Source organism: Vidua macroura, chromosome 3 (genome assembly GCF_024509145.1).
Source record: "Vidua macroura isolate BioBank_ID:100142 chromosome 3, ASM2450914v1, whole genome shotgun sequence".
In the NCBI taxonomy this organism is placed as follows: domain Eukaryota; kingdom Metazoa; phylum Chordata; class Aves; order Passeriformes; family Viduidae; genus Vidua; species Vidua macroura.
The window spans coordinates 82,425,855-82,497,943 of NC_071573.1; the positions used below are offsets into that span (position 1 = coordinate 82,425,855).

The 72,089-nt window shown below is 40.7% G+C and overlaps 1 protein-coding gene across 1 annotated transcript; it reads left to right on the top strand.

The window, feature by feature from the left end:
- Nucleotides 1-8,870: 8,870 nt before the first annotated feature.
- Nucleotides 8,871-46,039, top strand: ELOVL4 (ELOVL fatty acid elongase 4). The gene is made up of 6 exons (XM_053974234.1): nucleotides 8,871-9,203; nucleotides 28,419-28,606; nucleotides 31,613-31,693; nucleotides 38,214-38,385; nucleotides 40,607-40,734; nucleotides 41,246-46,039. The coding sequence occupies exons 1-6, from the start codon at nucleotides 9,104-9,106 to the stop codon at nucleotides 41,519-41,521; spliced, it is 945 nt and encodes a 314-aa protein (XP_053830209.1). The 5' UTR covers nucleotides 8,871-9,103; the 3' UTR covers nucleotides 41,522-46,039.
- Nucleotides 46,040-72,089: the final 26,050 nt, after the last annotated feature.

Genomic DNA, 72,089 nt, shown 5'->3' on the forward strand with positions numbered 1-72,089 from the left:
ACTCCCTTACCCCTGCGTCAGCAAAATACAGGAGATAGGTTCTCTTATAGTCAGGTACTGCCCTGCACTGCATTTTTCTTTAGGTACCAATATTGTACTGGGTAAAACTTAAAAAAAATTAAAAGTATTGTTTCCCTTCTGTAGTTAAATAGCCTCTGTGGAATTTGAATACAGCCCTGGAGCTAGCCCTGTACCTACAGATACCTTTCCTAGAGCATGCTGGTCTAATGAATGCTGCTAGATATCATATATGGTGTATGGACACCAGTACTGTTGCATGGTGTTGTTCTGTCCAAGATGCAGGACTGCATTTGTTGAATTTCAGAAAAGGTTTATCAGCCCATTTCTTCAGCTTGTCAAGGTGACTCCAACAGCAGACATATCATCCAGCACGATGACTGCTCCCTACATTTGGGTATCATCTGTGAACTTGTGGCAGATACATGCTGTTCCATTGTCAAAGCCATGAATGGAGATGTTAAATAATACTGCTCCCAATATGAATGCCCAAGGAATATCACTTGTAAACAGACAGCACATCATTTTCAGCCTGTTGCTCCAGCCTATTTTTTTACTCACTTTAATTCACCCAGCTAATGAATTAAACTAATGTGTAAACCCACCTACCCTGTCTGCCTAGTTTAGCTCCAAAGATGCTGTAAGAGCAGAGACAAAAGTTTGCCAAAGTGAAGGGCATCCACTTCTCTACTCTCTATCTTCAAATCCAGTCATTACAATGAAGAATGTAATGAGGTTGGTCAAGCACAATTTGCAATTGGTAAATCCATACTTCTTTTTTCCCAATCACTTTCTTCTCTCTTATGTGCCTGTACATGGCTCACACAAGGATTTGCTCCTTAAACTCCACAAAGATGAAAGTAAAACCAGGTGGTCTCTATTTTCCAGTTCTTCCTCCTTGTCATGCTGGAAGATGACTGTGACATTTGCTTCTGCAGTCATTGAGAACTTCTGATCACTGTAACCTCTTGAAGAGGTAGGGAACAGCCTTGCAGTGATATCAGTCATGCTTCCTACTTGGCTCTGTGTTCAAGTTGCTTGAGTAATCCCTAACTCAGTCTTCCTCTAACACTGGTTATATTCCACCAAACACATGGAAAGCCTGAGAACAAATTTTGCCAGTAAAAACTGGGTTGTAAAATCCTCCACCTTTCTGTCTCCTTCATTACTAGGCTACCTGTTCACTTGGCCTTATTCTTCCTCTTGCTGCTTCCTTCATGCACTTCACCAATTTTTACTTTGGCTAGTCTTTTAGTTTTCTTAATTCAATCATTTCAGACTTAGGCATTCCTTCTGTATTCATCCTGAGCAGCCCGTGCCTTCTTCTGTGTCCCACAGGATCCCTTTTTCCTCTCTAAGCCCTGTCGGGAGTTCCCCATTCAGATAGTCTGGCTGCCTCACACCTGCATCATGTCCTGCAGACAGAAGCTGATGCTTCTCATGGTTTGAGACTCACTCTCCTGGGATCCTTTTTCTTTCAAAGGAGCAGCTCCTGGGAATTTGCACAACAATAATCTCCCTGAGGTCCTCTACTTTTAAGTTCAGAGTAGATATCACTTCTTGCCTCTTTTGCTTTCTTTCTTTAAGTCTTATGGCTTACTAGGTCTAGACCAAACAATCCTGGTTCTTTTGTTATTAGAATCAGCTAGGCAGAAATAAAAACAAATTTTAAAAGAAGAATTTTTTTTTATCTTGACATGTATCAATAAATTGATCCTCAGAATATACTACTGTAAATATTTTATTGTACTCTTATAATCCAGCATCCTTGGCCCTCCTCACATTGGCCACTTTCCCAATGAAGAGACAAGTAGCATACTTCTCTTGGTGTTTTTGCTGTAAACAATATAAAACAGGTGTCCATAAAGACTCTCCTGAATTCAGTGGAGTCCTGCTCATTTACACAAGATCTGTTTCAAGTATTGATTCATGAACTCTTGAAATAATTCAGATACAGAGCTAGCCTTTTGTGTCCATGAGCCTCTCATTACTTGTGATTTTTTTGGCAGGTATTATAGCATCTGATTGGCCTTTGTCATTTGGACATACTTTAATATTGCCTCTAACAGATACATTCTCTTCCAATGTCAGGCTTCCCAGGTTTTGGTTTTAAGCATCCTGCTCCATTACATAGATAAGGCCTAATATTTTGAGACAAGGCCTGAGGCAAAATCAAGATTTGTGGGTAGATGCAGAGTTCATAAAATGTGCACGTAGATAAAATGCGCTTATTTAGTGCATCTACTCATATGCAATAATTGTCTTCTAAAAACACGAAAGTTTAAGGTGTGAGCTTCCCCTTTGGGAGTCCATTTATCTGCCACGTAGAGCTGTGACTCTTACCTTGGGGACAGGTGACTTCATTCCCACCAGAGCTTTGTAATCCTGGTAAAATCTCCCTGAGTATTAATTGCCGCTTGCGCTAAGAATGGATGGCTCAGAGGCTAACACCAAGCCCAGTGCCACAACACCCTGCAATGGGCAGAGCAAATCCCAGCAGGAAGCACAGTCTGTCTGCAGAGCAGCCCTCCCTAGGAATTTCCCTGTCTATCCCCAGGCAGGAGAGATGGATGCATGGAAACTTGGGCTGGGTGTGAGCAGGACGTGGTAGAAGATGATTTCAAGGCCCTTTACGAGGTTATGACTGTGTTTCTGATTTCAACAACTAAATATTCATATGTTCTATTATCTTTTTTCTGCTCTTGCTTTTTCTCTTGAAACACTATTGTGTTAAACACACACACAACTTCTACTGTGAGTCCTGACAACTAAAAGATTTACAGTAGTCACTGCACAAAAACTTAGAGCAAAAGCTCTCATATATTTAGGAAGAAATTTGGAAGTTCACTACACAACCATAGGAAGTGTTATGTTTTATATGTGTCTGTCTTGCATTTGACTACCTGGTGGATCTTCAGGCTCTTTCCAAGTAGTGTCCTGAGGCTCATGCCCATGACTGCATATGGCAGTGAAAAGACCAGTTAACCGTGGATTTATACCAGGGAGTGGCCAACACATAACTAGCTTAAGGGACATGCCAAAAATTTCTTCTCTATTCCATTCCAAATGGTTGGAATTGGCATCACTTTTCTCTAGGCTTGGTTTCCCCATACATAAAATGAAAATCATAATGCCAGATTACCTCGGTAGGGCTGTATAACTAACCTATTGTTTATAAAATGTGTAAGCCTGTGGCAAATACTTCCACATGATTTTCTGAGGATAAGACAACACGCCCATAAGGAGGACTGGCACTCAGGCTTGTCCACCCAGAGCGTGCAGTTCCACAGCGTATCCCCCTGGCAAAGCGAAAGATGGGGCGTGAGCCAGGTCACACCAGTTCAGGGGCCCAGAGGCTGACACAGCCTTTATGTAACTCCTTTACCACAATTTTGTCCTCCACACACCACACAGAGAAAGGGTAAGGGCAGCACCATCATTACCACCCGTATTCACACAGCTACAGCCAGAGACAGCACAATGGCACCCAGCTTGCATAACCAACGCCCTTCCACCTGCCTGCATTGCTACAAGCAGCTTCTGCAGGGGACTGTGCCCTACATTTCAGGCCATTACTAGCGCAGAAGCAAAGGTGCAAGATCATCCCTACAAACAGCTACACGCCTTCAGGAGGCTGACACACCCAGTGAGGTGGGTGCAGTAGCAGTGACACACACCTATGGAAAAGGCTGGATTTGGGAGTTAGAGACTTGCTGCAGATCTGACTATACATGTTGCTGTCATTTCAACACAGTGCCCTCAAAACATCAGCCCATAGTTTAGCATCGTCCTTCTCCAGCATGTACACATTTGAAGCCCTCATTGCAAAAGTGTGCTTGCCACACCTCACAAATGATAGATGCTGTGACAGATATCACTGCAGATAAAAATCTTAGCTGTGTAAAAGTATGAGAAACCATGTAAGAAAAGTATCATTAAGGCAGAGCGAGGCAGTGTATATATACAGGTTTTTGTCATCCTCATGTCTGTTGAACACATTTTTAAAAAGAAGCTGAAACACAGGTAAAGCTATGAATGTATGTGCACCTGCTGGGTACACAACACATCTCATATACTGGATATACACATTAGCTTCATGGTTAGTGCCATTTCCCACACAGGAATCAATTATAAAATAATCGTTCAGAATGGTGCTGGGAAACACTGGACTAAGGGCTCCTCTTCTGAACAAGTAGCAAAGAGCAGCAGTTCAAGCTAAATGCACCCCAGCACTGCAGGCCAACACTTCCAGTCTATACCCAGACTGTAGTAAATGGGGTTGTTCTACAGTTTAGAAAAAACCACCTAAATATCATGATCCTGAGTCAAATCACAGATATATTTACTTGAGAGTAAAGCCTGATATGGCTTGGGAGAAAGCTGCTCACCACTTCCCTCATCTTCTTAGCACCAAATTTTTATGCAGAAAGATGAAGAAGAAAAGTCAATATGTACAGAGAGCCCTTTGGAAACAAAACTTGCATTTACTTCACTGGGAGTGTTCAGACTGGCCCTTGACTATTTTAACCAGGATATTAAACATACTTTAATTCTCATATTTCTGTTAGAGCCACAGTAAAAATGGCTGATGTTCAAAACATGAAGTTGATGTATATGAGAGATTCAATCCAGTGCTGGTGACAACAGCGAGGTGGAACCTTGTGGGAACTTACATCTAAGGTAAGTTTTGGCCAAAGCCTGCACCGAGCATTAGCATCTCTGGACACTTTCTGATGCATCACTCCAATATATTTGGTTTGGAAAAAATTCTTTTGATGCAGTTAAATGTATGAAAGGACAGATGGCATCTAGCAGATGGTTTAGAAAACAAAAAGCCAGATCTGTTTCAGATCCCATGAAAGACTGTGCTGTGGAATACCTGTGTGCAGAGTTACCCCACCTCAAATTATGGAATTAACAGTGTGTTGCATAATAAACAAATTAATTAGTGCTGAAAGACACATAGTTGGTTTTAATGTTATTATTTTAAAATATTATGGTTGTATGAAACCAGCTTCTTTTAAGCTTTTATAGTATAAAGCTGCCTTAAGTCAGCCTCTCTGTTGAAGCAGATAGCATTTATACTATTGCATATGAATACACTTGAGCCTGTACTTGTTGATTCAAAGATCAAATGAGCTTTTTTTGGCTCAGCTAGCAGTCTTTATAAGGCGTATCAACTTGAAAGTTTTAATGCAAGGAGCATATCAATTGGACAGGCTGTGCAAGAAAAACCCATTCACTGCAAATTAATGTGCTAATTTATTGAATCATTTTCCCTCCTAAGACATTGATGGAATCAAATGAAAAAACATGAGAATTCGATAATTCAAGTAATTAAAACACATTTCTAAAGTTAAATGTGTTTTCAACATTTAAATTTGGTCATGCTCAACACATACAATACTTTATGCACCTTCTTTACTGATAAGTGAATAGGTTGTCCCTTACCACATCATGTAACATTTAGATCTGTCAAATGTGTTGATTCAAGCAATTTTATGCTTTCCCACCAGGTAAGTTCCTGGTTTTGGTGATTCTCTTTGTAGCAAGGCAGAGTTCTTTTACTGCTGTTTTTGTCTTTTATTGAGCTGCCTGGAGGGATCACTGGTGGCAACACACAAAGCTCTGACTGTTTTCTTCCTACTACACTTCATAAATATTGCCAAATATACCTGCATTACATTTTCCCCTTACAGCAATTTCATTGCTAACCTGAAGCAAAACCTGAGTGGGAATACTTTCAACTAGTGCAGAAGCATCTGCTGATTCATCAATCATTATGATAGCATATGCTTCACTGAAATTAATGAATAAATGCATTTTTACAAGCATGAATAAAGGCACTGATCATCAGGAGCTTGTAACATTTCTATCGCTATTTGTTTTTTTCATGAAGAAGCAGAAAATGGCTTGAAACAGCTCTGAAATGAGATATCATTGAGGTTTTTTTACAAAAATATCTGGAAGAAATACAAACAGTTTGCATCTGGAATGGGAACTGGCAGGAGAGCTTCCTAGATCCACCTGTCCCACAACTTCCTCTTACCTTCTGCACCCTTCCTAAAGCACACAGTTGCCTGCTGCCAGCATAAGCACCCTGGAGCACTGGGCAAATGGCTGAAGCACAGCTGGGAATTCATGTGTGTGTTCCTATGGGATCAGCTGCCACAGATCTGCCTTTTCCTAGTCCATCTGAGATGTCCAAGTTTTAGGAACAAGTAGATTATCAAGTAGAAAATAACAACACTGGCCAACTAATGATACTGAAAAATCATCATTTTCTGACGACCATGCTGGAGATTTCCTTGGAGGATATTTTGATGCCATGCCTTTGGATGCCTTCCTCCTTCTGCTCTCTTTAAGTAGAAGACACAGTCTCAGCATTCTTGAGGTAGCATACCCTGCTGGGTGCACAAATGTAAACTAACTGGGATGTGTTTGGAAGCCTCAGACACAGACCTAATCTTAAAAGCATGTCCACATACTTGCAGGCTGAAAGTTAAACTAATGAAAATAGTTAGCTGTAAATTTCAGCATACTTTTTAAGGCAATCTCAAAGCACAGAGGAAGTTACTCTGGTTATATAGTTCATCTTCTCCCTGTTGTCCAAACTCTGCAACTCAGTTGTGGCTCCTCTCAAGCCTTAATGGTTCTGTGAAATTATCTATGTACAATCATATGGCTAATATAAAGGATTTAATTGCCATCAAGCAAAGTTACCTAATCAGAAATAGATGAAACAGTAAATTGGATGATATAAACATTTTATAAACAATAATTATTGGTGTCAGTTGTGAAAAAAAGACTTCCACAGAATAAACAGGCATTCTAATGAAGAAGTAAGTATATGTAAGCTATAATATAAATAATTATTAACTGAAATATGTATTCATATTGCTAAAATATCTTGTTCCTTTTTTGTTCTTTGGTAGACTGTGGATCTTCACTCCTTGTGTTGGTGGCACTCTCCTAAGTCCACATCTTGCCCAACAGGGCAGGGAAGTGCAAACCTTTGTCATGTTGATTCACTCAGAAGCCGTTCTGTTTCCAGCATGTGGCCAACACAAATGGCCACATACCAATTTGAGGATTATGACTCAACCTCCTGGTTTCCTTTCAATTTAAATGATAATGTTACAAAAAAGTTCTGAAGCTGTACTTTAGACAATGCTAACCACATATCAAGATACTAAATGTCCAACAATACACTCCAGTAGCTTCTCCTTTTGGAGACACAGGAAACACAGCTAACACTACACTGTCTACCTGCAACTTGAGAAGCAGGTTGGTGTTCACCTTGCCCTACCCAGTGACAGATCCATTTCAGAGCTCTCACCAGACCTTCTGCCACGATCAGCGCCATCAAAACAAGGCATAAGTCCAGTCACTGTAATTCATGAAGAATTTTGATTGACTGTTCTCATGTGAGAGAAGTAGCAGCTGTCCATACATCCACAACCTTGCTTCGCTCCAACTTTCAGCCAGCATTGGGGTCAGTTGGACTTCCCTGTCCGTCGAGGCCTCCAGGTGTTGACATAGCTCCTCTTCCTCTTCCCGGCGTAGGTGATCCCTACTGCCAGCCACCTGGTTTTGGTGCAGTGACTCTGCTTCCAGTGGGGTAACTAGTGATGGCCAGTGTGCCTCCCCTGTCCATAGGGCTGGGATCGCAGCAGCCAGAGCAGTGCAGGAGCTAAGCCAGGCCTGCCTCACCCAGGAGGAGGAGTGAGAGCTGTGCTCACCAAGACCAAGTGACAACAAGTGACAGAGGTGCTGCTGCACTGGAGGAGGGAGAGGCAGACACCATCTGATCTGCTGCCTGCTAGATGGAAAGCTTGCAACTTGGGTGGAGCAGGTCCCCTCCTGCCCCTCACTCCCGAGGGTGTCATGTAGCCATCTGCACTATGCAAGATCATGGGGCAGACAAGCTGCCAAGAAGGAGATAAGAAGCAAAGGGTGTGAGGAGCAGGTGGTGCCTTTACACCAGACAGAGGGTTTGCTGGGACTGAAACACGGGGTGCAGAATGGATGCTTCTCCTGCAGCACCCAGCAACACTCCGGGCAGCTGAATCTCTCTGCTCCATGAAACGACCATAAAGGCCTCGGTCCAGGAGATAAGGGGAGGTGTGAGAAGGGCAGCTGGGTGGCTCTCGGAGAAGGCTGGCCAGGGAAGTGCCACCAGGGGGTGGGGCAGGGAGGTAGCGAGGTCCCGTTGCGGTTGCCGGTGTTAGCCGTGCTGGGAGGAGAAGGGATCTTAGCGAGTGCTCCTGGAAGCAGCAGAAGAGCCTCGATACGCACACACGGAGGTAACGCCAACGCCGCTCACGCCGGACCCTCGGCGTGTCTGCCAAGGGGTAGCAGGAGGGGGAGAAGAAAAAAATCCAAACTTACACAAAGAGAAAAGAAAGAAAGGAAATAGGAGTTGGCTGAAATACTCATTTTCCCCCTTTCTGGTAAAATAAAAAATAAAAAAACTCCTATTTGAACATAAAAAGCCAGGCTGAGATAACAAGCGCCTCCTCGCCACCCCGCACGCCCCCCTGAGGGAGGAGGAGCGGGCCCCGCGCCGCCCGCACCTGCTCCGGCGGGGCCGCCGGGCGCCTGCGCGGCCGGGCCGCTCCGCGGGGCCGCGGGACGGCGGACACGTGACGCGCCCGCCCGCACCGCGCCGGGCGCCGCGCACCGAGCCGGGAGCACCGAGCCGGGAGCACCGCGCCGGGAGCACCGCGCCGCGGAGCACCGAGCCGGGAGCACCGAGCCGCGGAGCACCGAGCCGGGAGCACCGAGCCGGGAGCACCGCGCCGCGGAGCACCGAGCCGGGAGCACCGAGCCGGGAGCATCGCGCTGCGGAGCCGCGGCCGCCGCCGCGCCGCCCCCCGCCTCCGCGCCCTCCACCCTGCCCGCGGGGCACGGGAGCCGGTGACGGGAGCGAGGCGGAGTCTGGAGGGAAGATACGGAGAGATAGAGATTTAAATCACATCCCCGGCTGTAGAAGGGGCAGCAGCAGCAGCAGCCCCGGCGCAGAGGCACGGACGCACGCGCCGAGACAGGTCTGCCGGCTCCGCCGCTGCTGCTGCTGCTCACCATGGGTGCCGCCGCCGCCGAGCCCCCCAGCGCCATGGGCCTGGTGTCCAGCGTGGTGAACGACACCCTCGAGTTCTACCGCTGGACCTGGAGCATCCGAGGTAACGCGCCAGGGCGGCCGCGGCCCCGCCATCGCCGTGCCCGGCGCCCCCCGCCCGCTGCCGCTGATGCGCAGCGGCTCAAAATGGCTCCATCTCCCGGGAGACGCGGAGCGCGCTCCGGCTCCCCGGGATGGGGCGGCCGCGGGGGCAGACCCCCCCCCCCCCCCCCCCCCCCGGCTCCCGCCTGCCCTCCTCGCCCCTCCGGGTGCGCTCGGTGCAGTGTTTGTTTATCCGCCGTAATCCCGTGTAGCGGCCCGGGGTGCGCGGGGCATCGATCCGAGGCAAGGTGAGCGCGTCCCCCGGGCGCCCGCGGGTGGACGTAGCGAAATCCGCTTCCCAGGGCCGTGGTTCCTCCGGGTCTCTGCCGCCGCGGCGTGCCTTGGGGTTGTCACACGGGGATGTGATGTCGGAGGTAAGCGAGGCCCCCCGGCACAGCCGGTCTTTGGCTTCTGCGGCAGGTGGGAGCCCCACGTCGGCATCGCGTGGAGTTCAGCAAAAGAAATGAGGAAATGGTTGTGACCGCCAGTGCAGCAGCTTTGCATTTTACATTAAATGTGTTTGGGTCAGTCCTGCTGTTTTCCGTGCTCCGCTCCTGTATTGGCACTCCACGACTGCAATGTGGCAGATGCTGAAGGAAGAGTAAATGTCTTGGAATATGGAGAAATGTGCAAAAGCAGCTTGTAGTGCTGGGACAGCAAATGAGGCGGTACCTTGCTGCAGTGACCGGTAGCTCTGGAAGTGTTATTGGTCAGCGAGAATGGTTCTGTCTCGTGTGTCAAATGAAAGGAGTCGCTTTCACAGTTGCTATTGTGAGTAGCCACGGGCAGCTGGCAGAAGGATCATTTACTCCTCTGGATGTTTTCTTCATTTTTTCGTTGTCCACGCAACGATGAGGTTTAGCTATTTTGAAACACGCAGAGCAAAACTGGAGTGCGTGCGACTGTGGATGTATTTCGTGGCGGTGAGATAGGTGGGAATGTGGAAGCTCACTGCATCAGCAGTCTTTGCTTTTCCACCCCCCCTCCCTTCTGCCATCTGTCAGATAATAAATTAATCTTATGTTATAGATGGAAGGAGCTCACTTTTTTTGCAATTTGCCTTTCCATAACTCCCGTGTTTTGCTATATTTTTAAAATTGAGCCTGCATGCTTATTTTTCTCCTCTGTTTTTAAAAACTGCCAGAATATGAGAGCAAATAAAAATGCTTGCAGCAGCACTGCATTGTAATCTACCAGTGTTTGCTCTCTGACTCTTGCAACATACAATTGTTCATAGACTGCCAGGTAATGAATGAAAGAGATGCTATTCTAGTCAATCAATAGCATTTTCAGATGGATATAAAAATAGATGTGGGTACAAAGTTGATAACCTTGTCGATTACTTGATTTATTGGAAAAAAACTCATGTTCTGATATATTTCCTCAACTTCAAAAATGTTATTTAAGTCTGTCAATAGACCATGTCTATTGTAAGCAAAAATGACCAGAGGAGGGGAAAAAAAGAAGGAAAAGCAAGTAAATGTTAAGAATGTAATGATAAGTAAGTAACAGTGATACTACACATACAGCAAACTTTTTTCTTCTGCTTCTTTGGAGGATGTTAAGCAGTAGTAGGATCACATTGTTATTGCCCCTAAAATATGTGTAAGTCTTACTAATTTACTAATGGAAACATTGTATTTTTTGCTTTAAGTTCGGTAGCATTGCTGTTAGAGCAGGATTCCATTGTAATGAAGTCATCAGTCCTATCTTGTGGAGAGTTTCTTGTTCAGATTTTGGATTACAGCAGGTCCCTTCAAAGTTAGTTTTGAGTAGAGCCTAAGTCACATGAAAAACACATTACAGTTCTTATCTATACCCAGCAGTATGTGGAACAAGGTTCTCCTGTAGTTTTCACAGTCAGGTAGGGATGGGTGAAACATGTAATGTGTCACATTGTAGTTACAAAGTAGCTCAGGATAAGAAAGTGTTATTCATGAGGCAATGCTGTGTGGCTCTTCAGTGAAATAATTTTTAATGCCCTAAGTTGTGTAAAAATACCTGCTCAGTTTGCTGCTTTTCTGCATGTTTCCTTGTTGAGATAAAAATAATTGTCTCCATTTGCCATCTCTGAGTGAACATACAGCATATTTTCAGTACCTAAAAGGGATGTGACACAAGAGCACGAGAGGGACCTTTTACAAGGGCACGTAGTGATAGGACAAGGTAATGGCTTCAGACTGAAAGAGAGTAAGTTTAGATAGCAGGAAAAAATTCTCTCTTGCAAGGGTGATGAGGCACAGGAACAGGTTGCCCAGAGAACTTATGGATGCCCCATCCCTGGAATTGTTCAAGGCCAAGTTGGATGAGGCTCTGAAATTCTAGTGGAAGGTGTGTCTGCCCATGGAAGGGTGGTTGGAAGTAGATGATCTTCAGTCCCTTCCAACCCAAACCATTCTATGATATGTTAAAATTGTGAATTCAGCACTGTTATGAATTCATGCAATTCACCTTTGTGTTAAGAGCTATGACAGTAATGTTGCTCAACAGAAAACACCAATTATGGCATGCAAGACCATTGCCTAATGTTCAATATCATTAAATAAAAAACTATACCACGCAGCAAAGTTGCTCAACAAATGATGCTATGCAATAGCATTACACAATAAATCATACAGAAACACTACTACACAGCAAAATTACACAACAAAATGTGAAGAAATTTTATTCCCACTACTACTCCTACACTTATTCTCTCCATTTCCCACTTCCATTTTTTATTGAACACCTGTGTGTCTTTAGCCCTGTTCTCTGTATTCAGCAAGATTGGCTTGCCAGTAGGTGCTTTCTCCTGCTGCCTTGGACTCCTGTGATAACACTTGTGTAGGACTGTGCCAGAACATCCCACTGAGTCTTGTGCTGCTTTATTTTTGTACATTAAAAATTTGATCATTTTCCTCCCCTGCTTTGTGCTATTTAAAAAGCAACTGACCTTTTCTGAGACCAAAAAAAAAGACCCCAAAAGACCAAGTATATAATGAGCCTAAATGGATTTTGAGTTGATGTTACAATTTCTTTTAGCATTAAGCATGCTGTCTAAAGTTGATTTGTTTGTGGTTTTGGTTTTTGAAGTCTTGCATTTGGGAGTAGTAGCAGTGTTCTGTGACTTTTTCCCCAAGTATATTATCAAATACATTTTCAGCATTAGGTTGATGCTTTTGCTTGTTTATTTGTTGCAAGATTACTTTTTTTCTCTCCACTCCTGACTACTTTTTAGACCCCTTTCATGAAAGCCCAAAATCCATTGTAACCATATATTCACCTAGGAGGCTGAAGGACATAATTTAGGAAGCCATAATCTTCAAGAAGAAATAGAAAGGTCAAAAGCATGTTCTTAGCGGTCATCAAGAGCAAAAAAAAAAAAAAAAAGGTGGTCAGAGGAACAGTTACTATCAGGGAATATGATCTAGGAATTCCATGCCCTTATTTCTGTAAGGGCATGGGACCAGTTCCATGTAATTGTTAGGGCAGGGCTTCCTTCTTTCTCTCAGCTCGAGTGGCTGGTTGAGGTTGGATTTGCCAGGAAGGATTAAGGGTATGATTAGATGACTGAGCAAGTGACTTAAAGGGAGGTTCCAGGCTGAGTCCAGGGGAACTATTAAGATGAATAACTCAGGACACAATCCAGGAAAGAAGAGTGTGGAAATCTCAAAATGTGGGTGAAGAGACCATTGTCAGTCGGGAAGGGGGAATAGGAGACTGTGGCTTGAAAAGAAGATTCATGAAACACTGTACAAAAATATTTATTTAGAGGAACTACTTAATTTGGATGTACTGAGCTAAGGAACAGAAGGCTTTACTGACTTTGGGTGAGAATGATTGTTCTTGGAGCTCAAGAGTTTAAAGGAGGCAGGGCCATCCCAGGCCACGTGGGACTGCTTTGGAACAGCAACTATTTACAGCTGTTGCAGTTAATAAGATTACAGACTTTTTCCATCAGTAGGAAAGGAGAGATGCAAACTTTCACTTTAGTGGTAGGGTAGTGTTCTACCTAGTATCTTGTTCAGGAGCAACATCAACTGTAGGTTTTATCAGTTGGGTCAGAAGTCTAAGGCGGTGAGGATGGAGAAGATGGGGAACTTAAAACTGGTTGCCCAAAAGGAGAACCAGTGGAGCAGCTTCCATGAACACTTTTACTAGGAGATCTTGGGACTAGTTTAAAATTACCCAGGAAGTTCAGGTTCATTTTCTTTTTCAGTCCAGGGAACAGAACCAGAACAAAACACATTTCTTCTTCCCTTGTACCTTCCTCCACAGAGAACCCAAGTATGACCAAAGGATCCTGAGTGTCTATGCTTGAGAAAGGTTCACTGGGGTGCTTAGCAGAACACTCTGAGTGCAAGTAGTCCCTTGTAGCTGAGGATCTGTGCCAAAGCTGGAGGCAAGTAGAATGCCAGTGAAAGTGCTTCAGAGGATGATGATGGGGAAAGAAAGAGAACGAAGGGTGAGATTAAGGTCCATGAAGTCTGTTTCACAGAAACAAAGCAGAACATGTTCCTAAACTTTCAGAGGGCTGGCTGAGCATCAGATTTGGTGATATGGCACAATACTTGTCTTGCAGATACAATATTCTTCTCAAGGGAATAGTTTTTTTCAGTCTGTGGCCATGACTGGGTAAAACACAAGGATTAGACAGGGAGAAACATACTGGAAATGGAAAAGCTGTCTGACTGAGCTGGCTGTCTTGTGGCAGAAACACAGAAAAAACCTGTGGCAGAAAGAGCACTGGAGAAATTGATTGTGAAAGTCAAGAGTCTTAATGCCTAGATCATGAGATTGCTGTCAACTAAACTGAGCAATTGGAGCATCCCAGTTTATTTGATTCATTTGACATTTAATTGCCAGTTGGTGAAGGGAGGGGAATTTATTAGTGAAGAAAAAAATAATGCTTGGTATTGAAGGCAATTTGCTGAGTGTTTGAGGGAAATTCTACCCCCTTTTCATCATCAGAAGATTTTTATCAGATTGTAGAACTCAAAAGACATAATCAGAACTAAACAGATACCAAACATTTTTGGAAGTGGAAACATCATTCAGGAAAGTACATTAGTGAAGGGAAAATGTCTACTTCGAGATCTTGGGTCAGCAAGCTTCAAGACCTTGGTCATGAGGGAGTAGGAGAAGTAAAATGAACTCTATAGATGAGAAGCTGAGTTTTGAGTGAAGACTTCTCTTTCCTAAAATGAAGGAGCAGAAGTTGTAGGGGTGATATGCAAATCTCAGCTCCAGAAAAGAAATGAAACAGAAAAAAAACTTCAAAGAGCACCAGCAAGAATGTAATACAAACTTCTGTTTGAACACTCATCAGCATATTCCAGAAGGAAAAGGAAATGTGTAGACAAAATGACAAGAACATGACCGCATCTTTGAAAATTCATTCTAAAACTGTGTAGGTAGCATGTCTTTAAATCTTTGAAAGAAATAAGTTGTTGTGAATACTCTTAAAGGAGAATCCATGGGAAAAGATCTGGAAATGGCTGTATACAGAATTTAACCAAGCTGATTGCATGATCTTAGTGCCTGCTGCAGAAGGCCAAATGACTAGATGTTTAGAATTCAGCACATGCTAAATTGCTGTTGCAGAGTTCCAAGCAAATCACGTTTCTCAGCTGAGGCATCATGAGGTGCAAATCAATATGTGGTCCTGGAGCCCCATACTGCAACCAGAGGTGAAGAATTCTTGAGAATTTGAAATACCCTTGCTATGAAGCAGATGCATTCATCCTGGAGGCTCCACTGGTTACAGAGCTTGATCAAGGATAGTGACTGAACTCTTGTTCATAGGTAGCTGTCTCTAGTTGGAGCACCTTGACTAGGAGTGTTCGTAGTTGTCACCCTGCATTCGTGCTGTGCTCAGGGTGTGTGTGGTTATAGATATGAACAACCAGAAGAGGCTGTATTCAAGGCAGCTGTGCTGTCCTGTGCAACCTGGGAAGAGTGTCAAAGGCTGCACAAGGACAGGTAGTAGAAGAAGCTTAGGGAACATAGGATGTAGTTCCTTTTAAGGTCTTGTAGATGAGGAGTGGGTGAGGCAAGACTCCACTTTTTCCTCTGCCAGTCCAGACAGGTTTTTTGGAGTTACTTGATTGATTAGGAGAGCATTTAGATAAAAGGTGAATGAATGAAAAGACTCCAAACAGATATGGAGGGGACTTTGAGAGGAAGAACTTGCTAGGATGCAAGGCTAAGCGGGGAGAAGAGGCTGTTGTGTGTACTGAAGAGTTTTTTGAGGTAGGGCAAGTGAGGTTGAATGAATGCCTGAATGGCCTGAAAAAATGGAGATAAATGAGAGTTCATTTATCTAAAAAGAATTGACCATTAAAAGAATGACAGCTTTGGCTTTTAAAGATATGACTGGGGTGTTCCCAGAGCACAGAAGTTGTGACAGTGTGATTTTAAGGACAGATCTGATCCATAAGTTAGGACTTCTCTGACTGGTAAATAAATGACAAGGCCTTGCTTTCTCAAGCTGTATTTGGAAACCAAGTTGGAGTTACCACTGCACTTCATAAGGATCTCTTTGAGTGGGGCTGTCTGACTGACACCTCATTTAGGAGGATGTAGATGCTGAATACAGTTCCTGGATCTTGTATGGTGACAAGTGGGTACTCAGTGTTGTCAAACTTAAGTGCTTCTGAGTGTGTGAACTTCAAAGTCTTGTGGAATTTTAAGGATGCAAATGAAGGCAGCTCTGAAATTCAGGCTTGGCAAGGCTTAGGTGTTAGCCCTGTTGGGGTTTTGAGTACTGCATCCCAGCTAGTAGGCAAAGCAATAAGTAGCTGCAAGGCAAGCCTGGAGATCAATAGAGTGCAACGTGGTTTGTATTAAATCATTTTGTGTGTGCTTGGATCTCAAGATAAGCATGAGCTAAATTGCCTTTCTCTTATGGAAGGTGAGGGAGAATAAGCTACCTCAGTTTGGCCTGCATTTGATGCAAGATAGTGATGCCTGTGGGCATCCAATTGCTCTTGGTTTTGTTTTGCTTGTGTGCCTGCAGCTCAACTTCTTTCTTTAGGTACTTGAATAATTTCAGTGGTTTGATCCTTAACTCCTGTCCTGGAATGTTCACTCTCTCTGTGGCATTGTGTCTGCTTGTACCATGGGATCCTTCCCTTGTATTGTGTTTGCATGGCAAGGGTTTGCTGCTAGGGGGACTATGCTAGAAGCTTCCCCCATGTCCAACAGAGCCAATGCCAGCCCATTCCAAGATGGGCCCACTCCTGGCCAAGGCTGAGCCAATCAGTGGTGGTAATAAAATCTCTGTGACAACAATCCCACCATCAAAGGCAGCATGGCCAGCAGATTGAGGCAGGTGAGTCTGTTCCTCTACTCCACTCTTGTGAGACCTTCCACCTCTGGGGTCCCCAGCACAAAAAAGACAATTCTTCTAAGACAATGACCTAACGGAGCAAATCTAGAGCAGGGCCACCAAGTTGTTCAGAGGGATGGAGCACCCCTCCTATGAGGAAAGGCTAGGAGAATTGGAATTGTTCAGCCTGGAAAAGAGAAGGCTTTGGGGTGACCTAATTGACCTTCCAGTATCTGAAAGGAGCCTACAAGAAAAATGGAATGAAACTTTTTACAAGGGCATGTGGTGAGAGGATAAGGGGGAATGGCTTCAAACTGAAAGACTGGAGGTTTAGGTTAGAAATTTTAGGAAAAATTTCTTTATTCTGAGGATGGTGAGATGCTGGAACAGATTGTCCAGAGAAGCTGTGCATGCTCCATCCCTGGGAATGTTTAAAGCCAGGTTGGATGAGGCTCTAAACAACCCAGTCTAGTGGAAGATGTCCCTGCTCATGACAGAGTTGTTTGAAGTGGATGATCTTTAATGTCCCTTCCAAACCAGGCCATTCTATGATTTTACAGTAATGTATTTAAGAAGAGGGGGAAAAAAAGGCACAGAAGTAATTGCAGCCAGAGAAGAGTGAGAATATGTGATACAAACCACTCTGCAGACATGGAGCTCAGGGAAGGAAGGCAAGGAGGTGCTCCAGGCACTGGAGCAGAGATTCCCCTGCAGCCCATGGGAAAGACCACGGTGAGATACCTGTGCCCCTGATGCCTGTGGAGGTCCATAGGGCTGCAGAGATCAATCTGCAGCCAGTGGAGGAGCAGCATACCAGAGCAGGTGGATGCTGTAAGAAGGCTGTGACCCCATGGGAAGCCTGTGCTGGAGCAGGCTCCTGACAGGAAGGATCCCACACTGAATCACTTTGTGAAGAGCTGCAGTCTGTGGGAAGGACTCAGGCTGGAGAATTTCATGGAGGACTGTCTCCTTTGGGAGCAACCTGACACTGGAGCAGGGGCAAGACCCCTCCTCCTAAGGAAGAAGCAGCATCAGAAACAGCACATGATGAACTGACTGTAATCCTTATTCCCCATCTCCCATTGCCACTGGCAGGGAGAAGATAGAGAATCAGGGTGAAGTTAAGCCTGGGAAGGAGGGAGAGTTTGGGAGAAAGGTGCTTTTCAGGTTTGTTCTACTTCTCATACAACTCAGATTTTGATTGGTAATAAAGTAAGCAATTTCCCCAAGTCACATCTGTTTTGTCCACGACCGTAATCAGTTTGTGACCTCTCCCTGTCCTTACTACTCTCTCCAGCTCCCTGAAAGGAGGCTGCAGTCAGGTGGGGTTGGGCTCTTTCTCCAGGCAGCAACTGACAGAATGAGAGGACACAGTGCTAAGCTGCACCAAGGGAAATATAGGTTGGATATCAGGAAAAAGTTTTTTATGGAAAGAGTGATAAAGTTCTGGAATGGTCTGCCTGGGGAGGTGGTGGAGTCACCATCCCTGGCTGTGTTTAAAAAAAGACTGGATGTGGCACTCGGTGCCATGGTTTAGTTGAAGCGTTGGGGCAGGGGTTGGACTGGATGATCTTGAATGTCTCTTCCAATCTGGTGATTCTGTGAATTCTGTGATTCTGATTAACTCATGAGCCTTATCTTCTATTTTCTCTACCCTGTCCAGCTGAGAGGGGAGTGATAGAGCAGCTTTGGTGGGTACCTGGCCTTCAGAGAGCGTCAAACCACCACATCCCTGGTTTCACTTTCTGTTTCAGCATAATCATGAACTCTTGACTGTTTAGTTTGTTTCCATCATATTTTCCTATTCCTCTTATCTATTTCTGCTATATCTAAAAAGTGTCTTCTTCCAGCTCTTGCATGTGTTGTGTTTAGTTTACATGCTTGACTATAGCGTTCTTCTATTTTTTTTTTCTGCTTATAGATATTATCTCCTTGATTCTTTCTCCCAGTTAGGAGCAATAACAAAAATTGTTTTATTGCTTTCTAAATGTTCCTAGAACATTGCTGAAAGAAGTGAATTTTTAACCCATGTCTTTCACGTTTTCTGTGGAGCCAGCAAATCTTCTCTCTGATGTGATTTTATGTCCTTCTATTCTTAGAACATAATTGTAACACCTTGTTTTTAAATTGTTTGAGTTAACATAAAGAAAAAAAAGAAGAAAGTAGTTAGTAGTTAAATTGACTAGCTGGGTTGTAAATAGGAGACTTCATAATCATATTTTCTTCACAGTTTAATATTTAGTGCTTTACCAGGAACAGATGTGCCTAATAGAAATACTTACATACAGAGTACCCCAAAATGCTTTGATAATTAGGTCAGGTTTTTTCCTACTCTATCCAATCTCCATTTCAGTGAGACCTGGATTTTTTATGTTGAGAAACTTTTATTGCTGAAACCATTAGAGAAGCTTGGGGCCCATGTGTCAGCATGGAAGGTAACACAACTGTGGAAGTGGAAAGACTCAGTTGTAGCAGTCATTTGGACATGGACATTATGTAGCTTCCAAATTGATGATTTTGCTACTGTGTACTTAGTGGATGAAAAATTCAGACCCTGATCATTCTTTTCATCACTTTTGGGTTAAAAGCATTTTGTCATTCAGTTCATATTTTGAAAATCAGCATTTCAAAACTAGTCTCTTTTTTTTTTTTTTTTTTTGTGCTTGGTTCCTCACCCCCCCAGTTTGTCATTTTTGCTGATGTTAAAGGGATGTTGAGGAATTAAGTTCTAAATGTTTTAGAGTTTTGTTTTCCTCGGAGGCTTTGACTGATGTATTTGTGTTAAGCTAACAGAAGACCAAATGCATCTCACAACTGTAAATTTACTTCTGCCTCTGAACTTTGAAGAGCTAATGCATTTCAGTGACTCCTTTTGTAGTTTTTAAACAAAACAAAATTCTCATCTCATTCATCCTTCTGTAAAACCAAAGTGATGAGGAGCATCCTTGTGATAATGCAAACAGGAAAACCAGGTAGTTTATCAGAGAGCTTTCTGTGCTGCTTCTGCGAATTGTCTCCAGTAGCTTTCTGGTATTATTCTTAGGTTGATTTCACTTGCCATTGCTGGTTTTCATACATGCTCAAGCACTGCATTTAAAAGTCTCTAAATGTTCATCTACAACCCCAAATAGCTGCATTACAAGAGCATCAATGTAAGTTGTTTATGTTTTCTGTGTAGTTAAACATCACTATCCTTCTGGTGTGTAAGCACATTAGACATGTCCCATGTATGCTGAGTATGTAGCACTTATCTACAGTGGATAAGACCTTGCAGAGTTGTTATTGAACTGATAATAATAGTCTTTCACATTTTTCAATGAACTTGTGTTTAAACTGAAGGAATCCTGTTGCAATATCTGTCTTTGGAGAAGATCTTCATACCCTGTGATCATCCCCTTCAGCATTATAAAACTCTGGGTGGGCCAGTAGACTAATCTGTTATTGCAGCATTGAATGTGCATAAATCCTGTGTTTGTATTGCTGCTTACTGATACTCCTACAACTATTTTCACAGTGCCAAACCCCAGTGCTTTTGTATGCAGTAGTGACATGTCCAGTCTGAGTTCAGAGACATAGTTTTGGCAAAAAAACATACATGTTTGAGTAGAAGTTTCAGTAGAAGAAAAGCTTTCTGAAGTGTGTTTTGTGCAGTACTGCTATTGCTTTAGAAATACAGAGACATATGCTGGATCATAAAGTCTGCAACTAGTTTATAAAATTATATTGTATGGTAGGGTTGGGGGATTTGTATACTTTCGTCTGTTTACTCCATAACATATAATATTTAAGAAAAAGCATGCAGGCATCATTGCATTGGGAATGTATCTTGCATTTGTGATGTTTGGAAAAGAAGATTTGGCAACCAGAAGAATACTTCATGCCTCAAGGGCTTGTATCTTGCATATCTTGTATAAGCTTCAATGAGGATTATATTTTTATTATTACTTGAAGCAGAGCATTTGTACTGTCCCCACAAGTAATCATAATCAGTGGAGAAGATAAATATCATTTGAGCGAGGTAATCTCTTTGGACTTGAAAATCCTGAGACTTGATGGAAAATTGTCATGTGTCCTGAACTTCATAGTAATTCCATTACTATCCTTGTCTTGAAACACGTGTATAATGTAATTGCTGTATATAGGCACAAAGCCAATATATTAATGACTGATAGGAGTCCTGAGAAGGCTGGAATGCTGGTCAAAATAATGGGAAGGCTAGTTAAAATACATCTGGCCTTTTAACAGCAAATTGGGATTTGGCCTTCCTGTTACTTTAATGGGAGTTTATGAAACACATGCACATTACACAGGTCTTCATTAGCTGCAGGAGATGTTGCTCTTAGATGTGTGGCATTTTGATCTTATGGTGCTGTTTACAGTTTTAAAGAAGACTAAGCAGTCAAATACAAAGCCCTGAAATTCAAAACAAAGCCACAACTGGTTATGGGTGGTACCTGTTGGTCTTGCCTTTTAATCCTCTTGGTTTTGGGGCAGGCATCTCTCATTTCTGCCCGCAACAGGGTTTTGTACAGCAAACTTCGAATATGTGGGTTTCATTGTTTTGATTTTTGGGGTGTCCTCTCATTGTTCATTGTGCTTGAGGCTGAATACTCTTATTCTTGCACTTTAGTTTTATGGCTTGTTAAAATGACAGTGCTTTGCCATAAAGTTTTGTCCTTGACCTGAACAAATTAGTTTGTTCCTGACTAGTTAAAGCTTAAGGATAGACAAAGTACTTAACTCAGATTTTTAGATTTATTATCAAATATTAAAAAAAAACCCCAAAACTTGTTTTCTCTCTACTGAGCTACTAAGTACTGAAAAAAAAAATTACTTAAACCAGATGAGCTGTTATGCTTTTTTTCCTGGGTTTTGGGAACCTTTGTGCATATGATATCCTGTGCGTGTCATCCTTAGCTTTACCAATACCATACATGGCAAGAAATTCTTTACTGTGAGTGTGGTGAGGCACTGGAACAGGATGCCCAGAGAAGCTGTGGATGCCCCATCCCTGGAGTGTTCAAGGTCAGGTTGGATGGGGCTGTGAGCAACCTCTAGTGGGAGGTGTCCCTGCTCATGACAGGGTGATTTGAAGTGGATGTTCTGTAATGTCCCTTCCAACCTAAGCCATTCTATGATTCTCTGATACTCACATCTTTGTTTTCTTGCCAGTTATTACCACCACTGATACTGTGACATTATGATAATACAGAATTTTTTGTGAGATAAGGCAGCAGGGGCTTGACTGGTTCCTGAGAAACCAGTGCAAGGCTGATTTAAATGTTTGTAGAGTATGCAGAGATGAGCATGAAGATTATTCTATGACTGGAAAATATGCCTACAGGTGAATGAGATGAAGTGTTTCTTTAAGGAAAATTAAAAAAAAAAAAAAAAGGCAACTAGTGAGTGACCTGATAACTGTTCAAAAATACCCAAATGAGGAAAGAAAAAAATGATGGGTCTAGGAATGGAAATTATAGTGAACTAGTTTAAGTTTAATCCTAATTTCTTCAGCTGTAGAGAGCAACTTTATGCTAGTTAACGTTTTACAGCAAGCTGCTATATGTTCTACCAGGCTTACTGCCTCTGAAAACATATCCTGTACTAAAATGGGAAATTCTTCTAAGATCTCTTGGCTTATACATGTGTTAATGGAAGCTTCATGGCCTTTGCTTTGTAGATGATATTAGATTCTTTCTGAGTTAGATACAGGTATCTTTGGCCCTGACAAACTCCTTAGAAACACCCATAGTGCCAGAGGACTGCAGACATTGCCAAGTGTGATAGGTAAGAAAGAAGGGTAAACTGGCCATTCTTTTTGTCCCAGTCATTTTGCTTTCCTGCAGCAATCTGTCTGCACAATCCCTCCTAAGAAGACATGGACTATTCTTTTGCCTGAGACATGTATGAGGCTATAGGGATATAATTTCAGTTCATGCAGTAGCTTCAATCTGCTATTACAAGATTTCTCATTAAAGAAACTTTATAAACTGAGATTATTAACAACAGGACAAGAGAAATGGCCTGAAGCTGTGCAGAGGGAGGTTCAGGTTGGACATCAGGATAAATTTCTTCACTGGACAGGGTGGTTAGACTTTGGAATGGGCTGCCCCAGGAAGTGGTGGAGTCACCATCCCTGGAGGTGTTCAAGAAATAACTGGACATGGCATTTAGGTGCTATGGTTTAATTGACATGGTGGTGTTCAGTCACAGGATGGACTAGATGATCCTGAAGGTCTTTTCCGACTTTAATGATTCTGTAATTCCATTAATTGAGGAATAGAGTGCAAATTGTGCTATGAATAATCAATAGCAAAGCAGGTAAGTTAATTCAAGCAATGACAACCAAAAAGAAAAAATAATTTGGGGCCATATGAACAGCTCTATTAAAATAATAGTAAGTGAATAAAAAAATTTTAATTCTACTGATTTTCTGTCCAAAAATATATGGCCACTCAACTTTCATTCTGCAATGCTTCTTCATTATCAGTCTTCAGTCTCAAACTGTGCAGCCCATGTAGTCATGTACTGTTTTAAAGGCTAATTTTATAGCTTTAGCTGTTGTTGTTCTGAAGTGTTAGTTAGTCAGAGACTGAGCTTTTTTCTTGGAATTTCTACTAACTGCTAACAGTAAATCTACTTTTAAATTATTCTGATGTATTACTCAGTTTAGTTCAAAAGCATAGGGTCTAATCAGGTAGATGCTTATTCAAGTTTGCTTTCAACAGATCCGGTCTGCAGTGATTGTGTAGCCAGAGTGAATCTTATATTCACTTCTAAATATTTACATGACTGGACCAGTATTTCTAATAAAAATCTTGGAGAGAAGTATATTGCATATTTATCTGTAGCCAGAAAGAAAAGGGGGAGGGAGGGGGTCACTAAAGCACTAAAATCACTGAAGGGATCTAGTGTGAAAACTTTGTAAACATTTTAAGGTGTGTGAAGTTATATTTCTCACCTGTTGGTTTTTTTTTTAATATGATATGTGTTTTCATTTTGTAATTATTTCAGTTATAGTGGTAGTGGAACTAGCAAAATGTGGGAAATTCTTAGATAATTAAACCACTGTGGTTCATGGAACAGTACTCCAATTAGGTGATACTGCTTTGCCTTCCTTATACTGTGGAGTTAAAATTTTACTTGTTTAAGGAAATCTTTCTTAAACTTGAGGCTGGCTTTGAGAGTGCTTTTGTTGAAATAAAGGTGATCTCCAGAGAGCTCTCACAGAAGCACTTTTAAATGCTCGCCGTCATTTCTGCAGTGTCTTTAGAAATGTAATCGGACAGATGGATGTGCTGGATTGGCACTGTAAGTGTCTTTGCTGAGAATAGTATCAATAGCTATTAATAACTTCGAAAGTCTCTCCAGATAAATTAGTGAGTAGCGACCTTATAGCTCAGGAATACATATGTTGTTAAACTGAAGATTATCTAAGTATTTCTTTTGAACCAAACATGAGCACAGGGAATTGCAATAACCTTGTATTTTAGTGATGTAATATTTTCTCTAAAACTGATTGTAAAAGCAAAGATAACCACCATTGTACTGTTTCAGGATTTCTTGAGGTGAATGTCAAAGTGACTGTGCTATGCATTTGTTTGCTTATTTTTCAAGTTTGTACTTCTTGGGGAAAGAAAAAAATTAACCATAGGCTAAGTAAAATGCAGGAAATTGAACCATCTAAAATCTTCTCTATCAGAAAGGAAATGCTGAAACATGTTTAACAGAAATGCTTGCATATTAAAACAGTTACAGTATGTTTCTCAAAAACTTCTTGTGATTTTTAATGCTAGAACAGCATCACTGCAGCCTTACTTATTGAAATTCATCTTCACTTCCCATCCATATTTCAGTATAGGTTAATTATGTCCTCTTTGGACATTGTCAGGCAGGATAATCAGTCCTTTTCACTGGTTCTGCTCTTCTTCTTGCTTTGAATTAAGAAATCAAAGGGATTTATATATGTATTTCTTGTTAATTTCCCCACAAAAAGAATTACATGGTGCAAAGGTAGGTACCTCAGGGCAATTTCAATTATTTATATATATATAAATAATAATATATATACTTAAATATAATATATACACATATAAATATATAGATGTAAGTTCTTCTGGTTTTTGCCTTTGCAAGGTGTAACTTTAGAAAGTATATACACAAAATGTCAAGAAAGCCTTGTGTATATACATATTTCCTTACATAACAGTTATTTTTTATCAAGAGCATGTTAGTAGATGCCTTAGTCTAGGCTGGATTCATTTTTGCTATAAAGTATTTGTTCTAAAACTTTTCCCAGCTTACCAGAAGAGCACTGTGCTACAGGCTGTGCCATCACAGCAGACATTTTATTTGGGATCGAATTAGAATCTGGGTCTTGGGATTTGAAAGACAAACGCCTTAATCCCCTGAAAGATTCAGTCAATCTCTGTCAATTCTAATCAGGTAAAGGCATTGGTCTTTTTGCTTCACAGCAGTTGGAGGGATTTTTTTTTTAATTCAGGGAGCTAGCCTTTTTATTTCAAGCTTATTTCATCTTTGAGGTAAAAATGTCCCTTTTCTGTGTGAAGTACTGCAGGATTTAATGCACTCATATGTCCCCTTAAGCTATCACAATTCTCTGTAATTTGCAGGAATCTTTTGTGGTCATCAGCACCAGCTAGTAAGTAGGACACAAAATTATGCTGGTTTTGCTAAAACAGATTGGGGGCTGGGCAGAAGGAAGGTGTTGGAGTAGCTTGGAATATTTGCCACTTGAGCAGATGACTTAAGATAGTGAATTTATCTTTGAAAGAGAGCAAGGGTCTGCATTTTACTGGGTTTTCTGTGTAAAACATGAACAAGCAGGCTTGCCAGGTAAACTGAAATGAAATTGTTTTTCTATAACCTTCTGTGTGATAAGAATGGAGTTGACTTATGATGCAACAAGTTACTTTGCATTATCCAGGAAAGATCCTGTGATGAAAAAGTTCAGGGATTAACAGTATCATGTTTTCTGATGTTTTCTAGTTAAAAATAATCATATGCAGATGCAATGTTGGATACCCTGGGCAGTGTGTTACAAGATTTGTATCAGTAATACATGTTTTTCCTGTAAATACTTCAAGACATCTCTGAGATGTAGTGGCTCACTGTCCAAAAACCCTTTGGAGAGGGAAAGTCACAGGCTGAGAGCATGGTATGGAAGAGTAATGGCAGCTTCTTAGGTGCTCTTATATAGTTGTCAGACTTAATGAAATATATCTCTTGGTTTTCTCCAGTGAAGTCCTTCAATTTGTAATATTTGTGGACACAAGGTGGAAGAATTGTTTACAGTGCTGATGAGGTGTGAGGCAAAGCCTGCTTTCAGATGGGTTTTAAAATAAATTATCCCTTTGTCTTTCCTTTCACCCTCTAGTGAACCCTCATTCTTCCATCTAGAAGTCCAGAAATCCTTGTCTCCTGACACAAAAAGAAATCTGGAACAGGTCATGGTTTCCTGTTTTCAGCAGTGGGTGGTAACGTTCACCTCCTGGCTAAAATTCAAATCTTCCTCTCTCACATCTCTTTGTATTGCCACTTTAGTGTGCAAGATTATCATGAAACAATGTGTTAGAAAATAGAAGACAGGTTCTCTAATGTGTTTTTTTCTCTTTATCCTCTTTGTATTCCTTATTGCAAGAAATCTGGGAAAGCAGCTGTGTTGTTTGCCTCACCTGCTCTTAACTCTTTGTACATTACAGTGAAGAGAGATCTGCATTTGATTAAAGCATGTCACTCTTTGGCTATTCCCAGAGCTGTCTCTTAACTGACACCTTTTTTCTTGTTTCATGATGAGTTCTTGCCTATTACTTGGTGCCAGGTAGATGATGAGGTTATCTTCTTTTTTTTTTTTTTTTCTTGTTTGGTGTTTTTTTTGTTGTTGTTGTTGTTTTTGGGGGGTTTTTTTTTGGTTTATTGTTTTGTTGTTTTTTTTTTTTTTTTTTTTTGGTGTGTGTTATTTTTTGTTTTTAAATTCAGATTGGTAATCACTAAAGGCAAGAAGAAACTAAATTGTAAAGGATATAAGAGTGTAATAATTGCAATGCAGTAGTGATTTCAACTTTGGTAGGTGCCAGGTAGTATTCTCTGTGGTTTCAGGAGCTTGACAAAAAGTTAAGTGGTAGCTGTCATCTCTCACTCTCTTCAGGTCCTCTTTAATTGCCTGTGTTTCTACAGCTGATCTATCTGATTTTTTTGACACTCCTCCCTGTAGTCCTTGCCCTGTCTTGCCCTTGGCTTCTTTTGGTGGCTGTGGCCACATGGCTGAATCCCATCATTCCAGCAGCATCAGTGTCCTTTCTTGAAGTTTCTATGCATTAGGATGAATTTTCTCTTCTGGTATTAACAGCCATAAAAGAAGCAGTCTTCTTTTCAATTTCTTTTTAGGCTTCCTAGCATCTTGGAATGTGCAGCTTAATTATTATCAAATCATCTACAAGTAAGAATAATCTGTGTTCTTCATTTCCTCTTTCCCTAGATCACAGTACTTGTTGTTTTTATTAGAAATAAAGGGCCTCATGAAATTTGTTCATAAAATTAGGTTCTAATTTATGGCCTTAAGTAAAACAAAGAAAACAAGAAAGAAGAGTGGGAGAAATAATGACAGTAGTGTTCTTCTGTACTTTCCTCATTTTCTTGATAAGAAGGGTTTTCTAACTTGCTGGTTCTATGCCTGGGATCAGTAATTAATGTATGGTATAGGGATTTTTCATGGTCTTTGATTTACACTTCTTTAAAAGAAACTTGTCCTCTGGGTAAATCTCTGGCCAGCTGCATTTGTGCGTTTGCCCACACTTGACTGAAGTAGGTGTTTCAGATGTTTGAGCTTCCCAAGGAGCCCTGTGATGTGATTTCCATGGGAACTGTAACTGGCCTAAGCATTGGGAAAATAATCCAGTTAGTATCATAAAGCTGTGCAGTGTCTGAAGTTCTGAGAGTTATGAAGCAGTAACCTTTTATCTCTTGCTACAGCTTGATATTGGCCTTCAGGCAGGGCGGGACATGTGACACATGGGACAGCAAGGCACTGAGGAAGGAGGTGTCTCTGCAAGCTCACTTCTCTCCTCTAGCAGAGCTATCTTCTAATCCTAGATGTCACTGGTTCATCAGGCTAACACTGCATTTTTCATACTGATCTAGACCTTAATATAGCATATTCTCAGCTCTGAAATATGTGTAATGTAACTGGATCCTGTGAGTGACTGAAGGAGACTATAAATAAAACCTTTGTTTCCCATATGGCAGCACAGATTGACTAGAACCATCCCTTTAGAACTCTTTTATTTGGTTGTTTTCTGGTAACACTGTTAGTATTCTGTCTGAAACATGAGACTGACCTATATCAAATAGCAAAGGTTTTCATCATACAACCTGTATAAAATTGATAGGAGACTTTCTAGTACCTAATTTTAAACTAATAAAAGCTACTGGTTTTATCAGTATTTTGCCCAATTCATGTATCTTTCATTTGCAGTGGTGATGAATATTTGGTTATACTGCCACTGCAGTCATTATCCATCATAAGCAAAATTCGTTTGGGGGATTAGTGAGTTGATTTGTGTTTGGGCTCATGGGATTCTGTTTGCTTTGTTGTTTTGGATTGTAGAACTGGACAACAGAGCTTGAATGACATAATGAATCTCTCTGTGAGGTAATGTGATATAGTGGGGTTTTTTAAAAAAATATTTTCTTTAACCTTCCGAGAAAGAATGAGTGCATTGTGTTTCTACTATCTGATGTGGCTATTCCAGGAGAAAATAATACTTAACAAATTCAATGCTTAAAGTGATGATGGAATATATTTTATTCAGACCTTGTTGACTCCTTCTGTTTGCTTCACTCCCTCAGACAAGCGTGTTGATGATTGGCCCTTGATGCAGTCTCCATTTCCAACACTGACTATAAGCACTATTTATCTCCTCACTGTCTGGCTGGGCCCCAAATGGATGAAGACGAGAGAGCCCTTCCAGTTACGCTTCCTCCTGGTTGTTTACAACTTTGGAATGGTTCTGCTCAACTTCTTCATTTTCAAAGAGGTGTGTATGCCCTCTTGCAAGAGGGAATTCTTACTGAGGTTTGAGGATGCCAAAATGAAAATGATGTTGCGTATTCTTGATGGCTATTGAGAGTGAATGTTTTGCACAGACTTTTAAAGATGAGTTTGCCTTTGAGGTGAGTATTTCTGTAAATAGGTCGTTTCTGTTTGAGAATAATTGCACTAAATGAGTCAATAGAGAGAATTTGTGTTTGAGGTATTCCAAGTTCTTCTTAAATTTATGTTAGTCTAAATACTGGAGAGACTAAAATCTGTAGATTTAACACCTGTAACTGATACTTTTTTTTCATCTTAATAATCCTAAAGGGTATCAGAATGTATCTTGTTAGAAATTGAGCTATTTATACTTTCAATGTGTTTATAATATTTAGAAATTCAGTGTTGCTGCATTTTTCCTTTGTTGGATTTTCTGGACAGAGGGAATGAATAGTAACACTGCAGTGGATCAGCTGTGTAGAAGTAGCTAACTGGGATTACTTAACAGTTTGGTAATTATTATTCAAGGGTGGCTGTACAGAAGATGGCTGATGCTAAGTTTATGCTGCTGTGACTGCTCATGGGGATCAGGAGTTGTCTTCCTGGAAGACCTCTGATCATAGATTTTAAAAATCTATTTCCAGAAATAAGCAAATGAACAGAGCAGTGAAAATTACAGCGTTGCAGAACTGTCTGGTCTGTTCTGTACTTTTGCCATGAAAAAAATAGCATATCTGATGATGATCTGCAATTTGACCCTTTCCCAAAGCTCCTAGCATAAAATCATTAATCATAAAATGATTTCAGCCTCACTTTAAGACATGGTTTAGTAAAATTTTAACCATCACACCTTAGTCATCATTTTAAACTGTTTTCTTGGACTATTCAACAAAGTAGTGTGACAGGTACAAAAGAATTTAATGCTGACATGAAAGCATAGTTGAAGGAAGAGATTAAATCCAATCATCTTGGCAGGCTAAAACTGAAACTCCTGGAATTAGTTCTGCAGTGTTACTGCAATGCCTGTCTTTTTCAGATATTCTTTTAAACTGGTTTGTTTCATCCATAAGCTGAATTATACCAAACTTGCAGTCAAATAATATTCAGACCTATGTTCCTTATAGGATATGTGTTTGTAGCATTTCCAAGTCACTGAATTAACATAAAAATGAGTGGGACTACAAATACATATTTGTTGCTGATATGCTGAAAGCTCTTAACTTTATACACAGAGGTTCTAATTTCCTCCTCTCTCCTAGTGGTAGGTTGTTATTCAGTGGATGTTGAGGCAATGGATACAGCACTTCCAGCAAGTGTCTTTTCTTGATTGTAGAGACTGATAGAAGGAAGGTGTTCAAGTTTCAGTTGTTCCCTGTAACAAGGCAATTCCTGCTTCCAAAGTTTACAATACCACTGTGCCACTATTGTAATTCACACAAGTTTAATGTAATTGTTTTGAGAAAAATGATACTGTTTGTATTTTGTGAGTGTTTGTGAAGTTTCCAGACATTGCTAAGAACAGAATTTTAATGTGAAACACCTTTAAAAGTTATTTAAATAAATATCCTGATGGCAAGCTCTTTTGTTCATCTGTGGTAGCTTATGTTAAATAGTAAATCATAAAGCATAGTGCAAGGCTCATATGCAGAATTCAAATTCACGTCCAAATTTGGAGCAAATTTTGCTTAGAACATGCAGAAGTCACAATGGAATAGACCCTATTTTGCCACAGAATCATGAATTTCTTATTCTACTTCAGGGCAGTTTGGTGAAGTCAATTTACTGCCTTTTACCAAGGGAGCCTTGGTTGAGTTGTCCAGTAGGTCACAGTAGGGACGGGTTGGTTTCTGTAACAGTGCAAACTAAACTTTCCCTGCTCTTCTCTATTAGTACTGGATGTGCTTCTGCCCATGTGGGACCACACTGGAGTTCCAGTTAGTTACACTAGTTTGTAAATGGACTTAGATGATGCAGAAGTAGTTCAGTTTCTTTTCTAGGATAATTTCTGTGGGCAGTTCTTTCATTTACCTCCTTTAACATACGTGCAGCAAACAAGTCCAGAGGTTCACAAGGTTTTGTATGTTGTAAATAAGATGGAAGTCAGGTTAGTGGTAAGAGTAGTCAGTGCCTGACCATGACAGGTTTTTTTGAAATCTTTTTCTATCACCCCAATTTATGTCTGCCCCACTGCTGTTTCTCTTTGATCCTTAATAGAGTGGGATTACTTGGCTTTAAACATTCTTGGATCATAACATTTATGAATGTCAAGATTAGAAGTGTTACTTGAACTTTGTACTGCTCTAGAAAAGTACTTCTTTCCAATGGGAACTTGTTCAAATGTCAATTTTATCTTCTCCTGTCCAGGTTTTTGCAACGTGCTTAATTTGGAGAGGCCCTACAGAAGCACTTCAATTGCTTTAGGCCATTTTTGTTGGCACAAAATGGGGAACTTTTCTCCATCCTTTTTCCCTCACTGTGTTTAGTGGGTATTCAGCTTTGGCTGTTCAAAGTGAGGCAGGGGTGGGGGGGAGAGGTTCTGGATTTTGATTGTTATACTGTGCTAAGAACTGTACATCCATATTATCTAATCCCTGTCTCTTGAATAGTGTTCTCTTGAATCCATACTGGGAATAGCATTTCTGTCAATTGTAGTGAAAGCAATTAGATATTTTCTGTTTCTGAAGCTAGAGCCATCAGAAAGAGTATTTGTGTCTGAACAGCTTAAGATCATACTAGAATTTGTTGTACAAGACTCTAATTATCTGGGCAGATACATGCAGGGAAAAATGAATACTTTCTTTTAAATTTATAAGAAAAAAATAAATAGTCTGTAACAATAGGTTGTTAGTACTAAATATTGTCTTTCTTCAATAGCATTCTCAGGACCAATAAGAATATTTTAAGTATTTCTGTTCCAGTAAGTTTGATGTAGCAAGAAATTTGCTGATAATTGCTATAAATGTGCTTTATGTATTATATTTCCCCTCATGTATGGCTTTAATATTTTCAGTTGTTCTTGTCATCAAGAGCTCGAGGGTACAGCTATGTCTGCCAGACTGTGGATTATTCAGATAATGTTTATGAAGTTAGGGTGAGTATTTCTTTTTTGTATTTGTATATGAATGTGTGTAATATATAGCACTACACGATGGTTTAAGCCTTTTCTGAACAAGTGTTTCCACAGCTGCTGCCAGCAATGACTGTATCCCGTTACATCCTCACAGGCCACTTCAGCTTTGACTACATCATACGTAGCAGGTTTAATCAAAATGCATCAGCTTATTTGTGCTAACTTGCATCTGACTGCAACAGCTGAGGGGAATCTTAAAGATACCATCCTTGGCTTCATCCAGAGTTGTACAACCCAGGGTAAACTTTGTGTACATCCTTTGCTTCCTAGATTTGCTGAAGTTTGGGATACCACCAGTAAAGGTGCTGTGTTCTAGCTAGATCAAAGCAAGTGAGATTTGTCATCTTATCTTGTGGTTGCATTTCACCCATACTGGTGTGGCAACTCTTTGTCTCCTTTATCCATGTTTGGCTTTATGAGGTCTTGCTGGCATTTGGCAAATGTATTATCAGTACATTTCATTGTATTATCTTAGATTTCGAAAATCTGGGTTTTGGAAAACATTAAAAGCAAAGTGCAGTTCCTTGTTCATTTTCATAATGCCATTGATTAGCTCATGTACTAAACTTTATCTTCCAGCAGAGCTGACGCTAGAGAATCTCTCAGCTGTTCTTGCAAGTTTCATGTACAGATTAGGACGTGTTCCTGAAAATGCAGTGAAAATATGCATTATGTTTATGGTAGTTTGAAAATGTTTGTCTGTGAGGTAGCTGTTCATGGACAGGTTAGTCAAAAGCTTGTGCATGTGGCAGGGGTGGTAGTGAGAACAAAAGGTTTGAGTCTTACACCTTATTTATAATGGCTGATATTGCAGAACAGCTCTGTGCGTAGATTTTTATTCACCTTTTTGTAGCTGCCAATCTTTCACCTTTGTCAATACAGTGCTCTCACTATGTCAGTCACTAGAATGATTCTGCTAAAAATTTTGTTAGAAAAACAACATCTAGTAGAGTGTAGCAAGTGCTTGACAGGTTTGGGGTTTTTAATAGATAAGCAAAATAGAATGCCCTTGTACTTAGCTGAATGTCATTGAGGACTGGTGTGGTGTATATGGGAAGAATTTTTATATTAGCTAAATACAAGCAGTACTCTGTTTCATAGCCTCCCTTTTAGATGCACTTGTTTGTGGGAGGCAGTGGAGAGGTCAGACCTGCTCAAAAGAATCATCCATTTTGTTTGTTATGAGAAGCACAGCATTATTATACAATGAAATAAAGGCAAAATGACCTGAAGAATGTATTTATATCTGGACTATATAATATATCCAGAAGGAAGGACTGCTCTAGCAATATATATTCTTTTGACTTCCTGACTTTTTTCTTATTTTTTAAAATTTTATAAAATTATTTCCCAGATTTGTGGATTTGCATGAAACTTAGCCCTGAAGTTTAAGTTGTAGCATGTTCAGTTTGCAACTGAGGGAGTTGAGGAACAAGGGAAAATGGAGTCCTCTCAAGTTACTGCAGCAAGTGTATAGTATGTTATCAGTCAAGATTCTTATCTTGATCATTTTCTGGTGATTATTTTTGAATGAATTCTCAGTTCAGGTAAGTAAGTTGCAAATAGAAAATTATACTTTCCATAAGTGTGTTTTGTCGAAGTGAGGATTCTTGGATACATGTCTGTCCTGCTTTACATGCTCTGGATTTAGAAGGTATGCTGTTTTATGACACTGTCAGACCAAAAAAAAACCCAAAACTCCAAACCTTGTCAAGATTTCATTCACTATCGTCTTTCATAATACAAACCTGCAAAAGCAATTTTAAAATATGTTTTTGCAGTTTTGAGTATGGAATCAATGAGCATTTTAGCACATCTCTCCTGTCCTTTTAATAGATCTAGATACTAAATGGTTAGCATTTATCAGCACCAGGTTTGTTGCACTGCAGCAGTAGAATCAGTTACAAATGCAATGACCATATTTGCAGGGGAATGAGTAAATAAATCCTGTATTGCTCAGATAAAGACTGGGACTAGGTCCCATGAAAAAACCACTGAGCCCAGAAAGCGTTATGGAGCATGCTCTGAAAAGCAGAGCTTCATATATGACTTTAATTTGGGGCATTGAAATTTGGTACAAATGTTGAGAAACGTGAAACTAATTGTATATAGTGGTCTAAATGGCAACATAGGAGCCTTGGTAGGGCCCCCGTTTATGGCTTTTTGGGAATGTGCCACTGTGATATTGCCATCACATTGAGTGGCCTCCTTTGTGTAAAGCTCTTGATCAAAATAAGAGGTCAAGAAACCATCCTTTGTCCTTCAAGAGACTACAGAGAGCTCCCAGAAAAAGTCCCCCCTGCAAAAAAAAAAAAAAAAAAAAAAAAAAAAAAAAAAAAAAAAAAAAAAAAAAAGTTTTGGCTATCCTGGGTACCAGAGAATGTCCTTTTCTGCCTCTCCAGCCCACATCATGTCTCAAACCAGTGATTTTAAGGGAGCAAAGTAAGGGCATGTGGTGGCACTTCCCCTGTACAGTTTAGCAACACAGCAGCCTGTGGCTCAGAGACCTCTTAAGCCAGACATAGCCTCTTTGGTCTTGCCAAAGCTTCTAGGGGATATTTTCCCATGTATTTGTCTGTGTATTTTCTTCAACTTTAAATTGATCTTCTGGCTTTCACTGATGGTTTATTGTGTAGGTAGTTTACACAAAATGTGAAGAAGCTGGTCCTCCTGCTTACTGTTTTGAACCTACCTACACATGTGAATCTCATTGAGGCTCCCCTGGCTATTCTACAAGAAACAATGGACAACTGGAGCAGGCAGGGATGAAAATAAAATTCCCCAGTTGCTGAAACATTTGCTGAAATAAACTTTTTTGTGAAGGACTTATCTGATGAATGTAGTAGGTAGCCACTGTACTGACTGTTGGCAGGAAGTTGAGTGGTTTTGTTATGAAAAAAAATAAAATGTTCGTAGTATACAAGGAAGAAAAGGGGGAACAAATTTCTTAGAAAGTATTTAGAGAGATCTACAGATGTATCTTGCAAAAACTTTTTTGGTTATAGCTTAAGAATCAAAACAATAAATGCAAAGGGCTGAGATGTTAAATCCATGCTTTGTAGTACTCCTTTGGGAGCTTCAGTATTTGAAGTGAACAGTTTTGTTGCACTGTCTAACTTAATGTATGCTGGTGTCTGCCAGTAGTCATTTCCTCCCTCTGCTTATGTTTGTGACTTCTTGTTTACCAGGTCAAAGTTCATCTATTTTATTAGCATTTCTGAAGAATTGGGAATATGGGGCTGTGTGAATTAGTTCTTATTTTAAGTGTGCTGATTGTAATCATGAAGGTAAACAATGGTTCTTTTTCTGTATTGTAATTGTAATCTACATTGTTATGTTCTATATGTCCAGAACTTGAGTGGTTTCCTTTTATAAAAAAAACATAATATACTTCAAACTTCAGTAAACTTGACTTCACAAGTTCTGTAAACAAAAATCCTATAACTGAAAATTCACTATTTTGATTTTTCACATTGCTGTAATCTTCCAAGAAGTACATGTCCCTTCATACCCCTTAATGGATAAATGTCTCCAACCCAAAATGAGGAAAAATGGTGCAGAAACAGTCCTGTAATAAAACAGCCCTACAGTCAAAAACCCTGCAGCAGGCAGAGGACATGGGATTGGACCTCTTGTTGACCCCCTTAATCCTAGGCTGTAATGTAATCTTTTGTGCCATCTGGTGTTTTAACAGACTTACATTGGTACATATGAAAAATACCAGAAAATATATAGTTGTGAAAATAATAGTGGCTACTATTGTTCATTACAAGGGTGTGCCTTTTAAATGCACGTTCCCTATTCTTTTCAACTAAATCTTTCTTGCATGCAGTGTCCAAAGGCTAAAGGTTAGGTCATGATTTTTGATGCTATGCAAAAGAAATTTATTAGTAGCCATCTGCTCCTGACATAGCTTACATATCAGTGTATTGTTCTCCTCTGTTGCTGCCATTTTTCACTGATTTTATGCATAGCCTCAGGCAAATGACATTTGTTTCATTTTTTTTCTATAAGCTAATGATGAAAACATCTGTAGAAGTCACTGGAAGTACTGAAATAGATCATCAGTACACAAAACCCATCAGGTTTGAGAGTAAGTGGCAGGAAATTTGATGATAGTAACAGAGCAAAGAAGCTGACATGCAAAAAATCTACAGGAACACAAAATCAGCAGGTATAATCCTTCAAAGAATCCTGTTGTTTTTTTTAAGTGATGGGAAGCATTTTGATCAAAAGTTCAGATTCTTTTTACCCATGAAGTGTAATTGCTTTCTCCACTAGGTGCAATTCAAAAGAAGAGCAATGACATGTGTTATGTGACTTGCCCAAGAACATGTACTGAACTTGTGGCACTTTGGGTATGAGACAGAAGTATTTTTGTAGGATTTTTATATTTTTCTCTGCGTCACAGTAAATTGGCTATTTGCTTATTGGCTTTTGGACTTATTGTTCCCATATTTTATTAACAAAAATGTCAATTTACTTTATAAAAGATTTTATGGCAGTTTGCTTTTAACTGACCTCCTGGTTCTCTGAAAGTTTTTTTGAAGGGAGGACCTCCAAAGAGCTAAAGTATTGCAGTGCTGGATTGTTATTTTATGGATATACAGTCCAAAGTGTTTATTGTTAACTTATGAAATGAAAAGATGCTTATCTTAATTTATGTAAGAGATGCAACTTTAGCAAAGACCTATAAGAGATGCTGGACTGTTATGCTAACCCACTGGGTGTGAGACAAACCTTGATGTGGGTGTTATTGAATACCTGACTACCTGTCCCAGAGGCAGTACTGGATATTGAGCAATATATACATATATATATATATGATTCTTGCAGCTTGCCTCTGTGTCTGGGAACTCCAAGATCTGTGGGAGTCACTTTTCTGTCATTAAGCCTCTCTCCAGATTTAGATATTAATGTCTTTTCATATAAAAGTAAAAATAAATCTGCCTCCTCTTCCCAAGTCATGAAGGGGGCTAAATCACATCCAGAGAGTGAGAAGGGTGTTCATTAATGGACACATAGAAGGCTGCAGTTTGGCATCAGTAAGATGTGCAGTCCCTCTGGGAAGCTGCAGAGCCTGCAATGCAGATATGCAGCACTCTTCTCCTATGCTGCATTTTTGCTTCTGCTGTAATTTCTCCTAAACTGTTCACCAGACCAGCCATGGCTCTGACAGTCTGTGGAGAGGTGCTGTCCTTTCCCATTGGTTTGGAGAGGTGGAGGAAAACACCATGCAGGGTGTAGCATTGCTCTCTACAGCTCTTTATGAATCCCCATAATCTCACCTAAAAATATGTGTGTAGTTGGGAAGGGAAGCTACTCTGTGTTAACTCTTTTTCCTTCTGTCTTCCCTGTGGACTGAGGGGGTGGTGGGGTTATTTCACACCATATTAACTTAAGAAAGTTTGGTTTACCATCAACTGAGTCCTGAAAGACAAGGCCAACTTCTTACACATAGTGTGTTGTGACATTGCCTGCTCTCCTTGCTGGTGGTACCAATTCCAACTCTTTTTTTTTTTTTTTCCCACTCTCTGTGTGAGTCACCATCTGGTCCCACCCTTGCATAACAAGCTAGATGACTTACAATGCCAAAACTAGACTTGTTGCTATGTTTTGGGATCTGGGAGGGAGTCCCTACCACCACCATACTCCCATATCATAGCATTAGCATATTGCTACACAGAGCTTCTGGGCTTTACTTGCTTTGACAATATCCTAATTTCAGCAGGAAGCCGTGTTTATGTTGCATCCTGGGCAAGATGTGCTGTGATGGGTGGATGAGAAAAAGAATTTTGGGTGTGTAGCACTTCCCTGTTGGGTGGATGGATTATATCTGTTCAGTTTGTATGGCTCCTGTGGTCTCTGTTTTTTCTACTCCCTGAATGGCAGAGAGCCACTGGGGGAATGCTGCTTTACAGAGGGCCAGAAGAAGCTGAGGGAATATTGCTATAAGGAATGTGAAATCTGTGCTGCATCTAACTTTTTTTGGTATCTTTCCACCCATATGCCCATGGTACTGAAAGTTTCACCTTTGCAACTTCATTTTGTCATAATGTTTCTGCCTCGTTGTTCTGACCACATCAAAGTGTTGCCTCATTAGAGGGGGAAGCCCTGTGGCAGACTTCTGCTGCAAAGCTTAGGAGACAATGAGGACACAAACTTCCCATGTTTAACTGGTAAACTGTTCAGATATGGCAAAGCTTCTAACTATATCAGCTTTTTTACAGATGTGATTGGTGAGCAACAGGCACAGAAGAATCTTCTTCCATGTCCAGAACAAATGAAAGGAGCATTTTTTTGTTGTTCTCATACTGTCAGATGTTTGACTCCACCTCAGCATTTAACCAAGTTTTATGGAAGGAAGAGATATCCTTCTCTTAGATGGATAAGGCTGCATCTATCGCTATAGATGGTGAGAACTTCATTCCATTCAGCTTGGAATCACTAAAACTTATATATTTTCTATTTTTCATTACAGATAGCTGCTGCTTTATGGTGGTATTATGTCTCTAAAGGAATCGAATATTTGGATACAGTATTCTTCATCCTGAGGAAGAAATTTAACCAAATTAGTTTCCTTCATGTCTATCACCATTTCACCATGTTCACCTTGTGGTGGATTGGTATTAAGTGGGTTGCAGGTGGACAAGGTGAGTTCCCTTCCTCTTATGTGTTTTTGACTGGGCAGAAGGGAGAATTGTTATTGTTTGGGAGCAATAGAAGAAAATCTTATAGACTTGACTTAATAATATACAAAACTGTTTATTAATGCATACATCTCCTTCTGTGGGAAACATGGGGGAGGAAAAGATAGCAGGGCAATAATCTAATGAATTGCAAAACTTCTTTTCTTTTCCTCATGGGCATCAGTTGCAAGCCTGAAGTTCTGCCTTTGAAAGTATCTGTATGTGTGTGAAACAGAAAGTTGTATGCACCTTGCTTAACTTTAATTTTTGCAGATACAGAGAGCTGCAAAATCTAATTGTGGGCCACGTTCTGTGTGCAAATTTAATGAAGTCAATGGAGATGTTATTTTGGCATTGTATATTAGTTTGAGGTTTGCTTTTATTTTTATAAAGAGGCATGTATAAAATTCTGAAACCTTCCCTTGGAGGTGAGCCAATAAATCTGTCAATTCACTTTTAAAACCTGTTCATAATGGTACAAGTCTAAATTCATTATCAGCCTTTTTTTTCCCTCTCTTCTTTTCTAAAGCCTCTATCAAATAATTTCATTTTTGTTTGTTGCATTTGCTGCACCCTTCATTGCCTACATTGTACTCTTGTTCCTATTGTTTAGCCTTGTCTCTCAAGTTGAAAGCTCTGCAGAGCTGAGGGTACTTTTATAAAAAGCTTTGGCCCTGTTTCCTTTGATGTGTGCTTTGTAGGCTTGCAACACTGAACATACCACATAGTAAACACAAAATACCATATTATGAACACCAAACTAATATTTTGGGTTAGGTGTTTTGTTTTTTGGGTTTTTTTTTTGGAACCACACTAATACTTACTGCATGGGTGGTTTCTGCCATTTACTATAGACATTTTGTATTGAGTGGCCACTTACTTTGCAAGGAAGAAATATGTAAATTTAGTGTCTCTGACTACCTTTTAATTTCTCTTATGTAATATGCAAGAAGCAGGTACACAACCAGGTGTTTCATAGTCTTTATTTGCAACTGCACCTATAAAATAAGATTATTGTAGACTGGATGGTTACTTGTAGTCTTGCATAGAAATTCCATGGCTATCTCAAAAGGCCCACGCCCTTGTTGCCTTTTCAGAATTTTCATGCTAAATATCTGCAGTTATTAATACAACAGTTACAACTGTTTCCAAATTTTTTCAAGTTTTGTGTTCTAGCACTGCCTCTTAGTTCCTAGAGCCTGCGAAAGGAAAAGCAGCAGTTGCTTTTCTGCATTTATGCAGCACCACTGCATAAACGTGGATAGATCTGTGTTCTGTTTTCTAGCTGATAGCCTGTTGCTTACACAAACAGGTCTATTATAAACTAGACACTATTACAACAACTGGGGCCAGACCACCCAGGCATCTGAGCTGTTTGATGTCAGCAAGTGTTGTCTGTATTGCCCTAATCTTATACATGAGAGCATTTTTGAGCCTCTCTATCAGTGTAAGAATACCTTAACAAGATATGATGTGTTTCTGTTAAATGGCTGCTAATCTTGACAAAGCAAAGAGATTTCAATGCAAATGAAACTGTCAACATGGATCTAACATGGATCATTCTGGAAAATGTTATACTATACACTGACATATTTAAGAATGCTGGATATTTTAAATAATAAATAAATAAACTAAGAATTATTAATTTAGACAAACTCACCTGGCAATGCCTTAAAGTTCTTATAAATAACAAGTCAAGTTTTGCTTTGTACGGGCTTTTTTTGGCCTATTTAATAAGACTTCCATGTGAGTTTCTTGACTTCTTGCTGAGAAATGAATCTTTTGCATTTAAATACAGTTGAAAAGATTTAAGTTCAGAGCCTGGTACTTTATACTTTACTTTGTCAAAGCTTTTAATAATCCTTTAGAAAAACAGTTGCAGTTACAATACAACAACTAATGTGGAATAGATGTCATTTATGTTTGTTCAACAAAAATTTTATAAAAAGCTTTGGCATAAGTAGTTACATGGAAGATGTGACATACTACTTGCATTAACGTCTGTTTGTGTTAGCACATGTTGACAGCCAGGTCTGCATTTTACTATTCAGTACTTTGGGGATGGAATCTTGACATGTCCTGTGCTTTGTAATTTTTACTATTAAAAATAATTATGTGAGTAATACTAGAAAAGAATCCTCTTTTCCAAAATTACATGATGGTCTTCCCTTCTGTTCCTGGACAGCTTTTTTCGGAGCTCAAATGAATGCATTTATTCATGTCATTATGTACATGTATTATGGATTAGCAGCTTGTGGCCCTAAATTTCAGAAATACCTGTGGTGGAAACGATATTTGACCATATTGCAATTGGTAAGTAATTATCCTCCTTTTGGGATAAAAGGTGTTGCCTCTGTGTGGATTTGCATTTGCAGAGCTTTGAATCGGGTGCTGCTCCTTCCAAAAGATCTTCTCTGCCTGACACTCTTCAATTAGAATACTTTCTGGAGATGGAAGCATGTATTCAACTTTGGAAAAAAAAAAAAATGCAGCATATATAAGAGTTGTGTGAGTTAAAGTCTAATGCTTCCTTGCTAGTTGTTTCAACTGAATGACAGAAACATGTTCAAAATGTAGAGAAAATCCAGATCGCTTATTATCTTCTCATTTTCCTGTTTCTGAACACTGATGCCAGATACTACAATAAATGTGATGCTCCTGGTCAAGCACAGATGTGCCTGCATGAATGTGACAGCCAAATACAGCTTCCCTATCACCTCCCAATTCAGCTGTTGTCATTACTTAATGAATTGGTATAAATTGATGTGCTCAGACCTACAGAATATATCCAGACATTTTTGATTCTGTATTTTCTGTCTTTCAGGTGCAGTTCCATGTGACTATTGGCCACACAGCCTTGTCTATTTATATTGATTGTCCTTTCCCTAAATGGATGCACTGGGGTGTCATTTTCTATGCTGTCACCTTCATTTTCCTGTTTGGTAACTTCTACTATCGGACATATAAGCTGCCCAAGGAACCTGTAAAGAATGGCAAAATAGCAAATGGTGCTGTTGCAAACGGAGTAAGCAAACCAGAAAATAATGCGATGGTGGAAAATGGAAAAAAGCAGAAAAAGGGAAAAGCAAAAGGAGAGTAACTTGATCCAGGCCTTAACCATTGTTGGCAGTGAGGAACCTCCAGTTTGGTTTATAAAAGGAAGAAAAAAAACATTATCTGTACCAATTAACCTTAGGTTACTGAAGAGCTAGAACACAGATATTTTCATTATTTATGAAGATTGTTTTAAGAACAACACTAAAGTTGAATTTCTATTGTAATTATGTAATTATCATGCATATGGTCTCTGTGTAAACTTGTAGACTGCTGGTGTTGGTGAATGTAAGGAAGAATTACAGCTGATTCCATGTTTAGCAGTCCAAAAGTTAATACTACAATTGATACAGGCAGTTTTGTTGGCACCCACATTTCTTGGGGGGTGGGGGGATGGGAAGGAAGTAGCATTTGAATATTTGTGCTTTCTTTCCAGAAAACTATTAAATTTCAAATTATGATGTATTATCTAATCAGAATCTGCAAGTTTTCTTGTCCTCCTTGGAGAGTACCTTCAGACAAAATATGTGCTGTCAGAACAGTGTTTGATTTTTCAGACATTACTTGATTTAATTGAGTATCTGTTACCGTTTGGTTTTTGTTTTATTATTTTTTTTCTTGTGTGGAAATATACCTACCTCTTCATCTGCTGAAAATATTGAGCATTAAATAACTGGTTTCTGAAATACAGAGTCCTCTAATCTAAATATCTGCTAATATTAATTCAGGAGAACATGTGTTTCCCTGTGGGAGTAAAAGGGATTTTTGGTGGTATCCTTTGACCAAGTCATCATTTTAATGTAAACTGAAATTTTGGAGTGATACTTTTAGTAGAGCCAAATCAAGAGTACATTTTAAGAATGTGTAAATATGAACAAATATATTGGTTGAAGCAAGAAGTAAAAATAGGCCTGCTGCTTGTTGTCCATGACCTGCATTCAATCTGTGGCACTGACTGATACTCAAAATGGTAAGATAATGCAATGGTGGAGAGGAAACAGCATGTAATTCTATTTAGAAATGTTGTGTGCTTGGGTAGCCGTGCTAACTACAAGACCAACCATCACTTTATTGGGAGAGAGAATTCAGTTTAAAAGTACTAAGTACAGCAAACATAAAACCTTGAAAACGTTGCTATTGCTTGATACCTGTCAAAACTCTATTTGTTAGACAGTTGCAGACAAAGTATTACCTGACAGACAAGTCACCATTATAAGTCAAAACTGCTAAAATAAGTAGAAACTTTTAGATGGATTTTAATTTACATGTTACATAAAGGACTTTTTACCATTCCTTTTGTGAAGAAAATAGGGAAAGATTTATACTCCTTCTGAATAATGTGATCACTGAGAGATACATTTTGAGCTGCTTAGCATGCAATGAGTAGAAGATGGGTGGAATTAGAAACTATATCCTGAATTACTGTGTTCCTTGGCCATCACTGCAAGAGCTGCATTGTCCAAATGCATTCCCCCCCAGCTCTGGTCAAAAACATATCCAGAGGTAGCAACAAACATATCTGGCAAGTAGCACCATTGGTGCAGAGAGAGTACATGGAACTGTAAGTATAAAGCGAGTGACACATTTATTAGATGTTTTTATCTCAGTCATCCATTGACTGTTTATAATATGCAAGCAGGTTACATATTCTGTGTCTCAGGTTTGTCTTGTTTCTATAAAAAAAAAGTCTAAATCCAGAAAGCAAGTCCTAGGAAAAAGAGTTTTGGATATAGTCTGTTGTATTAGAAAATAATTTCTAATGCTCTAATGCTGGAGTTGGTTCAGCTGGAAGGTGGCTCATGCCTAATCACCACCACTGTGGATTTTTGGGCAGAATGTAGAATTGTGAAAAACTGACTCTGCTGAACTCAAATGCATGTGACCATTAAGTTTCTTATCTGCTGTGTCTTCTGATTCTTCCAGCCTTTTAATGATGCTTTTTGCATTTGCATAACTGCGTATTTACGTAGCGTGGCACGGGGAAGAGGGATGGTGATCTACCCTTCCTTCTTGGACAAATGCCACTACCCTTAACCAAGCCAAAATGCTGGCTGACCCACTAACTTTGGAATAGCTAAAGGAGTAAATAACTACAGAGCAGATTTACAGCACACCTGCTGCTCCAAGGTGGTGACTGGTATGAGTGCAGTTACCCTGCTGTAATTTCAAGGTCGTTTACCTCACTTTGATTAAAGGGTAGCTTCTTTCTATTTGCCATGCGATGTGGGCAGCTAACTTCTAAATCTGTATCATTCCTTGAATTGTGTTAAATTGCTTGTTTGCTCTGTCATTCATTCAATAAGCCAGCTCAGCTAAACTGATACTCTTACAGCATACTGGGGACTATTCCAGCGCAGGATCAATACACTTGCTACACTTTCTGACTTAAGAATTATGTCTTGCATGATGATAAATATTTAAATAACTGAAAGTCAAAGGTTTTTTCCCCTCATCATGCATGGAAGTGGATTAAAGTTGATTGCAACTTGGAACATTTTTGACAGAATTCAAGTAGAAGTCTGTCAAATTCTGGGGTAATTGTTAAATACTAAAAAAAAAAAAGTGAAAAAAAGTCATTGTGAGAATGCATGTGTACATACACATCATATCATCTGGCCCTGTGCATAAAACCGGTTTAAGAGATTGCCATTTCATGGGAAAAAAACCCAGTTATTAAATTACTGAACACTGCTGTCTTGAGTACATCTTTTGCAGTATGACTTTCCTAGGTCTATTTATGATATATTTGATTGTTCATGTAATTCAAGTCCCATTGCAATCTTGAATATAATGGCCTTATTAAATGTGCATTTTTGTAGGCATGGTCTTGAGTGCAATATTTCTGTTTCTGACTATGCAGCCAGACTCACAGAATACAGGGCTCAACTTGTACAGCTTTTTGTTTTTCAAAATATAGGCAATAATGCACATGTGAAATACTAACAGATTCATTAGAGTCATCTTTGAATCTAAGGAAGCTTAAAATTTTGCCATGAAAGTATGTATAAATATGTGTATTTTCTATACATAGTACTGAAATTCAAATTATACAATCTTTTGCAGTACAATTATTCTTTACAGGGTTATTGGGGTTTTGTTCTTATAAATCCTTTCAATTTATTGAAAAATTAAATTCAAACCATTTGAAACTTTTCTTTTTTTTGCCAATGAATTATTATTTTTTGCTAAGAGTTCTGAAGCTCTTGGACCAGAGTCTCTAAATATTTGATGCCATATAAGTAATACCATTTCATTTAGCCTCATCTCTAGCAGTGACAGTTGTTGGATTATTTTAGCACTTTTTCAGTGTAAAATTAAATACATATTATCTATACATGTGTGTATATATGTGTACACATACATAGTGTATGTGTGTGTGTATATATGTATGGGTTCTTAGCAGATTCTTTCAACATGTGAAGTAAATTGTATTTCTCGAATGTGAATTTGGCAGGAGCTAATAGAATGATTCCTACAGCTCCAGCAAGAAAACGAAGCAGTTTTCCTTCCACAAATCCAGTATCAGTCTTGCAAACATAAATAGTATTTGTCAGTTATTTTAGATATAGGATGGCAGACAAGACAGAGCCATTTCTACCAGTGTAATAAATATTTTGAGGCATCAGTTGTAGATTCTGAGGGGAGAGATCTCAACTCAGGGTAGCTGGGGAATTATGCTGTATTATGGTAGGGATCATTTTAGTAAGAGTAACTTGCTCCAGGTGAGTCTTTGAAATCATTGCAATCATATTCTCTGTTTAACAGAAAACTTTGAAAAATAAGTCATAGACATCACATAAAACCATTTAGGTTGGAGAAGACCATTAAGATGACTGAGTCCAATTATTAAACAAATGTTTCCCTGTAAGTTCAAAAGCACGGCCTATTTGATTACAGGACCATCAATTACTTCCAGCTCCAGACCAGGATAAAAAGGTGAAGGCAAAATGAAAATGCTGCACATTTTTTCAGGTTAACCTAAGGGCACATTTCTTCAGAGTAAGCACTTGAACTGCATGTGCTGGGAAGGGAGGTAAGAAAGGACAAATAGCTATTGTGATGCAAGGTCTCAGTCCTAAAATAGTTTACAAGCACTAGCTATCTCTTAAGAACTTGAATAAAACTGTTCATGGTGCATAAAGTTAAACCTTGCATGAAGCTAGTGTGGGCTGAGAATCATATTTAAAATAAGATTTATTTTGGTTAAAATTGAAGAGAATGGGGAGCTAATTCAGTATCTGGATAGTGTATTTATCTTGGTTAGAAACACAGGCTTATCTAATTTGATACCTAAGGCAAGACACCCATGTGACATCTCATTGCACTGCAGTCTGATGCGCTGGCCCCTTTGCTAATGTAAGCAGAGGGAGCTCCATGGAAATGAGTGGGTTGGTTCCCATTTACCTCAGCAGACTGTGTTGAGCACTAAAGAGCAGAGAAAATACTTGCTTTCTGCCAATATCCTGGGAGGACTGAGGGAAATGTATGGTTCAGGGTGCTGCTTTTGCATAAGGTGTTCATGCTTTTGTAAACATTGAAAATAAACATTACTTTTTTCATGCTGTTTGAGTTTGGTTTTATACATTCTGTTGTAGGTTCTTCTGTGTCCCATCTTGCCTCAAGATGCCTGCTAACTTTAGTGTTGTGCAGATTGTGTGATGTAATCTGTTTTGTTGCCCAGGAGTCTGAGAAAACCATTTTTTGTGACACATCCTCCTATTTTGAGGTTACAGGGACTTAAAATTTTGAATATTGTCCCCAGATAATAATGGAGTGGCTTTGAAATCACCCTTAGGAAACTGACTGAAAATAGGATGCCCACTTAAACAAAAAAAAAAAAAAAAATCCCCGAAGTTTCTGTATTTGGTCTTGGAAGCATTAACAATTAGGAATACAATTAGCCATGAAGTTTAGCTTTTGCTGGACACTATGTGGTGTTAATGAAGTCTCTCATCTCAGAGAATCTGGAGCACTTTTGGCATTAGGTGCAATTTGTGGTTACATGTGCTGGGTACAGTAAGTTCCTTCATTGTCTGCCAAGTATGAGTTCTGTAATCAACCTTATAATGTCAAGTTGCACCCATGTTGCACTCCTAGAACCTCAGTGCAAATAGCTACTCCGGATGTCAAGTAGTAGAGAATCAAGTCTGCCATCATAGCAAAATATGGTGTGGTCAATTATGTCTTGCACAATTCTTAGCTATTGCTTCAATCCACTGCTTACATCCTCCCTGGAATCAGAAAATACACTAAGTGTTCAGAACAAGATTTGTCCTTTAGACGATTAACATGCTGGGGTAGGCTCTCTCTGCAGGCATCTTTCTCATAACTCTATTCCCTCACCATTATTCTTTTTAAAGAATGTGATCAAATTAGATTTATCAGATGATAGGATAGAATAGACCAGATCCTCTGATGTTCTATTTTCTTTTTTTGTATCACTTGCTTCTTAACATCTGGGAAATTGGAGTTCAGCGGGGGAAGGGTTTTATTACCTGTTTTCTTGCTCAGCTAAAAGCACTGGGTGAACGTGGGCTACTCTCAGACACACACAAAGCCATGTACTCAAAGACAGCTTTGAAGGCAGTGCCTTCTATGGACTAGTGCTTTCAGTGTATTTTTATGCTTGGGACTTGTAGGTCACCTCATGAATGCAGGCACACTTTTCTGTTGACTGCTTGACATGTCAGTGACATCACATTTGACTTAATTACAAAGATACTTATTGATGGGTAAGTTTATGTCTCTTGATCATCCAGGCCCTGATTAGTGCACACTACAAAACAGTGCTGGCAATTCCTGCCAGAGCACCACACAGTCAGTGCTGCTTTAGGGGAAAAAGCTTTTTGCATTTTGATTCAGTAGGTGGGAATTGATACAAGCTCGTATGGCATCACTGCTATCTGTCAATTCAATATCAGGTTGGTTTTAGTCTGCTAAGCAAAAAGAAATCTTTGAGTTTTGAAATGAATCAAAGTATTTTCTGTCCTGATCATTACCTAGAGAACTATTGTTCTTGCAGTGGTGTAACCTTAATTTGTTTGACAAGAAAACCACTGTTACGCTAGTATTTTTTGGAGTGTGTTGTGAGAAAAAATAGAGAAATACAAGAAACAACTTGGGCCAAAAACTAGAGAACGTGAGGTAATTGCTCCTCTAGTTTTTGCTGTTACTCCTGAATGTTGCAGGAGTTAAATGACTACTCTATAACTGTTACTGCTGTGTATTCATTACAGATGCTGTACTGGTATACAAGTAGTGTACTTGTGCATAATTGCATTCTGAGGTACGTAAAATTTGCTTTGTCTTAAATTACAATCGAGAGAGAAATTTATCTAACTACAAATGCTTGGAGTGAAAGTAATGCCAAACATCATACTCCTGCATTGGCAGGACTCTGTATTTTCTCATTGATAATCTTCAGAGCTTCTGAGTAGTTTCTTGCAGTAACAGAAAGCCCTCCAAAGCTGAAAATTGCTGTATAACTGCTAAAACCCTGCTTTTCCAGAGCTTCTGTTACTGCTTTGTTTCTTTTTTGTACATGTATCTTCAGGTCAGGTGCTTGCTTACTAAATTATTCCAGAGTGGGATGTATGTCATAGAAAGATCTTGTAGTAGCTGCAAGTGAGTAAAATGTTAAAATAAACTTTGGGGTGTTTTACAGTCAAGGGTTTCAAGTCCATGGCAGCATTTGGCAGACTGGGTTCACCTCAAATGCTGCTCTTGGGCACAGGGTACAGCAGTCTGGGTCTACCCAGCCTGACAGGAATTTTCCTTACTGAACAACAAATTCTCACCTGGAAATTGGTGTCTGACCTGGTTTCTACACATTTGGTAAGTGGCACAGAAGTCCCTGGGCCAGTGAGGAATTTTTTTTTTTTTTTGTTTGTTTGTTTTTTTTTGTAGTTCTACCTATTCTCAAACATTAAATTTGGTAGGGGGTGTTGGAACATTTTCTCCTGACAGCATGAGGTACGGAGTTTGAAGAAAATGTGTCCCTGGATGCAGTGCTTGTAAAGAGCCTAGAATACTTTTCAGCTCTTAGTTTCTTGACATAAACCAAATATGCTGCAAATGCTCCATTAAATAGGAAAAAACCCACCACATTGTTAGGATTTACTCAGAAAATGAGATTTTACTGAAAATTTCCCCTCTTTTCCTCTTTGCCCACTTCAATCACTTCATCTGTGCATGCCTTTCTGCTCTGCTGGAGTGGCTCCTTGGATGAATGCAGACTGTGATGTGTTCAGGGAATAGTTTACTGCTGTGATTTGTCACTGGGACATGTGAAGTGCAGTCTGAAATGCCAAATAGTGGCCACACATTCTGAGCAGGTTGAGTAGTAACAAAATTTTTCATGTAATGATCTCAAAACTGGGTGTTCTGGATACAATAAACTAATAGAAGGAACAGCTTTTATTAAATTTGGTCTTCCTGCTTAACAAATATGGGGCTACAAGGACAAACTCCAGTTTTGTATTCTATGATATGAAGGCACACTGTACATTCATAACCAGAGTTTGGCTGCGGGAAACAGAGAGTTTACTGCACTATAAAATCACCTTGTTAGAGATTTTATACTGAGCTCTTCTGTGATGACAATTTAATAAATATCAGATTTTTATATAAATCTGACTTTTGGGTATTTTTATTTTAAAGTCAGGTAGGTTTTCTTGCACAGATAAAATCCCTCATTGTGACTTCTGATGCTTTTTGGTATTCTCTAGGTGAAGTTTCACTTATTTCTATGAGAATTTCACTAAGGACAGTCCATGATGCTAACAGAATGTATAAAATTTACTTACCATCTAGACCTCACACTGAACACTAGAAAATCTAGAGTATAATAGAAAAATAAGGACCAAAACCTTTAAAATTTTTTCCACTTTGTTTTTTTTTTCTTTTTCTTTTTTTTTTTGTTTTGTTTTTTTTTTTTTTGTTTTTTTTTTTTTTGTTTTTTTTGGTTTTTTGGGTTTTTTTCTGGGTTTTTTTTTGTTTGTTTGTTTGTGGTTTTTGGTTTTTTGTTTGTTTGTTTTTTGTTTGTTTTTTTTTAAGACTTTACAGTGAAGGTGTAATTACTTTAGTAAAATACTAGAAGTGGCAACATATTTTGAACTTACAAAGTGTTGTCTGTGGCAGAATTCTTAGAGAGAAAACTCTGCTTTGTGCTGTAGACCAGTGCATGAGTGATTTTTTTGCTTGCTTTATGGCACTTTATTAAATCTGCTTTTGATAAGGGATGAGATATGAGACTTGTATGTGCAATGCTTGTAACTCAAACTCTCCTTAATGCCTCTAGTTGCACCAGCACTGTGGAGTACCCTTGTAGTAGCATCTTGAAAAGCACTTGGCATAAGTTGCCTCTCTCACAAGTCTATAAAATCTCTTGGATCCAGAAGGTGTTGTCTGAAGCCCATTGAAAGCTACAGAGGGATTGATTTACTAAAATCCTTGAACTGAACCATTAGAATTTCCCTAAGGACAATTTCAATTCCAAATTAAGAATTTGTAACTTGTAATTTTGTGATTTTTGAAACTGTAATTTTTTTTCATACTCAGACTCACAGGGTGCCTTTCAAAATATATTTCAGCACATTTTTGGCAGTGAGACAATTTTTCTTTCAACACCTTGAGTCTGATTTTGGCAGCCCCTGGTTCAGCCACTGGCTACCAGGGAGCAGCACTGGGCTCTCTGCAATTCATGGCAAGTATTAGAAGATGGCTGCTCAGCTCAGTAGGAGATGCACTAGAAAGAAGGAATCCATTTACTTTGTAATGTGTTTTGTTAGGAATTTTAACTGACTGGGAAATAAGTGGGTATTTTAATCTGACCAAAATATTCTTGATATTTTCTTCACATTATCTCTTGATGCATGTTTTCATGGAGAGTAGGAACATGTGCTGTAGGAACAAAGAGATGCACAAAGCATTAGTGGTCTGCTTGCTTTTGCATTGCAAGGATGCTGGAAATAACACGATATTTTATCCAGACAAAGGATTTGAGACTCTGATCTCAATTTAATTTTTGGTGTAGCAATTTTGGCAGCATGACATCTTGAGGCAATGTAATTCTTTCTTTGCTGAGACACCAGCAGAATGCTGTGCAGTGCCTCCAAATTTCCCATTATGAGCATAATGCCAGACACCAAGATTAGTTCTCAACATCATTGTGACCTGGTGAGCAGTCCATTCTGGATCTAAATTAGAAATTTAAAAGAATTCCATTATCTGCCTCAAAGTCAATATAGTCAACAGCTTTTTTTCAGCACAGTGACTCGGCCAGGATATAGAGATTAGTAGCTGAGAAAGCTATGTTTAGGAATTAGGAATTCAGAAAAATAAATGATAAAACTCAACAGATTGTTTGTGTTCTATTTCTTTGATTTAAATAAATTTTAAAAATAATTTCATTCAATACAACTTTGTCATGTCTTTCTTCAGCATTGAGAAATAAGGTAAAGAAAAATCCCTGAACTCTGCTCATTGAGGTTATTACTTACTGTTCTTTTTGTGCCCTCTTCTATTCCAGTAGCTAAAGCAAACAAATTAAGAAATTCCCTCATTTTTGCTTATTAATGCTATTTATATTAAGAAAATAATATCAGGTTTTAAATCCCCAGCTGGAGCCTGTTTCTCTTTGATGCTTAGATAAAATAGCCATTACAGTTGTGAAGAATCCTTTAGAAAGAGATTGATGATACACTTAATCAGACATGAGGGTGGGCTAATTAACTATATTTCTTAATTTATTTTTTTCAGCTGTTATAATGCAATCTGAATGTTTATGCAAGAATTTCAGGTCTTGAAACTGGAAATTCCAGAGCAAAAGGAGCATTTTATAATTTATTTAGCAAGGAGAAATTCATCCACACCCAGTGGGATGGCCCTGCTGTCCTATGAAAGTTGAAAGAATAAGAATTCATGGCAATATTCGGCCCAGAACCACTTTTAAAATTACAATATTCTCATCACTGGTCAATCCTATTTCTTGGGACTGGTTTACCTTTGAGGACTTATGGGATTGACTGAGCAGCAATTTAAATATGTAAATAAATAAAGATAGCAGATGTCAAATATCTGTTCCAGATGATTTAGTGGGGAAAGTGAAGATTCCCATAGCTGGAAACTGCATCCAGTTGCAAAACATTTTCTGGGTGGCACTTGAATTTAGCAGGCTTGCACAACCTGCGAGCTGCAGCCAGATTTCAGGATGAAGGGATGAATACAGGTGAATGGTGGTGAAGGCACAGACAGCTGGATGATGCATTTCATTACAGTGTTTCCTTTGGAAAACCTGGAGCCTTCCTAACTGCTGATGTTTTCTAAGGAAGAGCTAAATAATGTTCTGGCATCCATAGGAAGGGCGTTTCTGCAGCTCCACCTCCACGGCTTTAGAGCTTTAACTGATGGGCAATCTTAAAATGGCTTTTCTGGCAGGTACCTACCACAAGAGCAAAAGCTGCTCTTTCCAGAACTCAACACTGGTAAAAGACCACTCTCAGTTGTTTAGCTTTGGGGTATTCCTTACCTTAACAGGGAAAAGAGACCAAAAGAAGACTTACAGTTTACTTTGAATGGCCACTGTGCAAACTGTGAGAGGTTTTGTATGTCTTCCAGTGATTTACAGGCAAGGATGAGAGGACTAAACAAATTTTGAGCAGACACCCTTTCTGGAGTGTGGTGTCATGCCTTAACAATAGTGTTATCCCTCTTGGCAGGGCTATAAAGTAGGGAGATTATTAATTCAACAATAAAAAGCACAGTAGGTAATTTGCGCTAGTCCTAGCTCTTTGTTAATATCTTTTTTTCCAAGGAAAAAAAAAAAAAAAAAAAGAGATATTTAGAAAGTGGTTGGAATACCTGATAAACTACCAGAAACAAGACTTGCAAGGACTTGGGTGAGGATGACTCTCTCCTTTGATCCTGTTCCTTCTGCAGCGTGGCAGGCTAATACAGGGCTAGTGCTGCATCTGCAAGCTCAGTGCAGGACTTGTCACACGGTGGGGTTGGAAATGAGGTCCTGCAGCCACTGCTGCCTCCTAGGACATGGTGGTGTGGAGAAACACCGAGAACTGGCAGAGCTTTTGCTCTCCTGCCCATGCCCAGAGCACCCTGAATCCTCTCGTGCGATGAACATGCTGCAACGCGTGATTTGTACCGTCACGGCTTTTGCAGTTCCTGGTCTGGGATAAGAGACTGAATACGTTTGCACAGCATTAAACAGGAATTGTGCTGAATGCTGAAATCAAATGCCAAATCCCTGTATCTTATTCATTAATAAGGTATTTTTTAATTTGGGATGTAATTAGCTTACATCATAAAAAAACTAGATAAGCATTTTCTAACGAACAGCTGAAAAGCAGTCACGTGGAAATATTCATAATTGCTGGAAATAGAGCTAAAACCATTTTGCCTAAAAAGCTTCTAGCTGTGTTAGCCAGAAAATCAGAAAGTGTTTCTTTTTGCTACATATGTCTAGATGTACACAAAAGGACACCCATCTTCCCAGTCACGGTGCTGCACTTTTTAGTTTTTCTACAGCTCTTGCAAAGTAAATTGTAAGATGCCCAGCATCTTTCTGGTGTTGTTCATGAGCATTCCCAGATACACCAGTTTAGCTGCCCGAGTGCAAGCCCTAAAGTTTTTGTCACCTGCACAACTGCTCTTCCTCAGCTTTGACTGTCTCTGAGCCACAGGAGGGAGATTTTTATAATGTCACAGAACTCCTCTGTCCTGAAACTCCAGAGCACTTGGAGTAGCACAATGTCAATGATCAGCTGGTTTTATTAGTTGCTCTTATATACATATTTTATCACCCTCTAATGAAGATTAATAATGTGACAGTACCACAGCCAGCAACAAAAAAACCTGCATATGGAAGTGTTTTGAAAAGCCAGCAACAGCTCAGGGACGAGACTGGTGGCTCCCCTCAAAAAGGCTCATTGGCACATGGGGTCCAACCCCTTCACCTTATCCAGGGGATGTGTCCCACAGGGCTGGCAGCCACCTCTCCACTTCACCCGTTCTCTGTGTTTCCTCATTCCCAGCCTAACCCTCAGCTCATGCTCATCTCTTACAGAAAGGATCAACCAGTCTGGCTCCTGCTGCTGCAGCACTGGCTCAGGCAGGAAAACATGCCAAAACCTCACCAAGCAACAGGGAAACATGAGCAGGTTTGGTCTTGGTGTCGCCCAGGCTGCCTCTGAAGAGCACTGGCTGTGCAAGGCAGGCCTGCCCCTCGCCTGCTGACAGCCCTGTGTTATCTCCCCTGCCATCCTTCCCATCAGCTCATTCTGCTTGGCTCTACCAGTGACTCAGTCTATTAAATGGGCGTCATATTTTATTACAAACCTGAGCTGATTAATTACATGCTGTTAGGCAAAAAAATTGCAGGGCAGCTGTAGAGGGGAGCGGTGATGCAATGGAGGTGCGAACAGAAAAGTTGTCACTTCTGGAAAGGGAGAGAAAAGGATTAAAGAGTTAACATAACCAGAAGAGCTGCTTTCCTAAGTGACTCAGTCACTGGAGGCATTGGGAAAGCATGGCTTCACAGGGCTGCTGCCATGGGCAGCACTGCCACCCATCATGCCAGTGCCTTGCAGGCCTGGAGAGATGGGGAGCTCCTTGAGCCTTTTCAAAAGTAGTCATTGCCACCGGTGCTAATTAAAACAAAAAATGGTGATGCATTTCAGAATAGATTTTGAAAGTTCTGTAAACGGGGAGCATCTGAGCTAGCATGGAGGGATCCAGAAGAAGGAGAGTTTGGAAACACGGTGCTTCCCTCCTCTGGCCAGTAATAAAGCAGGAGGAGGAAGTGCCTGCTCATCCTGGCTTTCTGTTTGGGTCAGCATTATAAGTACGCAATCTAATCAGAAAATGGCAAGGCACCTCTTCCCAGGAAGAGATGGAGAGTTTCTGGCAGCTCTTTGTCTCAACTGGTGCCTATGGGTAGGGAGGACACACTCCATCCTTCAAGGGGAAAAGCAAGCATGAGGGACATGAGTAAGGCCAGGGAGGATGGTAACTTTCCACTGGCAGACCTGTCTCTTGGGGCACAGGCTGGGATTGCCTGTCTTTCAAAAGAAGGCTCACACACACACACACACACACACACACACACATACATACAAGCACCCTTTAAGAACAATTTGGAAATTTTGGGTCTAAGACAAAGGGTTAGTGGTGTGGTTGAAGAAGCCTAGAACATCAGTAGATGAGAGCATGAATCATTCAAGACACCTTTTGCAAAGGGGAAGTCGGCAGGAATCACGCTGAAATTACCATGGGTGGCAGCTCACACCCATTGAAGCGCTGGCTAAGCCAATTTATTTTTGCTATACATGTTTGTTGCTCATGCTTGAAATCACACAGGAAAAAAACCCTCTTCTGCTTGCTCTGTAAAATAGCCTCTGCTTAGTGCTTGAGCTGGCACATCCCTGCTGGTGGGTTCACCCTGGCTGGATGCACGGTGCCCACCAAAGCCACTCTATCACTCCCCTCCTTCACTGGGACAGAGGAGAGAAAATGCAATGAACAGCTCATGGGTCAAGGTAAGGGCAGGGAGAGATCACTCACCAATTCCTGTCCTGGGCAAAACAGACTCAGCTTGGGGAAATTAGTTTAATTTATTTGCCAGTTAACACCAGAGTAGGGTAATGCAAAATAAAAGCAAATTGGAAAACACCTCTTCCCGTCCCTCCCTTCTTCCCAGGCTAAACTTCACTCCTGATTCCTCTACCTCCTTCCTCCCAGTGGCACAGGGGCACAGAGAATGAGGGCTGCAGTCAATTTATCACATGGTTTCTGCCTCTCCTTCCTCCTCAGAAGGGGGCTTCTTACACTCTTCCCCTGCTCCAGTGTGGGATCTTCCATGGGCTGCAGGTGGATCTTTGCTCCAGCCATGGACCTCCATGAACAGCAGGGGCACAGCTGCCTCACCACAGTCTGCACTGTAGGTTGCAGGGGAACCTCTGCTCTGGCACCTGGAGCACCTCCTCCCCCACTTCTTCACGGATCTTGGTGTCTGCAGAGTTGTTCCTCTCCCATATTCTCACTCCTCTCTGGCCAAAATTTGCTTCTGGGCAGTAAATTTTCCCCCTCCTTAACTGTGTTATGGCAGCAGAGCTACCACGGTCACCGATGGTCTCAGTTTGGCCAGCAGCAAGTCTGGCCATTGGCTCTATTGGGCATGGGGAAGGTTTCTAGAAACTTCTCACAGGAGTCACCAGTGTAGAGCCCTGCTACCAAAACCTTGTTGTGCAAACACAATACACCCTGTTTTCCAATGACACATGAAAGTAGAGCAAGTGAAAGGGAAAAAAATTCCTCCCATATTCACCACTACACTCTCAAAGCCAAAGCCATGGACTCACTAACTCTGGAGAGGCAGCACAAGTGGTAGATGTGCACTTGCAGAGCTCTCTGACAAGCCAAGGCTGTGTGCACCTTGGGGCCAGCTCCTCAGAAAACCACCTTTATCATTTGCTGGTGCTGGACTCCCTCCTGCAGCCCCACAGCGTCTGGTAGGTGTCTCAGAGCCCTGGCTAAAACACAGCCAGAAATGGCACAGATTTTTGAATGCATTATTAGCAAAAGCAAGTGACTCACTGCTTTCAAAACAGCAGTGTTATCACTGTCTCACTTACCAGAGAGGACAGGTTCTGAGTAACTGAGGAAATGTATGTCATCATGTGCTGGGTGCATCCCTGGGCACTGCAGCTTCTCGTCAATGGAAAACCTTCAAAGCAACTGAAAATATCATTGGATTAGTGAATAGAACATTTTTCAAGAATGGTTGTACACTTCCTGTATACTTTTTGCTTCAGGAAATAAAATTTAAAAGAATAAAGCTTTTTCAACAACGTAATTATGTCATGTGTCTCATCGTGTACTCTACCTTTGTCTCTTGGATACTTTCAGCCAGTTTACCAAGTGATATACCATACTTTTGCATAGAATTATAGAACAATTTGGCCTAGGAGGTCTCTCTGGCAACCTTCTCACCCAATTTCCTACTCAGGTCAGGAGCAATTTTTAATGACCAAGAAGCTCCTCAGATATTCCCCTTCCCATTACTGAGAATGTGCCTTTCCAAACATTCACTCTTTGGACACCTTGGCTAGCCCAGGGACTGGGCAGAAGGGGCTTGGAGGTGTCTCAGATGTTAGTGGAGAGGGTGAACCATGGAGGATCTGAAACAAGAGGTTAGGGAGGGCGTTTGAGGCTCAACTGGCCCATCTGTTACCTACCTGCACATAGAGACAGTCTGGTTTTCTTCTAAAACATGACACACTGAGAGCCAGCTACTTTCTGGAAATAATGATGATTCCTAGAGAAAAAAAAAAAAAAAAAAGGCAAAATCTCAACCACCAAGATGGTTCAGAAATTAAAAATTAAGAATTTGGCATAAGAACGTGGCATATGAGGCCCAACTCCAGGAGCCATGGCCAAAAGCTCCACAAGAAAAGATGTTAAAAAGGAGGTGAACTTACAACATGCCACCAGGAGAGCCCCAAAGCCTTTTAAGCTGTGCATATAGAGGTCTGTATTTTTAATGAAATATCCAACAGACCAGCACAGAACTTGTGCTCCAGAAGGGAAACAGGACATACAAAGGGGAAAGCCTGATAGAAACCTGAAAAACAGCAGGCAGCAGTGACATCCTCCTAAGGAGAAGGGTAAGAAAAGGTAGGCAGACAAACAGAGATTTCTCTTACACATTTAGAAAGAAGCAGGATGGTATTTTCAAGCGTAATGAAAGAAGTGATTTTTTTTTAGCTGTTAAGTTATAAGTGAGGACATTAAGAATCTGCAGGTTTAAGTCTTGCTACATACTCAGGAGGCCTGGAAAATCTGCCAGCAATATAATTGACCTACTCATCTTCATTTTGAGAACATCCTGGTGCACCAAAGAAATTCCTGAAGTCTTACAGAGGATCAGCATTAAGCCACTGATAAAAGGCATGAAGATGAGCATGCTAATGGCACAACATTTATTCTGACATCAAGACAAACTGACAAGACTGCTGACTGACAAGACTGGACTGACAGATGACGGGAACAGAAACTAATGCTGCTCAACACTTCAGTGAAAATGTTACTGGTAAGCTGTAACAGAAAGAGCAGATAACTCTGGATGGGCAGGGGAGGAGGAAAAAATGAGAAACAGCAGAGGGGACACCAAGGGCAGAGGAGGAGAAGGAAGGGGGTGGGGGAGGAGGTACTCCCGGAGCTGAAGCACATATCCACTGCACTGATGAGGATTCACACCAGGGAAGGTTTATCCAGAAGACCTGTAGCCCAGGGAGGACCCCATGCTGGCTGGAGCAGGGGAAAAGCATGAGAAGGAAAGAGCAGCCATCATGGGCTGACCCCAACTTCCATTCCCACATCTCACGTGCAGCCTGGGGGTAAAAGGAAGTAGAAGAGTTGGGGATGAAGCTGAGCCTGTAAGAAGTGTGAGAAGAAAGGTATTATTTTAATGTTTATCTTTGTTTTTCACTACCTGAATCTATTTTAATTGGCAACTTAAAATATTTCCACCCACCTCCACCAATTGTAGTCTGCCTGTGATGCTAACTGGCAAGTTAGCAAGCTCCCTGTCCTTCCTGTGACACAAGACCTTTCTCACACATTTTCTGAGGATGGGGTGTGAGTGAGGGAGCAGCTGGGAGGGATTTAGGCTGTTTGGGAAGGTTAACCCACCACATACAGATCATGGGAAGCAAAAAGCAAAGGCATTAACTAATTTAGGAAAAAAAAAAAAAACAGATGATTAATAAAGCTAATAAATAAAGGGTAAGGAAGCTGATCGTAGGTTTATATTCTTGCTTCTCCCAGGAGCCTGTCCTCAGATGCCATAGGTCAGGGGCCCATTGCCATCTCAGGCTATTCCAAAAACTGAAATTGAATGCCATTGGCAGATTAATTTTCCTGACAGGTATTTTTTGCCTTGTACACATCTACCAGATTAAAAAAAAAATCAAGCAGCTTGTCTGGAAGTATTGATTTTTAATCTTGTTTGCCCTTCATGATTGATTTAACTAAAGAGAAGGAGCTTTTGTAAGCGTTTGCAACTGTTTGCATGTGCTGTGCTTTCTGTAATCCATCCCCCGTGTACCTTAACTAGAAACATAAGGCTTTCCAGAGAGCTGCTGCCAAGGCTCCAGGGGCCAATAAAGAGCTGAGATATGTTTTCCAAAATATCCACTAGAGGGTACTCAATGACCTCCTAGCGGAGACAGGCTTGCGGTCTAGCGGCTGGGAAAGGGAAGCCAAAAGAAAATGTCCCTGATCGTTGCATTTACAACAGCAGAGCACAGGGCAGCCCCGGAAAGCACGCTAAGTAGGATTTCAGAGGAAAGAAATGCTGGACCGGCTTAAATCCATCAGGACCAACCATATGTGTACCACACACAGCTCCAGTGGCCCCAGACTGCCAGATGGAAACGGGGCAGTGGGCACTGGGGGTTTGTTGCCCTTTCCTGGGACGTGTGAGCCCATACCCAGCCCCGCTGTGCTGGATGTGGGGCTGGCTGGAGCCCAATTCACATATCTGTGACAGAACATTGCTGCGATTTCTTCCTTTCTTTCCTTCTTTTGCTGTCTGACCTGCATTTGGGATGGCCTCTGTGCAAGTTGGTTTGGCATAGATAAGGTTTCCTGGGGGAAAAAAGTGCATTTTTTCATACTGCTGGCCATTGAGAGAGTTGAAGTGGGATACTGTGGTGTAACCACCGATCTCATAAAGCAGCAGTGATTATTGTTCCACAGAGATCTCTTTTTTTGTGGTGTGTTTTTTTTGTTTTTTTTTTTTTTTTTTTTTTTTTGTGGGTTTTTGTTTTTGTTTTTGTTTTTGTTAATGAGTCACAATCACTTTAAATGGGTAGCCAATGACTGCTCTTTTTTTGCTAGAAAATGAGATAATTTTACCATGAAAATAAGACACAAACAGAGGTTTTATAAATCCACCAAATCTCCTGGTCACAAATTTCTGCTTGTTTTATTCCAGGCTTTTATTTCCTCATTAAATGCTACAAAGGACATGTAAAATGCTAGGCATGGCATCAAAATGCTGGCCTTGCAAGGATATGCCATTCATCTTTTGCCTTCTGCTTCCAACAAATCAATAATAAGCATCTTATTTCAGTGTTGAAAGAGAAGATTTTTACTATCCAGCAGGACATCTGAGTTACTGACCTTGAATGCTAATCAGTGTGTTTGAATGCTCTCATCAGGTTTAGAGCTGAGGCTAAAAAAAAAACTAATTAAATCAGCAGGGGGCACAATTTCTTCAAAATATCACAGGATTATCCAGCCATGTGCTGGGTATTCTTTCTGTTTCACAGAGCAGAGCTGCCCACCAATTCTATTTCTAAAGATCTAATGTGTTTTTTCTGAGTTAACCTGTTCAGGCCTTGAACTTTCCTACAGAGAAACCTCAGGTCTTACTGACATAGTTCATGCTTCTGCAAAGGGATCCTCTGCCCTAGCAATGGGTCAGTCCTCCAGGACATTGCTTAAATCATCCTGGCATCCTTTTTTTTTTTTTTTTTTTTTGTCTTTTCCCAAAAGTCCAAGTTTCCTGGGGACAGCCCAAGCCTTGGCTACTTTACCATTAGCCTGCAGAATGCTGAAGAAATGCTGATTCACTGCCATGGGTCAAGGGGACCAAAGCCAAAGGTCCTGGGGGGATGCAGGAGGCTTGCCTGCACCCCTGAAATCCTTAGCAATAAGCAAACAGGAAATCCTTTTCCCCCTACCCCAGTATTTAGCTTGCTCCCCATTATGTCCCATTGCAAATACTCTATGGAAATACACCTTCAGATCAGATTCAAAACTCAGGGATAAAGCAAAGGTCAAGGGTAACTGTGGGTGAATAGATTTTATCTAGTTCAGGATAATTAAATTTCCCCATTTCTCTAGCATTCTGGCTGTGTGTACTTGTCATTTCTTCACCAGTTATGCCTCTGGATGATTTTCACCTGCAGATCAGGCAGGGCAAAACCAGTGAACATCCAGAAGGTGGTCAGTGGGATGGTGCCCTAAGGTGCCACAGTCAGGTCTGATGCCCACAGCAGTATGGACAGATGAGAAAAGAAGTTCTCTAGTAAGTACATATCCTTATTTTCTGTATGTCACCTTGGATGCTTGATCCAAAGGCTCATGCCATTTTCATTGGAAATTCTCATTCAGACTGTCTCAAGTGCTTGGAAATTCAAGTTCACCTTCAGTCTTTGACCAATAGAGAAGAGGATTCTCTCCTTGGCATCAATGACTGTACACAGTTTTGGAGGCTCAGATTGACTGAATTTGCTTTGTCTTGCTATAAAAATTGGCAATATCACACAACTATGTGAGTCAATCAAAGTTCAGAATACAGAATAACCCTAAATGCGTGGCTCGTCATGGTTTATAAAGCAACATATTAGTTATTTTAGTAATTACACAGTCTTTTTGTTTTGTGTAGATTCCCTGCCTTCACTCTAATTAGGTCCCTTTGCTTCAGCATTAATTGCCTTTCATGTGCATCTCCCCCCTTCCTGCTTTTTGATGCCTCAGAAAATAAAATGGGGCTGGTAAGGCGCCTGCCTGGGCTTTGCTGTACAGGTCTGAGTGACAACACAATATTTCCTTTTGTGCTAAGATTCTGGCAGCAGGAAATCTGCACACTCAAGAAGACTTCCCAGAAGACAATGAACTTAATCTTTGCTGCTTCCCCAGTGAATACGCAGGTGTGGATTAATGGACACCCAGCCTTTTCTGATCTCAGGCACAAATCATGGCTCATGAAGTGGGCCCATCTTACTGCCAGCTGCTAAAAAGCCTTAGTGACGCAATTTTAAAAAGCTATTAAATGCTCAGGGGAAAAAAATGCAAACAAGTGTTTTCCACTTGGGAAATGTTTTCCAACCATGTTTAATGAAAAAGCAAAGGGGATAGAAGGCAGAAATCTTTTTACTTTGTCCTCAGTGCCCCCAACAAGTGCACATGTAACTCCCCTCCTAAAGATGTATGTGCCAACAACTTCCCTGGGACAGGTCTCTATCTCCTGACTAGTCAAGACCTGTAGATCAGGCAGAGGGATGTTTATGCCTGCCCACAGCCCCTCTGACACTTCATTGTAGACATTTGTGCTAAATGGGCTGACAGGGCTGGATTGCCCAGTAATGTGGTATGAGCAAACTGCAGAAGCAATGGCCACAGGAAGAGTCAATTGTCCCATCAGCCAACACTGGCAACCTACTGTCTGGGTATTTCCAAGAGGGGAATATATGAAGACAAAAAACAAAACACAAACAAAAATCTGGTTTTTTATCTTCAGGATTAAGGAGAGAAACAGATAGCTGATATTTGCCCACCATAAAATCCATACATCTCAAACAATGGATATAACATAAGGGCAGGCACTGATCTCTTCTCTGTGGTGACCAGTGACAGGACCCGAGGGAATGGCCTGAAGTTGTGTCAGAGGAGGTTTAGGTTGCATAAAGTTCTTCCCACAGAGGGTGGTTGGGCACTGGAAAAGGATCCCTAGGGAAAGGCTCACAGCACCAAGCCTGATGGAGTCCAAGAAATATTGAACTTGAGGAGCTTGAGGATGGTGCAGGGCCAGGAGTTAGACTCAGTGATCCCAGTGGGTCTCTTCCAACTCAGCACATTCCAGGATTCTTTCAATATTTGGGTGTTCTCAGTAGCTTTTGGATATTTCCTTATATCCAGCACTTTGCAGTTTCTTCTCTGAGACGGGTTCTACCATCTTGCACAATCTTACCAAAGGCTGCACAAGCATTTAAACTCCTTTTTGTCCCTGGCAGCTGGCTGATCTGTGTTGGTGTCGCTCTTGGGAGGCTGCTCAGGGGAGGACATACTTCTGCAAAGGTGGAGGTCAGTTTGTGCTCTGCTGGGTACCCGTGACGTAGAACACGTGTTGAATGCTGGACTGTCTTTCAAGATGAATGGAAAGCCTCCTGATACTTCTAGCTCGAGGTAGAAGTAAGAAGAGATTTTCCCTGTGTTCATTTGTTTGCTGATCCTTCTCTGAAGATCATAATTTTTAACCTCGTGTTTAAAGATTAGGTGACCAAAACTGCCTAAAGCATTTGAATACAGGAGTACTACTGACTCATGAAGTGGCATTTTTTCATTTCTCCATCTCAGTCCTTTCTGTGTTTTGCTGAAGATGCCTAGATCAGACCCTGCTGTTAGATTATAGTCCCAAAGATTGCCCACATTTTGTCCAAAAAAGGCAGATTCACAAAGAGATGAAAAAGGGGACAGACAGCTCAACATATTTCTGTGAAGGCTCATTATCTCATACTGACAACAGCCAATTTTCTCTTCTATCTTGTTTCATAAGTGCCTTTCTTTTGCTAGTTTTTCCTGGAGTTTCCCTAGTTCAGGAAAGACAGATTTACCTAAAAAAAATGCTGCCCTCTTCAAATTTTTACCTCTGCGCTCTGTATTTTTGAGGTCTCTAAATATGTTTTAAAATGGTCAACAGGTTTGCAATTTTCCCATCTCTTATTTCCATTTCTGCTTTTACTAATGTGTGTGTCACCCTTTCTTTTTCTGCTTCAGTTTTGTTTTCCCCCTGTAAAAAGCTGAAGACATCTCTTCTACGTAGCCCCTGATCCTTAGCCAAAATCATAACTGGTATGTGATGTGTGAGTGGATATACAAACTCTTGAAAGTCTCTGTAACTTATATCATGTGAACCACTTCCCATTTTACTCTTTATTTAGCAAAATTTACTAGCATTGCTTGTTTTCCAGTGTTTCAATATGTTTCTCAGTAAATGTTATGTACAAGATGATCATCATGTAAAATACTTAAGGAAGTCCAGATCTATGCATAAAACGTGTCTAGCACCAGTCTTTGGCATAAATAGATACATCTATATTTACACATGCATACTGTATATATACAAAAAGAGATCCACTGCATCCAAGCTGTCCACAGGAGCAATGCCATTGGGAGTAGCAGAGATTAGCCAAGATATTTCCTGGCAATGTCCTTGCTTTTGGGAGAGGACAAGGGTGTTGAGCAGGAGCAAATCCCAGACTTTATACCACAGTGCTCACACCTTTTTTGCACCACTCTTAGGTGTCACTCACACCTGGGATTGCTACATCTTAGCCACCAGTTCAGGGCCAGAGCTCCAGGATCTGGAAACAAAAAGGGGAAGCAGCACAGCGGGGACAGGAGTTGGGCAGGCAGAATCTCATGGGGACTCCACTTGGTTTTGGAACCCTGCAGCAGAGCAGCATTCCCTTAGATATATTTCGTCCCAATTTTAAAACCTGAGGCTGTTAAACTGGCACTCCTCTGATCATATGCACCCATTGCAGTGAATTTTTGAAGCAAAACGAGCAATATTACAGCACAGATGGGTTTCTTGCTCTGCTAGATTATGTCATCATATTGATGTATGGGCATCCAGGAACGCATCTGTCTTGATTTATTAATTCCTAGTGGGCAATGCTCTCTTTGTTTTCCAACTTCTCAGCAATGCAGGCCATTAATTAAAATGTATGGCTCTCTCAAGTGCTATTTTAATTGCATTTCAAGTCCAACCTACAGGGCTGGCAAATAATAAACTGGGTATTATGTCCATTCAGAAATGCTAAAAGATATAGGGGGAACAGACAACTCCTGCAATTTATCTGCAGCCCCATGCTGCTCAGTTACTGAGAGTGTCATTTGTTTGATTAATGGATGTTGGGCTTTTTCTGTAAAAATCAACAATTTTAATATTGTTTTCCATCAGAAATTATTTGTGCCTTGCTTGTGGATTAAAAAGAAATTTCTTTAGAATGTCTCCCATATGCTGGTGAAATCATCACTCAGAGCAGCCTCTCCTGACCTGGAAGGACAGGAGCTGTTCCAGGCACTTTGCATGCATGTGGCTTGGTTGCCTGCTTGTTTGTGACTGTATTACTCCATTGCCTGCCCTGCACTTCCTCCTCAAGGAATCTCCCCTGGCCTTCTCATCTTCCTCCTCCCTTCACTTCTCCTCCTCCCACCCATTTTGATTGGATGGGCAGTGTGGAAAGCCCATATGCCCATCCAGGGCAGCCTGAGGTGCTGCAGGGGAGCTCAGCCAGCCAGCAGATGGCAAAGGCTCAGAGTCCCATTAGCCACGGTAACAGGGCAGAGGTTCACACCTCAAGCTCCCAAACCTGGTAGGATCATTACTACTTTCATATTGAAATAGCTGTGATCAAACACCACATTTTAAATGGTCCTCCTGCTACCTCCTCCTGCCCCACAGGTGCCAGGGCCCACTGCAGAGGGGACATATCTACAGGAAGATTAGAAGCCCCCAGAGGTGTGTGGTGAGACGGATGTCACTGTCATCTCCTGTGGCCCCTTTCATGGGGATCTCCAAGCAGCTTGTCTTATTCCCACTCAGCATTCATCTGCAGAGCTCTAAACTTTCCCTCCTTGGTCAGTATTGTCTTACCAAGGTTTTCTCCTGATAGTGAGATTAAATAATTATGTTTTGGTTGAGCAGCTGCATCCTACTTCTGATCACTACTGACTCCACCAGAAACACCTCCTATCTGTATGCCACTTTTCTGTCTTACCAGGAAAGTCAGAGGAAAGTTGTGGGATTGAAAACTCTTCTTTGACCCCTCAGTACCTTTTCTTACTACAGGTAACAAATACTTACATATATATTCAAAATAAAGGAAGAGCTTTCCAATAAGAAAGTCTAGCTCTTGCTCTTTGTACCACTTGCTTCACCAGCCTCACTTCTTTTGGCTTGGCTGGTGCAAAGCAACTGGAACTCACCCTCAGACTCAGCCCATCCTCATGGAAAGGCTGGGGCAAAGCTGTACAGTACAACAGAGGAAGGCTTGCCAAGTAGTTTACTTTCTGCCAAGGAGGTGCTTCAGGCTTCAGGAAGCTCCTGATTGTTTCTGTAACCTGGGACATGACATGGGTGCTGCTAACAGGATCAGCAACTGTGTTTCAGCTCCAGCCTTCCTCTTGCCCATTTCCAAAAGGTCACTGACAGCATTTCACAGATTCACAAAGGGATGGTGATTCACAGAGTTTGAAGAGGCTGAAGTTTGTAGAGGATGAAGAGGCACATCCATTTATTTTAAAGCCAGTATATTGATATGTATTTGTGGGAGCTGTAGTTTCAACAGAAGTCACTCTATTCATTCCTTCCTTGCTTACATGTCCTGAGCGTAGCAGACATATCTGCCTATTGATTTCATATTCATATATATATAAATATTGGGGTTCCTAAATCATGGTTGTAGAGGAAATGTTTTTCTTTATTAACTATTAGCCTCAGTTGTCCATTTGGATGCAGCTCACTCTGCAGCCTCATGAATTTTATAACACTTCTAGGAATAAATAGATTAGTCCTGGGTTTAAGAGTGCAGCTGGTATCAAAAATGATGAGCAGATGAAGAAAGACCATTGACTTTGTCAAAAGAATCTATGTGATGCACATATGAGAGCTGAAATGGGGAGTGCCTGATGCCTGCTGTGACATCCCATTACTGAGTGTCTGCCATGCTTATCACACACAACAAGGTGGGGTTAACTGGGTTTTGTGTCAAACCCGGGAATTCTGATACTGGGTCTTCCCATCCTCCATTTGAATCACATACCTTTAGACCATTTTGACAGACACAATTTATTTTTTAAATCCTGTTGCAACCGGTACTTCTTTGGCTTGCACTGTATAATAGCTTTGCTGCCAATTTCTGTGCTTCTTTCATAATACTTGGTCTGACCTGACACCTATCTGTTACCTGGTAAAGCTTGTCCCCTTCACTGGAGAAGAGTATTCCTGACTTAGACAGTAGCAGACTTCTGATTTATTGAGATTTCCTCACCATCTTTTATCAAGATGAACAAGAGTTAGCTAATACAGAGAAGAGCGTGCCCAGTACTTACCAGACAATTTAAATTTGTCTGGCATTCCTTTAAATATTTTAATCAGATGAGTGCAAGGGGAAAGCTTGGTCTCATTAATCGGTACACTGAAAATGTTCATGGATAAGCTCCTGAGGGAAGAATTGCAGGATGTGGGTTATTTTAAGCAGCATTTGCCTGCCTGTGCAGAACTGAAAATGCATGTGATCTACAACACTTGACAAATAAAAATTTGAGCAATTACGTGGAGACAAGAAAACCTGTGTATTCTGTGCTGAATTATAAATCCCACTGCATGGACAGGTGCAAGGGAGCAATTGCACTGGCTAACAAAAGGCCAAACAAGTCCAATTACATAACAATGGCCTCAAACCCAACTTTTAATCTCCTCTCAGACCCTCATCACTATGAGGAAGGGAAAATCTTTGAATGTTTAATACACCATCAAGCTATTAAAATGTATTAAATAAATTAAACACCCGGGAGCCTTAAGAACTTAAACTTGTGCTATTTTGGACAAATTAAAGTTGGCTCTGAATAAATGTTAGCTTCCCTTTCGTACATTGCCTCTTAACTTGGTAACACGTAATCCCAAATCCTTTCCCAGTGCAATGCACCTTGGCAGGCTTGGTTGTGCCAGTCAGATGCTGAGGTAGGGTACAGTCAAATTGCTTGAGCATACTAGATAGGTGTGTAGGGTTACTGAAAGCACATTTTGGGTGGGTGATTATCATAACTTATCAGCTGATTTACTTACCAACGACATCAGCTATGTTGCGTGCCAGGCTGCCATTTGACAAATGTTCCCTTTGATGGCTCCTGCTCTGCCTTGTCTCTCAGTAATCCCAGTCCCATGTTACCTCCTCAGTGTTGCCTCCACAGCTTTTGTGGACCATAAAATGATGCTGATATAGGCCTTAAGTGAACCTTCTTTAATGGATTCTCTCAGGCAGATCAGTTCCTTGGTGTGGCTCACTGTATGGCCCCAGATGCAGAAATACTGCTGTGGTTTCCCCACTGGCTGTAATATTTGGGCTGGCCCTCAGCACTTCATCTTTCCCCATGTTGCCTGAGTGAGTGATCCTGGACATTGGTTACAACCCACAAGAGTCCATGTTAGAGGTTTTTCTCAGCTGTAATTTCCAGTCCGATTTAGAGGCACTTGAAATAGGCTTTTTGGGATGTGCTTATGGAAAGGAGCAGCTTTGGGACAGCTTCTTCTGACCATACCCAGACACCCTCCAATCATGAACTGGAGAGTACCATGGGTCCCAGCTGGGACCCTGTAGCCTTCATCCCACAGAGCCACTAGATCTGGGAGTCTCTGGAAAATGCTCCCAATGCCCCACAAGAGTGGTGTGGGAACATACAGACCCACTCACTTCCACCTGCATTTCTACAATGACAACAGGAAGCTCACATCAGCTTCAAAGCTAAGGGAGGGAGACTAGGGGGCCTTTCTTTAATGCTGTGGTGCTGCATTTTGCCTGTTTATTTCTTTTGAACACCTCCACACCTTCACTGCAGGCTGCAGAAAGGAGCTCCTCCAGGAGCAATCCAGAATTAGTGTCAAGGAATGGCACTATTTCAAAACAGTTGATTGGGTTTTATGACAAGAGCTAGTATTACCTATCTCTAAGAACCTTAATTTTTAAGCTTCTAAAATTTGCTGTACATGCTGGGCAGTGATAAAATGGGCAACAAAACCACAGCCGAAATGTTTGGACAGATGAGCCTCTATGATGTACAGCTTTAATGACAAATTATGGAGGTTGGCAAAATGGTTAAAATTAATGGATTTAAATAAAGCACTACATTTCTACTTAAATCCCAAGGATTTGTTATAAAGAAATATTTGAAATCCTACTAGCCTCTTCAAAAATCTGTCATAGCCTGACTGCTTATGCATAGGTATTTTCTTCATGATGATGCAGGTACCTTAGTGTTTAGAGACATCAAATTTATAAGAAACGCACATACCACAGAAAAATGAATTCCCAGAGACTTTGTATGAACTGTGGGCACAGAAGGGATGAAGGCAATAGTGAGACAGTGTAAAGTGGCACAAAAGTAAAAACCATGTTCTGCAGCTGCAAAAAACATTGTAATTGTTGCTTTGGAGACATCTTGATACTGCAGTTGTGACTGTGAAATCAGCTGAGGTTTAGAAGATAATAACACAGTAGAAGGATAAGAGGATTTTGTGGGCTGCAATTTATTTATTTGAACATTTCATTGCTCAGAACTTAACCCCAGAGCAATCTAATATTGCATGGAATGATGGTCCACGTACACTCATCTCAGCTCCATTTTATACTATGATTTAGAGAACAAAGACAACAACTTAAAGGGTATTTTGTTACTGCTGCTCCAACAGAGCTAAAAAAAATAACATTAGAGAGGTTAGAGATGCTGCTTGATAAAATGGTTTTAGGCTCAAAGAGGGTAGATTTAGATTTGAAATAGTGAAGAAATTCTTTACTGCGAGGGTTGTGAGGAACAGGCTGCACAAAGAAGCTGTGGATGCCCCATCCCTGGAAGTGTTCAAGGCCAGGTTGATGGGGCTTTTAACAACCTGGTCTAGTGAAAGGCATCACTGCCCACAGCAGAGAGGTAGAACTAGGTGCTTTTTAAGGTTTCTTCCAATTCAAACCATTCCATGATTCTATGACAAAGTAATCCTCCAAGTTCACTCTACCTGCAGTACAAATGAGGTTAGAGATGTAATTGCAAAAGTTATCAAGTTTGATTTGGTGTTAGAAAAATGGCAGGTTTAATTAAGAAAGAAATAACCCTAAAGACATTTTATCAAGGTATTGATAATGAAATATATGGTGATTGTATATAAACTATATTGGGGGAGAAACTTTTAAACACCTGAAAGGGACCCTTGGTTAGTGGCAGCTAATGCATGCCCTAAGAGAAGACAGAAAAAGTGAAATGGGACCCTGTGTTATTGTATGTCCCTTTTTCTCAGCATAACAAGCCAAAATATATAAACAAGTAGCCAATCACCTTCATCTCCTCCAAAAGAAGATAGACATATTTTTTCCAACTAGCAGAAAAATGGTGTGATAATTGTAACACCTGTAGTCTCAAAATTACCAAAACCACCAATTATTATAGCAAGACACTTGAAATGCCATCTTTTGGGAAATACTATGTTTCTAAATAGGGATGTATAATTAGAGTCTGACTGTCACTATGCATCTGTGCACGTAGAAATAAATACTAAAAGCAGTGAAGTGTCTGGAGTCCAAATGTGAGAGGACCTATAAACCAAGGATGAGTTTCTGGCAAGCACAGTAGTACAGAGCAGGAACACACCACCACACTTTTGCTGATTTCAGGGCTGTTGTTTTCCATTTGCAGTGTCCTTCCCATTATTCCTCACATATATTCCCTTTACAGAGGGATGGTGGTTTGCACCGTCTCTGATAATATCATGCCATAGCCAAGCTGTCTGCTAGGCCACAAAGGTCAAGTTTTCATATCTTCCACACCAGAAAGCACTGAGTGAACCAGACCTGCAAAAACCCAGGGTGGACACACCTTGATCTCTGCAGTTCAGGGACAAAGGGAACATGTCACACAGCTCTTGCCTGGATGTCTAACCCAACTTGCCCTGCTCCCTCTGTAGGGTAGCACATGGCAATAGAGAGTCTACACCTCCCATTGCTATTTTCTTCTGTGGTCTGAACAGGTCCCTTTGTGACTACTGGCTGCTTCATATTAGTGCTTCTCTACTAATTAATACAGCAGGTTAGTTGCAAACAGAAAGCTAGGATCTCAGCTCTCTGTATTGGGGTCTCATTCCAGGCATTAGAGAAGCCATCTTCTGCCACCATAAATCTAGTTCACTGTGCTCATGCTTCTGAGCAGGCTGCAGGATTTATAAGGAGGATGGAGATGTCCCCTTTTGTTTCACTGGGATACTGAACCCAAGGTACCAGAAGCTGTGGTCCCAGTCCAGTGCCTTGGATGTCAGAAAGGACAGGGAATAATACCCAGCTAGAGCATCTCCTTCTGACTTCAGGTAGGGCAGGACTTTGTCACTACCTGTGGGGTTATGGGGGGCTCTTAGATACATACACACTTGAGCAAGTTTCCTTCTCTCTCCTGCCCTTGCTTGCCTCAGGCCAGCCCTCAGTAGGATGCTAGAAGCTCTGTGCCTCAGAAAGGCTGGAAGCAAGGCCATCCGTGCCTCTCTGCTGCTGCAGGCACCTTGTGAAGATAAGTTAATTAATGTTTGTGAAGGAGGCACATTATGAGGTAATGAATGCCACAGGAAAAAAAGTATTAGGAAATTAGCATTTGAGAACAGGGCTTGGCTGGCAAGCAGTAAATAGGGCCTGGAGCCACCTGTTCAACAGCAAGGAAAAACAAAATACCGATCACCTTGGTCCCAAAGCAGGGCTGGTTCTTCCTCAGCTCAGAACCAGGCAGCAGCCCATTGGGAAAACCAAGCAGGAGCACTGAGGGCCTGGCACAGGCAGCAGCACTGCCCCAGAGGGGCCACTGCATCTCCTTGGAATGCTTTTAATACAGCTCTGCCTGCATGTGGCTCTGTGCGAGTGTGTGTGTGGTGGAATTACCCAAGCAGAAGTAAAGCAAAGCATGCTGAGATGATGCTGCAACCTCCCACTCCCCATGAGCCAGGGGACAGTGCCAGATGGCGCTGGAGGTCCACAGCAAGATCTGGCACTGGGATTCTCTGTATTCCCATTCACATCAGGGCTGTCACATGGCCTTAAGCACTGTTGGAAACTCATACAAGAGAGGGTAATTTCAACCTTCATCCTGTAAGTAGTGTTTTGTTTGCTGAAGGGGCTGAATGCGGAAATGAATTCCAGCATAGAAATGTATTTCTGTGATGACAAGAGCTCACAGTGAGTTAATCATGCCAGCAGCATACTTTGCACTATTACCCAGCAGCCTTTGTCTAACTACCATAGCATTTTATTAGACTTGGAGTTCTCCCTTGGAAATACTATTTGTATGAAGAAGGGGAGAAAAAGAAAACTGTTGTGACTGCAGTGAGCCAGATGTCCTGATTTACCTCACACAGAAATTTGGATATCTAAAATGATCAAGGAAATATCATACAGGTGCCTCTGAGATTTATTTAGAAGTTTAATGTGAAAATCACATTTCAAATCAGAGACAGAAGGAAGGCAGAAATACTCAAAGTCATGAAAGAATGCTGATTTGTTTATATGTGAATCTCACATGTAGGGGGACACAGCTTCCCACTGTCACCTCAATGCCAGCATGGAGTGGATGTTAAAGGCACATAAATACCTTTTTGGCAAAAGTGCTGGCTGGATTTAAATCCAATGAAGCCAGCTTTCAGGAGAAGTGCTGAGAAGGCAATAACAAATGATTCTATGAGCATTAATGCAGTCAGCTTGTGCTATTTATATTGTAAATATCATCTGAGTATAAGAATTGCCTCATTGGCAAAACAGAGGTAAAATTGCCATTCATCACATTTTAAAATAGCCTAATCACACAAAATGTACTCAGTAACTATAAATGAACAATGTTCTTAACATAAAGATGATTAATATTGGGCAGATAGCTGTTATATGTTTTTCTGCTGATGGAAAGCATAAATATTTTGGCCCAAATAAAAACCCTGAGTGTATAAAGAAGTGTTTACATTAATCCACCAAATAATTTATTTTATTCCTTCAGGGATTAGGTCCTTTAAA

Bases quoted from the DNA above. Each gene is read 5' to 3' on its own strand.
- ELOVL4 (XM_053974234.1), top strand. From the start codon at position 9,104: ATGGGTGCCGCCGCCGCCGAGCCCCCCAGCGCCATGGGCCTGGTGTCC. The intron at 9,204-28,418 runs GTAACGCGCCAG...TCACTCCCTCAG, and splicing joins CTGGACCTGGAGCATCCGAG to ACAAGCGTGTTGATGATTGG. The intron at 38,386-40,606 runs GTGAGTTCCCTT...GTTCCTGGACAG, and splicing joins GTGGGTTGCAGGTGGACAAG to CTTTTTTCGGAGCTCAAATG.